The 50,496-nt window shown below is 34.7% G+C and overlaps 1 protein-coding gene and 1 long non-coding RNA gene across 3 annotated transcripts; one reads left to right on the forward strand and one right to left on the reverse strand.

Annotated features, from left to right (window-relative positions):
- Positions 1-15,127: 15,127 nt before the first annotated feature.
- On the reverse strand, positions 15,128-16,417 carry LOC114369798. Its single transcript, XR_003657719.1, has 2 exons — positions 15,887-16,417; positions 15,128-15,714 (listed from the first exon to the last, which is right to left on the reverse strand). It is a non-coding gene; the product is annotated as an uncharacterized LOC114369798 (long non-coding RNA).
- An 11,668-nt stretch (positions 16,418-28,085) lies between these two features.
- LOC114372013 (PHD finger protein ING1-like) lies at positions 28,086-42,053 on the forward strand. 2 transcript variants are annotated; one of them, XM_028329382.1, is made up of 7 exons: positions 28,086-28,225; positions 28,336-28,407; positions 37,415-37,602; positions 38,033-38,078; positions 38,238-38,343; positions 41,345-41,504; positions 41,599-42,053. In XM_028329382.1, exons 1-7 carry the CDS (start codon positions 28,198-28,200, stop codon positions 41,707-41,709), a joined length of 711 nt encoding a protein of 236 aa, XP_028185183.1. In that variant the 5' UTR covers positions 28,086-28,197; the 3' UTR covers positions 41,710-42,053. The 2 variants fall into 2 exon arrangements, with proteins under 2 accessions (XP_028185183.1, XP_028185181.1); XM_028329380.1 differs by having other exon boundaries at positions 28,088-28,225; positions 38,033-38,096.
- The last annotated feature ends 8,443 nt before the right edge of the window (positions 42,054-50,496 follow it).

Here is a 50,496-nt window from a genome sequence, read left to right on the forward strand (position 1 = left end):
TCAGCACCGATGTTAAAACAGACATCTTCTACATCGTTTACGAAGGAACGACCGACTTAGAATATGTAATTTCTACATCGGTGTTGACGTCAGCACCGATGTTAAAACAGACATATTCTACATCATTTATGAAGGAGCGACCGACTTAGAAGATGTAATTTCTACATCGGTGGTCTCGATAGCACCGATGTAAAAATGTAACCTTCAACAACAGTGGTGGGGTTAGGACTGATGTAGAAAAAGTTGTATTTCTACAACGGTGGATTGTGGACCAATGTCGAAACATAGCACTAACAACGACGTCATATTCTACATCGGTTGACCACCGATGTAGAATGTTGTTTTCGATCGATGTAAAAAGTGCGCTTTGTAGTAGTGTGTGGAAAGAGAGAAGCTGGCATTTGGGTGATTTAGTTATTGTTTACCTATTGATATTGTCATTTCCAATAACTCAATCATGCCAACTATTGTAGATGGGGTCTCCAATATTTGGGTTTGGAAGGAGTGCATATATGGGGAGTTTTCAATTAAGAGTGCTTATAGGTACTTAACTTCCTCGACCCAATCTTTGGAGGATGAGGTGGGTTGGACGTGGATTTAGAAGTTACACATTCCAACTAATGTGCTTTTTTTTTTCTTTAGCAACTCTATTGTGGTGTTGTGTTTGTTCGAAAGGTGATGTATGATAGAGGTATTCTAGAGGATCTAAGGTGCCCAAAGTGTGGTGAGGAGACTAAGGACATTCTTCATTGCATGTTCAGTTATAGTTTACTTTGAGAGTTTGAAGTAGTCTTAGCATATTTGTGGGGTAGAATGACATTGAAGAATCTCTACTTAAGTGGATTCATCATCACATTGTCATGGTCGGGGTGCTTATCCCCATTACGTGTTGGCTCATATAGGTCACAAGGAACAAAGTGGTTTTCAAGAAACTACAAAATCTTTGGCATTGTGTGGTTGGTCATGCCTTTTGGCCCAACCAATGCACCAAACACTTTCATGAGATTAATCAACCATGTTTTGAGACATTTCATTGGTAAATTTGTGGTTGTTTACTTTAATGATATCTTGATCTATAATTTGACATTTGATGACCACTTGGAACATATTAGAACAATAAAAAAAGAGCATTTTTGTGATGGCAAATATCCATCGGTAACACTAAAAATCCGTCACTAATTGGATGTTTCCGACAAATTTTCGAATGGTCGTCGGAAATATTAACCGACGGAATTTTGTTGTCCGTCGAAAATTTCCGATGCAATTTCCGTCGAAAAGCATCCATGGAAAATTTCCAATTTTCAAACTGACATATTCCGTCGGAAATTTCAAACTGATATATTGCGTCGGAAAATTCACAAGGATCCTTTCCGACTAAAATTCCGTTGAAAAATTCCCATGACTTACTACAGACGGATTTTTCGTCACAAATTTCCCAGGATCATTTCCCATGACATGTCTGTTGAAAATCTCCCTGAGTCATTTCCGACGGACATGGTGGTCGCAAATTTTTCATGGACCATTTCCGACGGATTTTTTTGTCGCAAATTTCCGTCGGAAAATGTTTTTTTTTTGTAAAATTTATTATTTGCAGTTTTTTATCATTAATAATTTAGACATTATTTCATGCAATTATATTATTTACCATGAATATTTGAATTAGGCATACTTATAAATTAGGAAATAGTGAACTTGATAAATCCAAAACATTGAGTAAAATAAGTCATTAAGTTAAATTAAAAATAAATGTAAGAAAAAAACACAATGCCAAGTGTCAACGTCGATTGTCAATAGTAATTTTGTCATGCTAAGCCAGTAGTCAAAATAGTCATCAGGAGAGTGTCTCTGTTGGTCATCTACCTGCTGATCATCTGTCTGTTGGTCATCTGCTTGGTCCTGGTGATGGTCCCGATGCTGTTGGTGAGGTCGTTGTTATTGATTAATAATGTTCCGCGCCTCTGGAGGTAGGAATTGAAGGACTACTGACTGAAAAACACGCATCTCCTCTTTTGATTAACGCAACTCCTCCCTCAGGCGGTTAATCTCTATAGCATCTTCAGCGCAACTGGAAGATCCTTGAGTATGCTGCATGAAGCTGCCACTTCCGCATTTGTAACTATGAGCAAGGTCTCCAATACCATAAAGGCGTCCCTTACGCTTTGGTCCTGCATCTGCAACCCAACACCGACTCCTAAGTCTTTGTTCTTCAGTAGGGTCTAAGGGAATGAGTTGGGATTCACCAACACTTGATGCAGCATCAGACCTAGCTTGAGATAGTCTAGCCTCAAATTCTTCCTATAATTCATAAACAATTATTATTCCAAAAATATAATAAAAATTTTAAAGAATAAAAAATATGTGCAAGATAATGCTCTCACATGTGTCCGTCTTGATCTATCATCGACAAATTGACCAGTATCCTTTCGTAAATGAGTTTATTGAAAGACCTCATCTACATATACATATCGACCAAGCTCCTCTGACTATTAATAAACATTTAAAAATAAACATTAAGTGGTAAATTAAACAAGTATAAACAACTATGTATTATAATTTTAGTGTACATACCAAGCGAATGGCATGATCGTGCAAGCTGATAGAACCAACTGTGTGCATACACCCACCCTTTTTTGGCCTGTGCACACTTAAAGTGATACTCAGGTGCATTCCAATGTGATAACATATCATTCCAAACACGATCTCCAATCCAATATGGCCTTTTATTTTCATTTCAGGCATCCCTAAATATCTCAGAAAGTCTGTGAGAAGCTTTCGAGTTAAAAGCTTTTTGTATTTCATTCTCTTCCTCGGGTCTCCAGACCAATTTTCTCTAAAGTATAACAAAGTAACGAAATTGTACACAATTAGAAAAATATGATCTTTACAATATTAGTTAAAATAAAAAAATAACATTAGCATCCATTTCAACCTTTGAACTAATTCATTAACAAAAGAATAATTTACCTTAAAACGCTGGAAAAAAAAGTTCTTGATGTTCTTTTGGAATTGCTCCCCATGTAGGCCAAGGCTAACCAAATTGTTGCCTAATGGACAAAGTGACAGCCTTTGCCGCAACCTTAGATGAATGAAACCTAAATATAAAAAATAATTAATGAAAACAGTAAAATTCATCTTATGTATCATATATAATGATAGTTATATAAATTTTGTAATACTTACGCTCCATTAATTAACGTAACCATAGGACGATTATTAAGAGGGGGGGTCTTCCATTGCCAAATTTACAGCATCTTCATCTATAGGCAAATTGCCCACAGGCGGAGATGGGGAAGGTGTGGATGTAGGTACTGGGGATAGTCCACGTGCATCAACGGAGGATAGAGATGATGTGGATGCAAGTACTGGAGATGGTTTAGGTGCATTAACATCAGATGAAGATGGCCTAGCTTCAGTTGGAGGTGGAGAAGGTTGCAACATTGGGAGGCCTAACTGGGATAGACACAGAAGACGAAGATGGGGTAAATGATGTTAGACTATCTTTAGGTGGTAATAGTCTAACCACGTATCATTTTTTCTTTGCAGTTGTCCCTTTCCCATTGGAGTCATGTGACGGGAGTCGAGGAGGGTCAACGTTGTTGGATCAAGTGGACTCAGAATAATTAAGAAGGGAGGGTTGAATTAGTTATTAACGAACCTTTACTAATTAAAAAATCTAACCTTCTTAATGTTACCAAAAGTAAAAGCAATAATTAAAGTGCACAGCGGAAAATAAAGAGTGTAGGGAAGAAGAAGACAAACACAAGAGTTTTATACTGGTTCGGCAATAACCCGTGCCTACATCCAGTCCCCAAGCGACCTGCGATCCTTGAGATTTCTTTTTAACCTTGTAAAAATCCTTTTACAAGCAAAGATCCACAAGGGATGTACCCTCCCTTGTTCTCTTTGAACAACCTAGTGGATGTACCCTCCACTAGAACTGATCCACAAGAGATGTACCCTCTCTTGTCCTCAGTCACAACAACCCAAGTAGATGTACCCTCTACTTGTACCATAAAGGATGTACCCTCCAATGTGTTAAGACAAAGTTCTTAGGCGGTTAGTCCTTCGAAACTTTGTGAAGGGGGAAACAAAAGAATTCTCAGGCGGTTAGTCCTTTGAACACTTTTGTATTAGGGAATAGGAAGAATCAAAAGAATTCTTAGACTGTGTCGTTTTGAATTCTTTGACAAGGGAGAAGGGAGACACAAAAGAATTCAGGCGGTTAGTCCTTCGTTCTTTTGGAAAAGGGAGAAGAGAGACACAAAAAGAATTCAGGCGATTAGTCCTTGGCGAATTCTTTTTGGCAAAGGGAGAAGGGAATGAAAAAGATGAATAGCACAAGTTTTGTTTTCAAGGTTTGGAAAACCAGAAAACTTAAGAAAACTTTTGCAAAGGAAGAAGAAGAAGAAATTCAAGAAGATGCTCAAAGAGATTCAAAGGTTGTAAAGGATTGTAATGATTGTTCTTGAATGAATTGAATATAAAATGCAAATCAAGGTCTTGCTTTTATAGACTCTTCATGTCTGGTCAAGAAAACCATTAGAAGAGTTATGACCTTTAGAAAAACTTGAAAACCGTTGGAAGAGTTACATCTTTTGACTTCTATTCAAAACTTATCACTGGTAATCGATTATCAAATCATTGTAATCGATTACACAAAGCATTTTTGTGAAAGGATGTGACTCTTCACAATTGAATTTGAATTTCAACGTTCAAACACACTTGTAATCGATTACCAATATATTGTAATCGATTACACCATTTTGAAATTGATTGAAACATTATAAATTCAGTTGAAAGCTTTTTGAAAATAAAACTTGTCACTGGTAATCGATTACAGTAAACTGGTAATCGATTACTAGAGAGTAAAAACTCTTTGGTAAAAGCTTTTGTGAAAACTTCATGTGCTACTCAATGTTTTGAAAAACTTTTTTGTACTTATCTTGATTGAGCCTTTTCTTGATTCTTGAATCTTGAGTCTTGAATCTTGATCTTGATTTTTCTTGATTCTTGAATTGTATTTGACTCAATCTTGAAATTATTCTCATGGGCTTTTTGTCATCGTCTTTGTTATCATCAAAACATCATCATGAATCAATCTTGATTCATCATCATGAAGCAATGAAGCTTGCTTCTACAAACGCCACCTGTTGTCATATCTATATATAGAAAATTAATATTATAACATAAATACTCTAATAAAATATTGGGATGGTTGAAAATTAGATAACTAACGAACTTCCATATGACAACAAAAATAAAATACACTAACAAAGTTTTGAAGTATTAGAAGAAAACAAACATGTCATTAATAACAAACATTATAACTGACTAACAAAGATCAACGTCTAATCCTCTTCAGAATTGTAAACCTCAAAGTCATCTTCTAATTCCCCTTCATTGTCTTGTTCAATATTGTTTGATTCTCCATTCAAATTAGCCGATTCTTCTTCATTTGTCAACAAATTAGCAGAGTTTACATCTTCATTGCAACCTTACCAAGTTGGTTTCTCACATTTGTAGGCTCATTTGTAACCTACGAATATAAAAAGTATGAACATGTATATTTTTTTACCAAAAACTAGCAAAATAAAATATACAATAACATACTTACTTTTTGCTGGAACCAAGTAGGAAAATCTGCATGTAGATTATGAGTAGAGGCATTTGACTGGGATTGCAAGAATGAACTGTCCAAATATAAAGTTGCATGAGTCAATTAGGGGGGATAATGCGAAGATAAAACCATAATTATTGAATCCCGAACAGCATACATTATGAAACATACTCGAGGTATGGTTTAACTTCAACACAATTAATCAACCATGAACATGGGCAGAGTCTTTCTCATCATCAGTTAACCAATGAATTAACTCTTTCCTAAAAGGATGACCTTGCTGGTCAAACACTGATAACATCGGTGGACGCCTTTCAGCTTCAATTACAATTTGATTCCTAACATTACGTGGTGACAACATAAAGTTATTGAAATAATGAGAACAAAAATAAGTCGTCTCACGATGTATGTAAGATGCGGAAATGGATCCTTCCACTCAGGCCTTATTTTTCACTGCTCGTTTAGAATCGCCCATGAATCTACAAATTTTCAAGAAAACCAAGTCATCGTCATGAGCATTAAAAAATGAATTTTAAACAAAATACAATTATCATTTTACTACCTTTCAAATGGATGCATCCATCTGTATTGGACTGGTCCACCAAGTCGAGCTTCATATGCCAAATGAATAGGCAAATGCTCCATTGAATCAAAAAATGCATGGGGAAATATTCTCTCCAACTTGCAAAAAATTAATGGAATATTTTGTTCCATTCTACTCAAGTCATCCTCCATCAAAGTTGTAGAACACAAGTCTTTAAAGAAATGACTTATTTCAATAAGTGGATTTAAGACATGTGGTGGCAATGAGCTAAAAGCAATAGGAAGTAAACACTCCATGAACACATGACAATCATGACTTTTCATCCCATGCATGGTTCCTTTATCAACATTGGCACATTTGACTATGTTAGAAGAATAACCATCTGACATTCGTAGTTCTTTTATCCATTGACAGACTAACTTTGTTTGGTCTACAGTTAGAGTATAATTTGCTTTTGGCTTTAATAACTTCCCGTTAGCCCCCAACTTCAACTCCAAGTCTTTATGCCTATAATAAATAGCTAAGTTCATCCTAACCTTGTCATTGTCTTTTGTCTTACCACTAACATTCATAACAGTGTTGAATATGTTGTCAAAGAAATTTTTCTCTATGTGCATAACATCAAGATTGTGTCACAACAAATTATATTTCCAATAAGGAAGATCCCAAAAGATACATTTTTTGTCCAATGGTGCCACTCCCCATATCCATGTATATGTGGTGGTGGCAGACCAGTTTTTGTGACCTTTGGCAAATCCCTAACCCTACGCCATACTTATGTAGGTGTCAACATACGCGGTGGCTCATCCCTTTTCTACTTCTCCTTTTTTGAAGGCATTTTTGTTCCTCCTAAATGCATGATCAGTAGGTAAGAACTTGCGATGACAGTTGTCGCAACCTACCCTTCGGCGAGAGGGCGACACGGGGCTCACGGGTGCGTCTTCCAAAGGAGGAAGGCGCGTGGAGTTGCCACCAACATTTATTCGAGGAAAACGTCAAAAAAACCGGAAAGGTGTGGTCTACGAACTTTAAGTGTGAAAGGTTCGGGAGTTGTTTTTACGCACGGGGAAGGCATTAGCACCCCACGCGTTCGTCACAAGGGACGACGGTCTTTAATCAAGTGTGCAAATATGACTTCAAAATGTTTTATTTTCCCTTTTTTATGTCTTTTTGTGTTTTTATGCTTTTTAAGTTTTTTGTATTTTTTATCTTTTTGTGGTTGACAAGGGTGTTTTCCTCGCTCCTACGTATCCTCAATTGCAATGAGGAAATCAGACCTACGTAGTTCTTTTTTAGAACTAAACGTTGGTTAAGTTGTTTTGATATTTTTTCGCAAGATCGATTTTAATTGAACAAAGGTCATTTAAGGTGTTGGACGATTAAACGATCTCTTGTTTTTGAAAGGAGAGAAACGTTAAGGCGTTGGACCATTAACGATCTCTTTGGTTTTTGAAAGGAGAGAAGTGTTAAGGCGTTAGACCATTAACGATCTCTTGGGGTGGTCGACAAAAGCGGGATTTTTGCTCCTACGTATCCTCAATTGTGATGAGAAAATCAAACCTACGTAGTTCTTGCAAAAGCGGTAAAGTTACATGTTGATTTTATGCTTTTGAGCGGTCCATGTTAACCGATAAAAGCAAAGAGGGTCGTTTAAGGCGTTGGACCTTAAAACGGTCTTTAGTGACTTTTGTGGACAAAGCTTGATTTGTGAGTTGATTTTAGCCTTAGTTTCACCCGTTATTAGTCAATTCATTCAAGGAAACTTCCAAAGAAAAACGTCCAATTGATTTTTTTGATTATTTTATTATTATTTTGCTTTTTTTTGTTTAACCGAGGTTACAGTGTGAACGATCGGTTAAATTTTGCTTTAACAGTGATTAAATGACATTACAACACAAATGATCGGTTGAAATTCATTTTATCATTTATTAGGCGAGATAACGGCTTAAATAAACGGTTAAAGCACGTTAAAAACGGAAGAAAAGAAAACTTAAAGTAAATGAAATTAAAGAGAAAGTACACAAAACAAGTAGGGACCACTAAGGGTGCATAGAATGAATTGAAAGATTCGATTTCAGGAACTTACCGGTTCAAGACTGAAGAACAAACGAAGAACGATGAAGAACGATGAAGAATTTTCACAGAATCGCTTACGGAAGCGTTACGGAAGCACTTTGACTCGATTTTTCTTCACGAAAACGTGTTTTTTGCCCAAAATAGCCGAAATGCATAGCTTAGGGGTCATGAATATTTTTGAAACAGCCCCCCTCCCCTATTTATAGGGAAAAGGAGAGGTGCTTGCCGCCCAGAGGCTTCTTGAGGAAGATTTCTAAGTGCACTCCAATTACTAAGTTCACCCCCTTTTCGTACTTTACGAAAATGTTATGGAAGCCTTATGGAAGTGTTTCGAATTTGATTTTCATCTTTTTTTTATCTTCCCTTTTACCAATGTTAAGTGAAATATGCTTACCCAAGGTTTTCGGAAATTTTACGGAAGCCACGAAAGTCCTGGAAACCATTTTTCAAAAACGTGGAGGAGTTTGCTGCTGAATTGCTTCCTCCTTCAGCAACCCAACTTCCAAAATGTTTTGGGAGGGCCTAGACTCGAATTTCTATTTACACCCCTATCTTGATAAGTTCACCCCCCATTTTTGTGTTGTTGGCCGTTTTCTTTCTGAAATCTCACGAAACTTTACGGATTCCACCGTGATGAGTGTTAAGCCTTCCGAAGTGATCAAAAATGGTCCTCGGATGAAATTAGAGTGTGACAATTTATTTACACACACCCCACTTTGCTAAATACACTCCCATTTTCGTGTTTTTGACCGGTTTTTTCTCAAAACATCTCGGAACTTTGCGGATTCCACAACGATGGGTGTTAAATATTTTAAGGTGGTCAAGCGAAAGTCACATGCCAACAAACAATGATCCCCGGACGAAATTAGGGTATGACAACAGTCAAACCAAGAAGTTTTCCCCCATTTGCCAATTGAAAGGCCTTTGTGTCCTCCATGCAATACGGACATGCTAATCTACCATGTGTCCCCCAACCAGACAACATCCCATAAGCAAGAAAATCATTAATAGTCCACATCAAAGCTGTCATCATCATGAAATTTTGCTTTCTTGAAACATCCCAAGTTATAACACCACTCCATGATTTTTTCAAGTCATCAATCAAAGGTTATAAATAAACATCAATACCAACCGTTGGATTAAATGGACCTGGTATGACACAAGTAAAAAACATATAAGTTTTAGTCATACACATTTCTGGAGGAAGATTGTATGGGGTAACAATGATTGGCCAACAAGAATAAGGTGAAGAGGATGCTTGAATATATGGGTTAAATCCATCTGTGCATAAACCGAGTTGCACATTTCGTGAATCAATAGCAAAATCTGCATGTACCCGGTCAAAGTGCTTCCACGCTTCACCATCAGATGGATGACGTAACATGCTTGAAGATCTTCTATTATCATAGTGCCATGACATTTGCCTAGCAATTTGTATTGATGCAAACAGTCTCTGCAACCTTGGTGTTATAGGCAAATAAAACATCGCTTTTATTGGAACTAGTTTTCTGTTGCTTGTTCCAATAGTCTTGGCATGATACTTGGGCTTGTTACAAAATTTGCATTTGGTTAATGCTACATCATTGTCATAATACAACATGCACCCATCCACACAACAGTCAATCCTCTTAGCCTCCAATCCCAACTTCGATATTAACCTCTTCGCATCATAAAAAGTTTTTGGTAAGCCATCTTTTATAGGTGTTGCATCCAAAAGCATTTTTGAAATAAATTCCAAGCATTGGTCAGGAACATTCCAATTGGACTTGCAAGCTAAAAGCCTCGCGAATATCAATAATTTTGAGTCTGTTGCCCCTTCGTACAATGATTCATTCGCCTCCACCAATAAATTGTAAAATCTTTGAGTATCTTCATTTGGAGGTTCTTCCATATTATTTGAGTTTGGAGCTTCAAATGTTTGAGGTTGTCTTAGAGCATCACACACCATGTCTTGCATTAACATAAATTGTTCATGTTGAGTCACATATTCTGCACTAGTAGAAGCATCCATGTAATTGTTGCCCTCATTTAAATCAACATGCGGCATGTCTTCACCATGATCAGTCCAAATCCAATAATTAGGCTTGAATCCATTTTTATAAAGGTGAACCTTCACAACCCTATCCTCCAAAATCCTAGTGCAACCGCATTTAACACAAGGACATCTTATCCCCCCATCATTTTCATAACAATCTTGCTGACTAACTTTTCTTACAAACTCTTCAACCCCTTTGACAAAAGACTCTTTCAACCCGCTTCTACCACTATAGCATCTATCGTACATCCAACGATGATTCCAAAGAATATTGTTCATATTCTACATATTTAATAAATAAAAAATAGGAACCTTGATGTTTAGTCATGCATACTCTTAGAGTGATCTCTATTATATCTTAGTAGCAAAAATTATGATCATACTTTAGGTGGGAATAAAATGACATACATATAAGTTTGAGTTTCTAAATGAACAAAGCATGGAATATAAATAACATAATCACAATCAGAAATGTACTTAACACATTCAGAATACAAAATTTCAAGCAATTAAAATAAAAAATCTCAACTAGCATACGTGTGAGTAATGAAGCGATCACCCAACACAATCTCAACTAACAAAAAATTGTATTAATAGTGCATAAAAGAAAACATGCGGCATGTTTTCACCCTGATCAGTCCAAAGGATACTAATTAAATTTTGTTATTATTTTGTTAGCAAAAGAAAACATGCTTTCTGTTTTGATTAGATAGAATATAGAAAGAAGTGGACACTAATTAAATTCCCTCAACCATACATATTCACATTAAAATCAACTCCCTTCTGAGGTGCTGTATACATTCTCACATTTATTAAAATAATACTTTTCAAATAAGGCATCATCATTTTAATTACTTTTGGCAAGAAAAGGTTGGAGATTCTGCTAGTTGGTTGCCATAAGTTGATTCCCACTCACCATCTCCTTATAAGTTATAGCCAATAAATTTGCACTTTTATTCTAATTAATAACTAGTTAGTGGTGGTTAATTAACATTAGAGGGATGGAAGGATACACTTCAATGATGATTTGCACTAATGAATAGTAGTTTTTAAGCATCCAAATACTTCAACTCTTGAGTTTTGATCTAGTTTCTAAATGTCCTAATGATTATATTATAATTTGTAACACTTAGCGGTACATACTTGTGGTCCGCGGTAAATAGAAGTACTGAAAAGTATTATTATGTTATTATTTTTCCAAGTACTATTATTTTGTTACTATATACTAATAACATAATAATAAAATAGTAGTTTTATGTTACTAAAATAGTAGTTTTTATTATTATGTTGTTATTTTTTAGAGTAAATTAATGACGGTAAGCGGTAAATAGAAGTTTATTTGAGTAACTCAGATCATCTACTTTAATTAATATAAAGGAGTACTAAAAAAAATTTGAGTTGAACTTGAATTTAACTTGTTAACATACTTTTTTAAAACATAATAAGAGTGTGCGTATATATGTGTAAAATTAGTAGTAGATCCACAACTAAAAGGAAATTAAGGAAAGATTAACTCAAGCATCCTATTTTTCTTATTTATTTAATTCAATTTGATAGTTTTGTAAAAATATATGATATCACTTCAATATTGATGGCTTGGACAACCACGTCTTCATATTTAACTGTAGAAGCAAACAAAGTTTTTTTTTTTTTTACTAAAATCTGATACTTCTAAAATTCAGGGTATCAAATGCAACTTTTGTTTTTGACGGGAATAAATTCAATTCTAGCTTGTAAATAAGTAAATTCTGGAGTATTTTTTAAGGATTTTCTATTATTATTATTTTAAGTTACCGATAATTCTATTAATTAATTAAAATATGGACTCTTTTTTTGTTTTGTCCTAGTATAAACATGGCTTTTCACAATTAGCCATAAATCTGAGAAACGCAATAATCATGTAAGACAAACAAGTGACAGAGAGTAAAATTATTTATAATAAGATAGTTAATTTAAGGACTTTTTTCAGTTAAATTATTAGTTAATTTAAGGACTTTTTTAGAATAAAATTATTAGTTAATTTAAAGACTTTTTTGTCCTGGTATAAGCATGGATTTTCTCAATTAGCCATAAATCTAATAAACACCATAATCATGAGATAAACAAGTGGCAGAGAGTAAAATTATTTGTAATAAGATAATTAATTTAAGGACTTTTTAATTAAATTATTAGTTAATTTAAGAACTTTTTTTTGTTTTGTCTTGGTATAAGCATGGCTTTTCTCAATTAGCCATAAATCTAAGAAGCACCATAATCATGTGAGACAAACAAGTGGCAAAGAGTAAAATTATTTATAATAAGATAATTAATTTAAGGACTTTTTTTAGTTAAATTATCAGTTAATTTAAGGATTTTTTTAGAGTAAAACTATTAGTTAATTTAAGGACTTTTTTTTGGTTTTGTCCTGGTATAAGCATGACTTTTCTCAATTAGCCATAAATCTGATCAGCATCATAATCATGTGAGACAAACAAGTGGCAGAGAGTAAAATTATTTGTAATAAGATAATTAATTTAAGGACTTTTTTTAGTTAAATTATTAGTTAATTTATGAACTTTTTTTAGAGTAAAATTATTAGTTAATTTAAAATATTTTTTTTTGTTTTGTCCTGGTATAAGCATGGCTTTTCTCAATTAGCCATAAATCTGAGAAGCACCATAATCATGTGAGACAAACAAGTGACAGTGAGTAAAAATATTTGTAATAAGATAGTTAATTTAAGGACTATTTTTAGTTAAATTATTAGTTAATTTTAGGACTTTTTTTAGAGTAAAATTATTAGTTAATTTAAGGAATTTTTTTTTTTGGTTTTGTCCCAGTATAAGTATGACTTTTCTTAATTAGCCATAAATCTGAGAAGCACCATAATCATGTGAGACAAACAAGTGACAGAAAATAAAATTAGTTGTAATAAGATAGTGAAACAGGACTTTTGGGGAAATTATGTGTTTGTGCATCTCCACTCTCCTCTTCTTTCTTCTAGTGTTGTTCACTTTGAGAAGGCATTGCTCCATAAATCAAATTAAGTTTAATCTATTAGAGACTGAAGAACAAAGCCAAGAGCCTAGATAACAAAGCCTTAACAATTAAATGCGTATATAACTGCTATATTATTTCAACTTATAGAGAATTTTGATGTTGAGTCTTGTTTTGTATGAAAACATGATTATTTTCGGCAGGTGGTTGAGGCAAGCACAAACGAATATAGAAAGAAAAAATCTTATTTCTGCAAGTAGCTGAAAACGACCAATAATCAGAGCTCATGACAGAAAAGCTCCAAACTTTTCTACCATTGTCGCTTTCAGTTTCAGTATTGGGAGACAGTTATATATGCATCAACAATTAATATAATGATCAGTTTATGCAGGCACTAAAAAAGATTGAATATAATTAAGAATCACTATATAAGCTTTGGTATAATAAGAATATTATATATACTGTTCTGGACTTCTTTGAGGATTTGGCTTCGTGTTATAAATTAAGTTAACATGCTAATTTAATAAGCGAAATTTAACAACCAGGCTTTAAAAGTTTATATCAAGAACCTCGATCTCATGCACATTCAATTATAGGTTTTTATTGGTGGGACTCAATCCTGCATAATTGGCTGGTGCCTACTAGGTATGGTTTGGAGTTTTGGGAGAACCAAACCAAAACCAAATCAAACCATTAGAACATCTTGGTTTTTAAAAACCAAACTGTATTTTTCTACAAAACCAGTTTGGTCTTTGAAGTTTACATGAAACAGTCTGAAACTAGTTTCCAAAACCCAGCTTGATTCCGAATCAATTTTATTGAACCATAAACCAATTTCTAAACCTCAAAACTGGTTTAGAAACTGGTTTTAAAACTAATTCAAGATTCAAACCATATTTTTGAACCCAAAATCAGTTTTTTATTTTCAAAACTATTTTTTTCTCCAAAACTGCTATTTTTCTCAGCACAATATTCTAGATTTATTCAACTATTAGCAACTAAGCCTACCACCAAACATCAAGCAATGAAAGAATCGCTACAACCTCAAATACTTTCTATTTCCGAAAAATTAAACAGAAGCATGCTTATAAATCTGGCACAGAATGCTTCCAAATATCAAATATAGCAGCCAAAACGTTTAAACAAGAACACAACCTCATCCAACAGAGAAATCTCTGAGAAAGAAGTACAATACAATATTCTAAGCAGATCAACAAGGAAAAGAAAGAGGAAAAATCAGAAGAATCGTCACAATGCTTCGGAGATCAATTCCACACATACAAACTAGATCACACTCTGATTTAATTCATTGGCTTAGCACACCAATTGATCTATAGTTTCGGTATTTTTATCGAACACTTAGCATCACACATCAGGAAAGAAAAGAACATACAATCCACAGAGTCAGCCCTACATTTATCTATGTTCATTGCTTAAAATTTTAAGCAAAAATTAGAAAATTTTGCAAGTGTGGAGCAATCATTGAAAAATCAACTCATCAAACATAATTAATTTATAATCTAATTATTAAAAGAAACTCGTAATATGTGACTTGTGACTCTGGACAAAGATACTACTACTGAATAAGTGAATAGCATCCTGTGCACAAACCCAAAAAACATCACAAAATCCATTTAAGTATAACCAATGCCCAAACAAAAAAGGCTCCAGCTTTCAAAACTTGCTAAGCTAGCACCAGCTTTTGGTCCCACCAGCCCAAGTTATTGCTCCTTCACGTGTCCAACCATAGTCACATACCCAAATCCCATCTTCCATTTCTCTCTTTTTCACACACACACACACACACATATATACCCCTCTTTTGAACACATTCCCTCACATCATCACAAGAAGCACAATTTCTCTTTCTCTCTTTTTTTGTGTCCAAAATGGCTCCTAGTTCTGCTCACAACAATGGGTTCTATGTGCTTATGCTAGTTGGGATACTGGTTAGCACTATGGTTGCATCTGTGCTTCTAGCTTCTACCAAGACTTTGATCTAACATGGGGTGGCGACCGTGCTAACATATTCAATGATGGCCAGCTTCTATCACTTTCCCTAGACAAAGTCTTTGGCTCTGACTTCAAATCAAAGAAAGAATACCTATTTGGGAGGATTGATATGCAGCTCAAGCTCATTGTCGGCAACTTTGCTGGCACAGTCACTGCTTACTACGTATGTTCATTAATATTTACAATAATTATATATGTTTGTACATTATTTTCATCACTACAATATATAATCTATGCTTCAAACAAATATTTCAAACAAAAAACTTAATACAGGTTTCTTAGCTACTTGTAGTATCAAAATTACAATTTCATCTAGATAAGTTCAAAACCAGAGATACAAAAGAAAGAGACCAAATTCATTTACCTCTTCAACTTTCAAATGATCGTTGTTGTGAGGGAATACAAAGGCAAAGGACAAAGAGAATGGGACCACGAACCCTAGGATGTGTTGTTCTGAAAACCCAAATTAGAAAAAAGAAAACAAAGATACACGAGTGAGCACAATCGAAAAAATAAGAAAATACATAGCACTACTTTAGCCATTGCAGAAGACATCAACATAGCAACAACAAGGGACCATATTTATGAGGCAAATAAAAGCCCCAATCAATTGAAGCATTCTTACATGTATTATTGGCAGGCGCGACAATCCCTTGTGAAGGGCGTAGAGACCCATAATCAATGATGTTGCAGCCCCAGTGAAGAAAGACGGCGGGGGTGACAATCCTTGTGTGGGTTCGCAGTGGCGGCGCAGCAATGTCGGTGACACGACGGGAGCGAGCGATGGTGCCATGGGAGGAAGAAATGATATAAGATTGAAAATTGAAAGAGAGGCAATTAGGGTTGGGGTCTTTATGTTTGGGAAAATTTTTAAATTCCGACAGATGCATATTCCATTGAAATAATCTGCTGGAAAGCTATCAAATTTTCGACAAACGAATCTCCTTGGGTAAGTTATACTTCCGACGAAATGAATTCCATGGAAAAAATTCTGTCCAAAATTCAAATATTTCCGACGGAATTAATTCGGTGGGAAAAATTCCGTGGGAAAAACGTTTTTTTGTAGTGGAAGTGTTTTGGAAATCCTTAGGAAAGAGAGTTTGTTTTCAAATAGGGATAAATGCACATTTTGCACTAACTAAGTAGTGTTCCTAGGATTTTTTTTGTGAGCTCTAAGGGTGTGTAACTTGATGAGGAAAAACTGAGAGCTATTAGAGATTGGCCCAAGAATGTGAATGAGGTGAGAAGTTTTCATGGGTTAGCTAGTTTCTACAAGTGTTTTGTGAAAGACTTTAGCACACTAGCTTCTACCTTAAATGAAATTGTTAAGAAAAATGTGGGGTTCAAGTGGGAGAGTACACAAGAGAAAGCCTTTAATGATCTGAAGGAAACATTGACCAATGCACATATTCTTGTTTTGCCTAATTTTGCCAAATCTTTTGAAATTGAATGTGATGCATCAAATGCAAGGATAGGTGGTGTGTTGTTACAGGAGGGAAATCCCATTGCTTATTTTAGTGAAAATTGAATAGTTGAAGGGTGTTCATTTGAATTATTCCACATATGATAAGGAATTATATGCACTTGTGAAAGGTTTGCACACTTGGCAACATTATCTCTTACCTAAGGAATTTGTGATACACAGTGATGACGAATCTCTTAAGCATTTAAAGGAACAAGGCAAACTCAACAAGTGGCATGCCAAAAAGGTGGAATTTTTAGAAACATTTTCATTTGTGATCAAGCATAAGCAAGGTAATGCCAATGTGGTAATCGATGCTCTTTCAAGGAGACACTACTGGAAAATATCTCTTCTACGACAGTTGTAATGTATATTTAAAGACGGTTCTCAATCGTCTTTGAAGTCAATGAAATTAAAAGTCAAAGACTTTCAACGACGGTTTCATAAAAAATCGTCTTCAAAAAAGATATCTTTCTAAGACGGTTGTTAGCTAAAAACCGTCTTAACTAAGACAGTTTTAGACGGTTTTTAGCTAACAACTGTCATAAAAATGTATTCTAAGACGATTATTCTTAGAATGTCTTTTTTAAAAAGAAAAAAAAAGTTAAAAATTTTGAGGATTCTAGGACGGTTTTCTCAAAAACCGTTTTAGAAGGATACCCTTCTAAGACAGTTTTTCTAAGAATCATCTTAGAATGTATTTTTTTTAAAAAAAAATTAAATAATTAAAATATTATCATTAAAAAATTGAACATCTTACACCACCATGGACCTGATTAGAAATAAATTACAAATTTCACTTATAGTGGTCCAAAGCACATGCAACATCTCCTAGCCCTAAGTAATCATAAAATAGTAGGTCGTGAAGCAATACACACTGCAACACATGTATATGAAAAGCACTTTCTATTAAGATCCTGTTTGAATAAACTTCTCTATATATACTTAAAATAAGGTAAATTGAACTAAACGTTTCATATAAGCTAAAATCAACTTATATACTTAACTTATTTATAAACATAGGCTAACAACAAAAAAGTGAAGATAATATATATATATATATATATATATATATATATATATATATATATATATATATAAATCAATGATTATAAAAGAAAAACAAGTTTGTCATGAAGTGATTGACTTGTTTTAGAGAAATAATCCCTTATTTTTGTTAGTTTCTTAAGAGAGCTTCGGAAAACAAGTACCTTTGGCAATATGTACCATCTCCTGCATTGGTCCACCATTGGACAAGATGTCCCACTCACTTTTCAGTCATTCATCACGCAAAAAGTCGAACAACCTTTGCCATGACACTGGCATCCAAACAGAAGTTGCAACATTGAACACAATCCTAAGAGGCTCACTAGGGTCATCCACATTTTTCCTTGTCATCACCAAGAGTCCCAATGTGAAGTTTATCCCACTTGCAAGCTAACAAAGCACAATCCCTGGAACAAAAGTTGCTAGTCATGTGTTGTGTCAATTTCAACATGTTTCTCCTGCCATGAATATATGAATATAAAATTGTTTATATTAGAGTGTATGACTTATTTTCTCATTTAAAAATGAGAAAAAAATGCTATACATTAAAAAAATTTATACCATTATCCAATTACAACATATTATTTAAGGTAAGTTTTATACCATTACCTAAAGGGCCAATGAAGCTGCAAAGTGCTAATTGATCAAGGCACTAGTCCTCACCTACCAACATGTCCAAACCCACAACCACTTCATAATATGTTGTGGACCCACTTTGTGTGGTGGAGATAATACAACCACCATGTCATCATCCCTACCTAACCTATATGAATATTAAAGGGCACGAATTAACACAACATCTGTCAGCATTATATTATAGAAGCAAATGACTGGATCCAGGTCATTATGGTCTCGTATGCAGTAAAAAAAATGCTAGATTTTATATAAAAAGAGATAAGAATAGAAGCATCAAGTGTATTATTTATACAACAAGGACGGAAAAATCCCAAATTTAAAATTTTCATGCACTTTTAAATTCTAAATTAAAAGATGCTAAACAAAAACGAAGTTTCAAACTATTGCTAAACTATACAAGCCTAGATTCACTATTCTCTAGGAGTAGCAATGGACAAATTAAATACAAACAGCAAGCGACCCTTTCTCTGAAGTTAGAAGATTATAATACAATTTAACTAAGCAAGCATCTCCTCAAATAAAAGATTGATTTCTCATGCAAAGTTCAACATTATTCTATTTATAGCAACAGTCAAAACAAAGTTAACTTAGAAGTCAAGTGCAACTTCTAGCAAAACTATAGTACTAGCTATAACAAAACACACCCCATTTCTAATCAAAATCAAGAAGATACCCTCAATTTAAAAAAAAAAGAAAAAAAAATATATGAAAACTACAAACAACAATAAACAGTGTCACACAAAGATTAATTAAAAAGAAAAGAAAGAAGTCTTAAAAAGAACTTAGATCAATACTTACCTTGGAGTAACCATTCGGCATATCCTGCACAATACAACCAAAAGGAAGCCTCCTACAACTCATGAATGGTTGTGCATTAGCAGCAGCGTGACGTATCTCAATGGAAACATCAACTCAGCCCATTTTTTTTTGGTCAGCAAATCAACGCAGCCCATACACCTTCTACATGCTGCTTACAGAACCTAATGAATCTTACTTGACGAACGGGGAGTACTAGCGAAAGCAATTGAACCTCAGCATGCATCTGAAATGTTGTATGCCTAAAAGACATCAACAAGCAAAATCCATTTCATAGGACAACTAACTGCTATAAGAATATTATCCAATGCATATATTTAACAGAACATGCATAAACATTAACATTTGATATAACATGAAATATGCCTAAAAATATCAAACAAGGGGCACTCATAATAAAATATCATTATAAATGTAATACATGGACAAAATGAATAGTATGAAGTATTTATTTTTACACAGAATGAATAATAGGTAGTTAGTAGTAAAAAGTTTTGAAAAATTAAATTAATGACAATGAAACATGAACAACATGTAATTAATTAATAATGAAAGTTAGTGGTGAGAGTATAAATAGTTGGAAATAGTTAGAAAATCATAAAATAAAACATTAAGAATAGGGAATGGCTAATGATAGTTAACAAAAAAAATAAATAGACAGTGATGGAAATGTAAATAATTTAGTCATGCAATAATAAATAGTACGAGAAAAATATAAATTATTAGTAATTGTCAATAGCATAAATATAAATAATTAGTATAGAGTATAAATAATTAATATAAGTTTATTGTAAAAATATAAAAACTAGCGACAAATATTAGAATTAATAGGAGAATGGTTAAAACAATAAGTCCAACATAATTTCATAATATTTTTCACACTACTACATTTTACCTTTTACCTATACTAGATTTGACATCATTCAAGATCAAGACTACCAATCCATACAAGATGGATCAAGTTTTACTTTTTCTTTACCACAATATTTAGTTTAATTGATGACAATAGCCAAGACATGTTGATTTTTTATTATTCATTGTTTTTTCTTTTCATAACTTTAATAGAGAGCTATAATCACGGACTGCAGAGCATGGATGGATTTTAGTGTATGAGCTAAATCCTGCCATTTTTTATCACATAATTCCACGTTATCATATGTCCACTCTTTCAATGTCATCTCCCCAATTATGACAAATCTCCTGTACATAACAAATCAATCAATCAATTTTCAATATTAACAAATTAGTTATTTTATAAATAAATCAATAATCTTCAATAATTAAAATTTAGCTTAATTCGACTTTTGATTCTCTATTTTCTCATTTCTTGAATTTGGTCTCTATGTTTTATTTCACGAATTTAATCATTCCATTGTTTTTCATTGTGTAATTTTGGTGCATTAGCTATCTTGACATTCAATATTTGGATTTGACTAACTAATTACTTTAAGTAAAAATGAGATTAAATAATTATGTCTACAAATATTTTATTCTTAACTTTAATGTTTTGTAAAAAAAGTAACTATGTGACATGCATATAGTAGTTGCTATAAGAATAATTAACTTTATCTTTGACAAGATCATGAGCACAAAATTTTTAGGGCTTGCATATATATATATATATATATATATATATATATATATATATATATATATATATATATATATATATATATATATATATATACACACACACACATTAACTTATGAACAAGCATCCAAGCAAAGATAAATAATGAACAAGCAAAAAAACTACAACGAGTCTAGAATGAAGTATCAAAGTACCTGAGAAGCAAAGTATCATTCATAAGCAAACAAAAAATTATGTTTAGTGAATAGAATGATCCAGGGAACCTATCATCTTTAACATATCCATGCACGTATGCATGTGAGAATGCATATGTTGAAAAGGAAGGTATCACATGGAAGAAAAAAAATGCTAGAAAATGGAAATTCAGTGATTCACTCAAACATTTCAAAGCAGATAACCATTCAAATTGAATAATTTACCAAACCCTTTTTTTTAACCTGCTTATCCATCAAACCAATATCATGAAATAGCAAAGTTGTTGATGTCCATCGCATCAAAGCAAATACCCTGCACATAGTAAGAGAATCAATGATCAAATTTCTTAGGTACTTAGGTACACAGAGGTTACTGCCATAAGTCTATAACTATTAATAAGCAGATCTTATAGTTAAAAATACTACTCAATAGTTAAATCTCATCTCATGATGCTATCCTTGAGAAATAAAATACTGGATTTGCAACAAGAACCATGCAGTAACCATATCCTTACAAAGAATAAGCAGAATATTGGTTATTCCTTTTTTTATTCCTTCAGGTGTGCCCTCATGCCCAAGAATACGAGTAGAAGCACTAACAAAATGTCTTGCATAATCATAGGTATGGAATATGATAGATTGGTTATTCCTTCAAGTGTGAGCTCTCCCAAAATGAAACATCTTTCAATTTTCATGCAAAACTGTGTTGCTGATATTCATATTTGGTTGTCTAATAACAAGTAACAACCTTGTTCAATGTTTTGATAACATGTCTAAAAAATCTATTTAATTGTTATATTACAACATAAAATTGAGAAAGAAAGGAGTTTTCATATATAAAAATATTAATTAAACAAAGAGTGTTGAAAACCTTAATCTCAAATCATATAACCTACAATATTTTAAAAAGGTGTTACAATAAAAAATTGACCATAAGAACGTACATTTACGGGAATTAGTTGCCTTTTTTCTGTGGAATTAGTGAACTTGCAAGACATATAAGTTATAACCATTGACTAACACACATATCTTTACTTTATATAAAGAAAAGACAAATAGAAAAAGTTAGCTTCTCATTTCAAGTCTTTTTGTTAGTCTTTTTCTAATATTTGTAATTTTAATTTGTAAGTAAATTGAAGATTTTTTATTTGCATTTTAACTCTTATTGCAAAATTACATTCAAAATTTTTAAAAGTAATTTTTTTCAAAGGTTTAATTTATTTTTCCATATTCCTTAAATATAATTTTATTTAAATATAAAAAAATGATTTCATTCCTTTGTAGGAATTACTCCAAGCAAATGATACAAGAGCATGACAAACCTTAGGGGACATCTAGTATGGAGATCCTTTGCTTGATTTAACATCATTAAATTTCGTTGCCTGAGAAGTAAAATACATAAAAAAAAAATATGAATTATAAGCAGCCAGCATTAGGATTGTGTATGACAATTTTCTGAAAAGATAAATTCAGTGCTATTAAAGGCTACCTTTGCCAACCCAAAACCTGCAAGCTTGACTTGCCCACTTACATCAACTCTCGTATATTAGCACACTTGATATCCCTTTAAAATTCAATAGTTCAATTGAAATAAAAGTTATACCGTGCAAAAATAAAAGTTACTATGTATGTATTTTCAAGACAAAAATCAATGAAGCTTGATCTTTCAAGTTACTACATAAGAAACAAAAATCAAACCTCATAAAAATGAGATAATAGTTGTACTATAGTAATATATTGAGTTTTCTTCCAAACATCATAACAAGTTGATAATTCACTCGTTTCCATTCATCTCTCTCAATAACAATAATATCCTCTACCTTGTTAGTGAGATGCTCAAAAAGACCTTGACTGACAAACCAGACATCAATAGTAGTATATCAATCCAAGTAATATTTGCCATTCACCATAGGGGAATCAACCAATTTTTCAGCCATTGAAACAAGTCACTCAAAAAACAGAACCAAAGTGCAACAGTAGGCTCTAACAGAGGATGTATAGCTTCCATAATGCCTAACAAGGATGTCTCCTGGAAATCGTTTGGTCAGTTTGCTCGTTTTAACACTCTTATTAACACTATTGTCATCAACAAACTACAACAAATTCAATCATTTTTTTTACAAAAAAAAAAAATAAACATCAATTAGTTAACATGTGCAGGCATAGAAACCAGCAAGAATGAAAATTAACTTACCTGTGCAGGCCACCATGAGCTACCGCAAAGCTTGACAAATATCACATCTCCCACACTAGCCATTGAATCATTTGCACCTCCTTCACTTATCTCACTTTTTTCGCTCATCCCACAAGCCATTATAGTTTGAATCTGGGCTAAGAAAACCCAAAGCTTCCAACCTGTGAGTTTCGCCGCTAAATAACACACTAAGCACACAAGAAAATAGAATCAATTGCCTGGACTAACACAAACAAACACGTCGTAGCATGAATCACACTAATCAAGTTGTCATGCCATTCTTCTTTACCCATAATTCAATTGTCATAAAGACCAGTATGGACTATTTCTATAAATCCAACTACTCTATATTTTTTTTACCGTTTCTCCCCCAAGCTAAATTGTTAGCACCTCTGCCTAATGTTTATAAGATTCTTTTTCCCTTGCACTTCCTTAAAGCTTTGCAAGGAAGAGCCTGACATGACCTTATGAATATTTTGCCATTGAATAACAAATTTGCTTTTCTATTACAGAATATATTGTTTCTCATAAAGAGTTGAACATCTGAAAGCATAACAAACTATTTTTCTATTCATTTTACATGAGATTGAAATAGAAGAGACCAAAAGGGGATCCTTTTGTCACAATAAATCCTAAAACCACACCAACCCACCCCTTGAACCAAAGCCTGAGGGCAAAATAACATAATAGTGTATCATTTCAAACGAGCCCATAGATGTTGTTGAACATTGACATATGCTATCAAAGTGATAAAGATGAACATAAACTGCTTGATAATAATATATAAACAAGAAATACAACACCAATTTTGTGAGACAACTTATTTGACAAACAAAAAGTATTAAGATTTGAAAGTTAAATTACATACCAAATGATGCTTGTGGATATATTTGGTTGTGCTTCCATTGTCATTTACCAAAAGAAGACCAAGTATCTAGAATTATAAGCAGCAAAAATATAAATATTCAACCATCAGAAGAATAATATCAGCTCAAGCTAATTATCATATGCAATATTTACATCATTTTCAATACTACTTTCACTGCAGACAAATGTACCACAGTTTACCTGCATAGCATGTTTGCAAAGTTGTATGTTGTGTAATGGAACAAGTCCTTCCTTATAACGAGAGAAAACAATCAAAGATCCCTTGGCAACCATTTGAAAAAGCAACTGAAGTGAATCATCATCTATTAAACTCTGTGCTGCTGATGAATGGCTCGCTAAAGCTTTCATGATATGCACAACACTTCCCTCCACCTGCGTAAGCAAAATAGTTTAAACTTTAAAATGCAAAAATTTATCTTAGATTATCCCAATTATTTACTCATTACCAAGTCATTTTTTATGGCTTATGCTCTATAGAAAGGGTTTTGACTAAGGAAATATAGAGCTTTTAAAAACAGCAATTAGAATTAAAGTCTACAATTAAATACTAATAAATTCAGTTTATCAAAAACCTGCCAACTAAGCTTTAGGTTGTCATAAACAGGGAGGGGGAACTCTCTAAAAACAAAATTGTTTGTCAAACATGTGTTAAAACATAAAAATAGATATTAAAGGCATGTATATCATGCAGAGAACAGAACCTCAAGCCGACGGTTTTGCCCAACTTCATCATAATCTTTTTGTAATACAATTTTATCTTCATAATCAGTAGTACTATTTGGCCTATTTATCTTCATAGAAACATTGATTTCCCAAGCAAGAACAAGATTCAGATTTTGATGCCAAATTAACGAATTGTTTATCATGTGTTTATAAATATGCAGGCTATATTATCCATTTTTCAAAATGTTAGTGCATCAACTGAGTCATGTAATTTTGAATCTATGGAGGAAAGGAATAAAAATAGAGAAGTAAAAACCCTAGAAAAGGGATAGAGGGAATACTTGTGAAGAGCGGGAGCCATCTTGTTGGTGAGAGTGCTGACGATGATCAGAATGACGAAGCGGTCAAGATCGTAGCGGGCGATGCCGATGTGCATCATTTCGACGGTGCAGGATGTGAGGCCGAAGGTCATGGGTCAGATGGAGCCACGACGAGCCTAGTTCATCAAATCATCAACCTTCAACATCATGAACTTTGCCGCCTTCGACACGTCGACAAGAGAGGAAGCACGAGGGAAAGGGAAATGTGAGAGGAGATAGTTGTGCAGAGAAAGTGAGAAAGCACGAGCGAAAAGGAAATGAAAATCTAAATGGGAAGGAACTTCAAATACGGTCATACGAACACCGTCCTTGAAAATTTTCAATTAATTACAAAAATACGACTGTGATTATAATAACAACAGTCTTCATTCCACCATCTTCAAATTAATGTTGTGGAAGATAACTTTTGTATTAGTGAGATACTCTTTACTTTCCATTCTTGAAACTAAAATGCTTGGGTTTGATCACAAAAAAGGGTTGTGTGCTTATGATGATGACTTCTCTAGGTTTTTTGAATTGTGTGAGAAAATTGCTCATAATGGATTCTTTAGGCATGGAGGTTTTCTATTTAAATATAACATGTTGTGTATGCATAAGAGTTATTTGCATGAGTCATTGATTAGAGAAGCTTGTGAGGGAGGATTAATAGGTCACTTTGGGGTTGACATGACTTTATGCATTTTTCATGAGCATTTCTTTTGGCAAAAAATGAAACATGATGTTAATAAATATTGTGCCAAATACATTATTTGTCATAAAGCTAAATTTAAGGTCTGAAAGCATAGATTTTATACCCCTTTGAGTATCCCCACTTCTCCTTGGTTTTCCAAGGTCCAAGAGAGGCAATGATTCTATTTTTGTTGTGGTTCTCAAAGATGGCTTACTTCATTCCTTGCCATAATGTAGATGATGCTTGTGTGGTAGAGGACTCGTTCGTTAGAGAGGATGTGTGCCTACATGGACTACCCAAAAATATTGTGTCAAATAAAGATTCTTAAGTTCCTAAGTCCTATTCGGAAGACTTTGTGGGGAAAGCTTGGCAAGGTTCTTTTCTTGACAATGTGTCACCCTCAAACCAATGGGCAAACTGAAGTGATAAATCAAACTCTTTCTCAAATCCTACGACACTTCATTAAAGGTAATTTGAAAGCTTTTGAAGATTGGCTGCCCCATGTGGAATTTGCATACAATAAGGTAACCAACTATACCATTCTTCTTTTGAAGTTGTTTATGGTTTTAACCCTTTGTCTCTTCTTGATTTGATTCCTTTGCCTAATATTGATTCTATGTTGAATAAAGATGGATTTTTCAAAGCTTCTTTTATTAGGAACTTGCATGAGCAAGTGAAGGCTCAAATTAGAAGGAAGATGGAACAATATGTTAAACAAGCCATCAAAGGGAGGAAGAAGATGGTGTTTAAGCCTAGTGATTGAGTGTTTGTGTGCACTCGAGGAAGAACAAGTTTCCTTCTTAAAGGAAATATAAACTTCAAGCTAGAGGAGATGACCCTTTTCAAGTTTTGGAGTGCATAAATGACAATGCATATAAAATTGATTTGCCTCTTGATTATGGTGTAAGTAAAACTTTCAATGTCATTTATTTATCTTTTTGTGATGTAGGTACAATTGATTCAAATCCAAGGATAGATTCTTTTCAAGAAGGAGGGAATGATGGAGGTCCACCAATGAAAGAGTTTGAAGTGAAAGGGCCTAAGCTTGAAGAGTAACTCAAGAGGAAGCTCAATACACATAGGGAATATAGAGTAGAGGGAAGGGATTTGAAGTGGCTAAATTTGAGCCAAATTTTAGAATAGGTTATTATGTGTAATTTTGCATTTGGGTCTTTGTAGACCGTATTACTTGACCTCTTTTTGTATGTTTGAGTCTTTCATGAGAGAGTTTTAGTAATTTTAGGCCATAGTATAAATAGTCTATCTTGAACTTTGAAAAGACTAAGTCTCATTTTATTGAAAGAATTATAAACTTGGTGTGTGAGAACCTCTCTTGGTTCTTGAGACTTGAGAGCACTTCTTTATTCAAGCGGCGAATCCTCCTTTCAACTCATCAATTCATCATGAATTGTAGCGTTATTCTTCATTTCTAGTCTTTTCATCTTTTTAAATTTTTATCTTTGCTTTCGATCCATTTCGGTTTTGAGATCTACATTTGGGGCTTTACATCAATTTTACTATGCCAAAAATGGATTCTCCAGCTGCACTAAAACTTCAAATTAGTTATGTCAACCTCAAAAATCTATTATGCTTTCACAAAAATCGATTTTCTAATTGTACTGTAACACCCAATTGATTTCTGGAATAAATATAAAACCAATTATTTTGAGGCAATAATTCATTTTAAAGATGCTTTGAAACTTATGTTACAACTTCACTCAATTTGATATTCATTTTGAAAAACAAAAATTGATTAGTTTGATTAAATATTTTTTTTTATGAAAAAAAAATAATTTTTGTCTTTTATAATTGATTTTCTTTGCTTATAAGGACTACTCACATAAAAACAAAATGATGTTTTTGTATCTTTATTTAATTTTCTCTTTCCTATTTTATCTATACCAAATAACTTTATAATATTAATTTTTAGACTCTATTTCTTATCAATTTTTCTTAAACTAAACAATATAACATATTACTTTATTTTTACTCTATTTTTTAATTATTTCTTATTTATTATTATGTACTCTATTTCTCTTTTCTAAATCAAATATGACTTAAGAGATAAAATGAGAATATAAAACAAGACTGATAGTTTATTTATTTATATTTTTTTGAGAGATAACGTAAAAGGCCACCTTGTTTATTTATTTAATAGTAATTGATAATAGATTTTATTTAAAATTTAATGTGTATATATTAAGAATGTAATAGAATCAAAATACGTTTAAATTATTTTAAAAGTCGTTAAAAAAATCAATTTTTTTTCTTATTCTTTTTGTGATTGATTGAAAATGAGAAATTGAGAATTGTTACAGAAACGATCGTGTGTTTTTCTCCATCTTAAACTGACTGAAATTGAGTTCTCCGGTCGAGCGTTCTTCCACAAACCCTAATGTCGTTTCTTGAAGAATTTCAAGCCAGTAATCTCTTCCCTTCTCTCTGTCTGCACAAATCTAGAATTTTTAGGGTTTCAATTACGTGTCTGTGCCTTTATTTTGGCATTAACAAACAACTTTGTGTTTTTCTGCAGATTTGGATTCACTGCCAGTTATTCTTCAGAAGAAGTATGCGTTGTTGCGTGACCTAGATAAGAGCTTACATGGTAATTGTAATTCTGTAATTTTATTTATTTTTTTATAGCTCCTTTTACGAATGAAACCATAATTATTTAAGACCCAATATCTTTTCTTGTTTTTTTCTTTTGGTTCTTTGATCATATATCATTGTTAGTGGGAGAAAAACTAATCAAATTTTAAAAATGCTATGTGGGTTTAATAAATTTCAGTGCCTCTGATTATCATTGGCTCTGTTGGTGAACTGAGTACAAGTTTCTCTTAGATTGTGTGTCTAATGTGATTAAGTGGTATGATAATGGTTGAACTTCCCATGGAATTGTAATGTCCATTATGCCTAGGTTATTTCTGCCATGGTTTCCAGGATTCAAAAACTTATTACTGATATCAATTTATCGCAGTCTATGTTGCAAAAGTAAGCAGGATGCTAGTTTGATATCAGTCATTTGATATAATATGTGAATGGTTGGCATACACAAACCAGAAACATAGTTATTGATCGCGGATAGGAGCACGTAACAGTTAGCCCTGAAAAAGCTATAGCAGGATTACCAATATTTTGATGAGTATATATACAAGCTGAATAGTTTATATTACACATAAATAATGCTCAAATTAAAAAAATACAAAAAATGAAAAGTACTTTTAAACTAATAATCAGAAGTTACATTTTCCAGCTAACTGCACAAGTCATTAAGAAAAAAATCAAGAAATTTAATAAGTGTAAGCCTCCTAGTGGATGATGCTACAACTATTTTTAGGGTGGCTAATGAAGTTAGCAAAATACAATCAGAACAGAACACAAACATAGGACAAAGGGGTGAGTGGTAGAACAGAAGGAGGACTTAGGATGAACACAAAAAAATAAAAATAAGAAGGGCGTGCAACAGAACAGGGGCAGAGAGAGGGCACAGACCTTTCTTAGGACTTATGTGAAAACTGAAGGAAGTAAAGGATGTGCAAACAATTGACAGTCTGAGTACATACAAAATAGAGAAGTGGGTATGCCAAGGCTTTGATGGAAATTGCTGGGATTGGCTGGAACAATGCCAACAAGCACTGGAGTCTTGGTAGTTTGTGTCAAAACCAGGGTTTTTAAATAGTGTGCTATAGCAGCGTAGTGATGCGGAGCTGCCCCTGCCTGCTACAGGGGCTGCCATTGTGTAGCAGTTTAGTGTAGTGACCATAGTGGTCATAGCAGTGCTATAGCAACACTGTGTTGATTCCAGAAAGGTCCATTGAACAAAGAAGTTAGGGCTTTTTTGGGGGATCTACTGCTGTAATAGTAGTGAAAATTTTAAAGAAGATGACTTTGAATTAGAAGATGACGATTCCTATTTAGGAAACTTGTATTTGACTTTTGTTGGTATTTACTTGTATGTTTTGTTTAAGATACCTATGACTTTCTATTGTTAATTATGAATGTTGATGGGTCTTAATGCACAAAAATAGTGATAAAATGGATATAACAGTGTAATATGAGTAATGAAACTGCAACGGTATTGCTGTGAGATCCACAATTACAGGAAGATAAGAGCAGAAAAAAAAAGAAAAATAACAAACTGGTAATAGCAACCGATCCCCAAGCACACAGTGCTCCCAAATCACCCAGAGGCGATCCCACCAAATCCTAACTGAATTCCTTCCTGATTATTCCCTTCCAGCAATAGCTATCTATAGCCACTCATGCGTTCACAGCCACGTCATCATCTTTCATTCCTTTTGTCCTTTTCCTAGTATAAACTCTCCACACCCTTGGCCTAGGCCCCACTTCACTAATCACATTTCTATCAAGTCCCACCTCCTTAGACAATGCCTTGTCCTTAAGGCAAAATTCTGGAAACTGGCAATGCAAGACTTCATTATCCTCCCATGTCACATCCTCTAAAGCTTTATTTTTCCATTGTATCAAGGTCTACTGAACCTCATTACCCCCCTGTATTATGACTCTTGAACCCAACACCTTGTCTGGGTACACATCAGTCTCCTCAGTCACTTCCAAATCTTTAGGTAACTCTCCCTGTACCTGATAGTTCCCAACAGCTCGCTTAAGTAATGACACATGAAAAACTGGATGAATTATAGATGCTGATGGAAGTTTCAACCTGTAAGCTACTTTGCCAATCTTATCCGCCACCTGGAAAGGTCCATAGAATCTTGCAGCGAGTTTCTGATGAATTCTTTTTACCACTGATTGTTGTCTATGGGTCTAAGTTTCAGAAAGACCCATTCTCCAACTTCAAAACACAAGTCCCTCCTCTTCTTGTTAGCATACCTTGTCATTTGTTCCTGAGCTTTGAGCAAGTGGAGTTTGAGTTGATTCAAAGCCTCATCTCTTTCACTCAACTACAATGCCTCAGCTGCCACCTTAGTCTCATTAGACAAAAATCTCAACAATGCAGGAGGTTGCCTCCCATATACCACCTCGAACGGAGTCTTCCCAATAGACACATGAAAGGTAGTGTTGTACCAAAACTCAGCCCAAGGGACCCACAATGACCAAGTCTTTGGATGATCAGAAGCAAAGCACCGTAGATAACTTTCCAGACACCTGTTAACCACCTCCGTTTGACCATCTGTTTCCGGATGATATGCTGAACTCATTTTCAGCTTAGTACCCTGTAACTTAAACAGCTCCATCCAGAAATGACTCACAAATAAAGGATCTCTATCACTGATTATAGAACTTGGAATTCCATGAAGTCTCACCACTTCTTTAACAAAGAGCTCAGCAATTGACTTAGCAGTATATGGATGTTTGAGTAAAACAAAATGACTATACTTAGATAGTCTATCCACAACCACTAACACCGCCGCATAACCCTTAGACTTAGGCAACCCAGTGATAAAGTCTAAGGACAAGTCCTCCCACACACCATTAGGAATAGGTAGAGGCTGTAACAAACCACCAGGAGTAGTAGCACTATATTTTTGTCTTTGACAAACATCACAAGATCTAACATAATCTCTTACACTCCTCTGCATCCCCACCCAATATAAGGAATCTGCCAGTCTTCGGTATGTTCTCAGAAAACCTGAGTGCCCTCCAGCAGGAGTACTATGAAATTCTTCCAATAGCCAAGGAATAGAGGGTGATTCGGGGGGAAATCACCATCCTGCCATGATAAAGTAAAACTCCATGTTTCTCTTGAAACCCAGGTCTAACATCATGAGACTCCTGCACTTCTTTCAGTAACTTTTGTATGTACGGGTCATTAGTTATTTCATCCAAAAGTTTCTGTCTATCAGCCCACAAGGGAAAAGAAATAATAGAATTCATTTTTACCTCACCATGACATCTGGACAGAGCATCAGCGGCTCTATTCTCTAAGCCAGGCTTGTACTTAACTTCAAATTGATAGCCTAGCAGTTTGGCCAACCAACACTGCTGATCTGGAGATGAAACTCTCTGTTGTAAAAAATGCTTCAAGCTTTTATGATCTGTGTGCACAATAAATTCTCTGCCCAATAAATAATGTCTCCAGTGCTGAATACAAAGCACAAGGGCCATCAATTCCTTCTCATAGACAGATTTTGCCAGATTCCCATCAGATAAAGCTTTACTGAAGAAAGCAATAGGTCGTCTCTGCTGCATTAGAACAGCACCTATACCTCTGCCAGCCGCATCACACTCAACTTCAAAAGGTAAATCAAAATTTGGAAGAATTAGCACAGGGGGGGAAGTCATGATCCCCTTCATCTCCTCAAAGGCCTTGACAGCTTCTATTCCCCAAGAAAAATTGTCTTTCTTAGTCAATTCGGTGAGAGGTTTTGCTATTTTACCATAATCCTGGATAAACTTTCTATAATACCCTGCGAGACTCAAAAAACCACGTACCCCCTTCACATTCTTTGGTGTGAGCCATGCAAGAATACACTTCACCTTTTCAGGGTCCACTGCCACACCTTCTCCAGAAATGATATGGCCAAGATAATCAATTTGAGCACAACCAAACCTACACTTTGCTTGATTTGCCACAAAACAATGCTCAACTAAAACAAACAAAACCATCCTCAAATGCATTTGGTGTTCCTCGATATCTCTACTGTAAATCAGAATATCATCAAAGAATACCAAGACAAACTTTCTCAAATAAGGCCGAAAAATGTCATTCATGGTGGCTTGGAAGGTAGCTGGGGCATTCATTAGTCCAAAAGACATTACTAAATATTCATAGTGGCCGTTATGTGTTCTAAACGCCGTTTTAGGGATGTCATCCTCATGCACTCTAATTTGATGATATCCAGATTTTAGAGAACATAGTAGCTCCATATAATCCATCTAACAACTCATCAACTATAGGGATTGGGTACTTATCTGGTATTGTAGCTTTATTTAAGGCCCTGTAGTCTACACACATTCTCCAGCTCTTGTCTTTCTTTTTGACTAATAACACAGGACTTGAAAATGAACTCATATTCGGCTGAATGACTCCAGCTTTCAAGAGTTCTGACACTTGCTTTTCAATTTCTTCTTTTTGGTGATGAGGGTACCTCTAGGGTCTAACATTAATGGCACCATGATCAGGATAAAGCTTAATCCAATGCACCTGACTCCTCTCAGGAGGTAGCTGAATGTTGTTTCCAAACACTTCCTGGAATTCTTCTAATATAGGTTTTAAGCCTTTGGGAACCACTAACTTGGTTGCTTCCATTGACTGTAGATGAACCCACCAGCAGCCCAGCTCAGTTCTGCTATGAGTATCCTCAAGATAGGAGTTCAAATAACATTGTCTGACCACCTTACTTCCTTGACCTTGCAATTTCACCAACTCATTTTCATAAGAAAATTGCATAGTCATGGCCTTCCAATCCATAATCACCTTCCCAAGAGTGCTTAACCAGGCAACTCCTAACACCATATCCATTCCCCCTAGCTCCAACACCAACCATAGTTGTCAATAGCGGCCGTAGCGGCCGCTATAGCGGCGGGGCGGAGCGGAGCGGCATCCATCCGCGACGGACACATGTGTAGCGGCGCGGTTTCAGGTAGCGGCTGGAGCGGCCGCTATCGCGGCGGGGCGGAGCGGTGCGGGTTGCAGAACAGTTTTTCGCGTCACTACTTCGAAGCACTGGTGGTTCTGAGTGGTTCGGTGGTTCTGTTCTGTGTTGCTTCTGCTTTGTTCTTCCTAGAGAGAGAGAGAGAGAGGGCTGTGTTGCGGCGTAGTTTTAATATACCATTTGGGGATTCAGCAGAGAGAGAGGGCTGTGTTGAGGGCTGTGCTGCGGCGCGGTTTTAATATACCATTTGGGATTCAACAAAAAAAAACTAGGGTTGGCTTTTGTAGAGGCAAACAATATTAATATATAATAATAATGTTAATAATTAAATAATATAGAAATAATATTAAATAAATATAATAATATCATAATTTTATAATATTAAAAACTTATATATATATATATATATATTTGTTTTAAAGTTTAAAATGTGTAGTTAAATTGTAGCCAAACAATATTAATATATAATAATGATGTTAATAATTAAATAATATAGAAATAATATTAAATAAATATAATAATATCATAATTTTATAATATTAAAAACTTATGTATATATATATATATTTATATTTTTGTTTTCAAACATATATATACACTATTAATTATTTATATATTTATATTTTTGTTTTAAAGTTTAACATATCTAGTTAAATGGTAGCCAAACAATATTAATATATAATAATAATGTTAATAATTAAATAATATAGAAATAATATTAAATAAATATAATAATATCATAATTTTATAATATTAAAAACTTATATATATATATATATATTTGTTTTCGAACATATATATATATATATTATTAATTATTTATATATTTATATTTTTGTTTTAAAGTTTAACATATCCAGTTAAATAAATGGTAGCCAAACAATATTAATATATAATAATAATGTTAATAATTAAATAATATAAAAATAATGTTGAATAAATATAATAATATTGTAATTTTATAATATTAAAAACATATATATATATATATATATTTTTTTTTTTTCGAACATATATATATATATATTATTAATTATTTATATATTTATATTTTTGTTTTAAAGTTTAACATATCTAGTTAAATAGTAGTCAAACAATATTAATATATAATAATAATGTTAATAATTAAATAATAATGTTTATAATATTAAAAACTTATATATATATATATATATATTATTAATTATTTAACATATATAAAAAAAACATTAGAATAGCGGTCATCCCGCTATCCGCTATCCCACTTTTAGAGTCGGCCGCTCCGCTCCGCTACGCCGGTATTGACAAATATAACACCAACGCATCCACAATCACTTCAATCCCCCCATCTTCATATTGACCCCTTTACACACTCCATTTGTTATCACCTTACGACCATCACCAAGCTTGATACTCTTAGCTGCTGTAGGTGTGATGACAAGACCCAAAGCAGTAGTCACTTTGGGAGAAATGAAATTGTGGCTCGCACCACTATCAATCAACACCAATAAATCCACATTCTGTATCGTCCCTTCAACCTTCATGGTGTGAGACTCGCCCATGCTTCCCAATACCCCCATCAGTTTACATTCCACCTCCACTTCTTCTTCACTTTCCACCGTCACATCCTCCATACTTACAATTTCCCCTTCCTCTGTCATGGTTTCACCTTCTCCTAGGATTAGAACCCTAAGAACTCGTTCTGCACATTTATGCAACGTAGGGTGGTATTTTCCCCCACATTTGAAACAAAGACCCTTCGCTCTCCTCTCTTCGAATTCATCATTGTGGATACTTCGTATCCCCTTCCACCTCTCCGTCATGCCGGAATGCGGACCCCCATCGTTTTTGCGAGCTGAGGAAACCAAAGACGAAGTTGAATTTGTGTTGGATCCACTCGGACCCGTTTTCTGACTCGGGTTTGACCCACCCAACTGAAACGAACGAGTTGCATCCCTGGGTTGAGACCCCCCTTTCCTCATTAATAACCCGGCCCAATCCTTCTGGCCCACATGCTTGTACCCCCCTTTTTTCACCTCACGACGCTCACCATCGTCATCTTCCTCCTTCAATTCCTCTTCAACATCTTTTGCAATTCTCATCATCTCCATCCTATTTCGAGGATTCAGAGTACGCACCCTCCTCCGAATTTGAGGTTTCAATCCACTCATAAAATATCCCAGGTATTGTTCTTCATGAAGCCTTCCAACTTGTGATGACAACAGCTCAAAAGCTTCGACGAATTCCTCCACACTTCCTTTCACCTTCTTCCCGGCGAGGCGAGATTCACTCTGTGCAGAGTCACCAGCAGAGGCTTCCTCCTTTTGAGTCTCCCTTCTCTTTCCGATCTGTTTGCTTAATTCTGCGAGAATCAAGCTTTGTTGCTGCACTTGGAGAGCGAGCTCTTGCAGCGTTGTTGACACATTCCCCATCTGTGTCTCCAAAGCGTCAACTCGGTCACCCATCTTAGGCTTCCTTGACATCTACAATCTTCTTCGTTGTGTGAGATTGATCCGGTAGGTCGGACCAATTGATGGGTCTTAATGCACAAAAATAGTGATAAAATGGATATAACAGTGTAATATGAGTAATGAAACTGCAACGGTATTGCTGTGAGATCCACAATTACAGGAAGATAAGAGCAGAAAAAAAAAGAAAAATAACAAACTGGTAATAGCAACCAATCCCCAAGCATGCAGTGCTCCCAAATCACCCAGAGGCGACCCCACCAAATCCTAACTGAATTCCTTCCTGATTATTCCCTTCCAGCAATAGCTATCTATAGCCACTCTCATGCGTTCACAGCCACGTCATCATCTTTCATTCCTTTTGTCTTTTTCCTAGTATAAACTCTCCACACCCTTGGCCTAGGCCCCACTTCACTAATCACATTTCTATCAAATGTCATTAATTTTGAGTAATTTTTATCATTATGTAAACTATATGAAAAATTTCAAAATAGCTCGCTTCTGCTTTCCCGCTGTAGCATTTTTGGTTCTGGCTTCTATGCGCCTCTAACATTTGAATCGTCAATCATTAAATCGTGAAATGCGAAGCTATTGTTGTCTTAAGAAAAAAGATGATATAGTGTTCAATACTTCAATGTAATGATTTTAAACTAGAAATAGATAGATCAACTTAACCATAAGCCAGTAAAACAAAATAATCAGTTGTGTATGAGTTTGTGATGCCTCTGTCTTTATAGAATGGAAATGAAGTAATGAAATAGCCAAATATAATGCATGTATTGAATGAGTGAGTGACATATAATGTAGTAGAGTAATCAAATAAGATAAGTTCAAAAGCGCTCCTTCTATTCCTTTTCATTTAACAATTTAAGCTTTATATATGACTTTTCAATTTCTTTTATGAGAATTCATGCAAAAAAAGTAAAAAAGAAAAATAACAAATCATTGAATCATGTAATTCTTATCGAGGATGAAATCTCACCGATTCATTCTTGTATTGTAAAATTTAAAGTCATGTGTTTCATCTTACGATACTAATTGATAGGTAGCCGAGTCATATCGAATCTTGAATTGTAAGATTCTAATAACTATGAATTTTGGTACATTATGATAAGCTCGTTATGGGTTCGAATCCGGAAACAGCCTCTTTGCATATGCAAGGGTAAGGCTGCGTACAACATCCCTCCCCCATACCTTCACATAGCGAAGAGCCTCTGGGCAATGGGGTACGAAGTTTTTTTTTTTTTTTTTTATGATAAGCTCGTTATCTGAATTTTGAAGACCTTATTTTTTGGTTAATTTCATTGATAATGTCCTATCAATGTTATTTTCATTTATATGGTATATGTTGCTTACAATTACCCTTAAATATGATTAGGTATTAGGTATTAGATATTAAATTCAAAGGACAGTGCTCTATTTTTCATTCTTGTGCTGTCATCAGTATCTGCGATGCCCATTCTTGTGTTGAAAAAGGAAAAAGAAAATAATATCAGTTGTGCATCTCTGTTTTCTACTGTATCATATCACATCTTGAATCTTGTCTGAGGGTTCCACTAAACAGAAGCATTGTGATGTGTGTAAACAGATATTCAAAGGCAAAATGAACAGCGTTGTGAACAAGAAATTGAAGATATTAGGCGAGGAGTTAGGTCTGGAAACATCACGCCTGATACTTCAGTAATTAGATTCTCTGATGAAGCGCTTGATGAGCAAAATCATAGTATCAGGGTTGCTGATGAAAAAGTAGCCTTGGCTGTCCAGGCATATGATTTGGTAGTCCACACTTATCTTGTTACATGCAGTTTTAAGATCTTAGTTAATGTTTGTCTTTGAATATATCTGCCTGGACTGTGATATTGTGGGTTTTTTTGGCAATACCCACTGTGTTATAGCTGGATCAAGGATCCAATTTCCACGACTCTGCTATCTGTATCTTTTTTCTTTCCAATTTTCTTTTTCTTTTTTTGTTTGTGTTGTCAGTGATTTTCTTTACACTCAGGTGTGTCAATGAAATAGTCGTCCAAACATGGTTCACGCATGATGTTAATGAATTACTTTCATTTTGTTCCACCTCATTTAGCTTAACAATGGGAAGCTTGCTAAACGAGTTATATATGGAAGTATTGTTGTTTAGGTATAGTTAATGCAAACTGGTTTCTTGCTTTGTTTTCAAGGATTAGTAATTAATATGATTTTTTTGCAGGTAGATACACACATACAACATCTTGATCAGTATCTGAAAAGGTTTGGTGAGGAGATTCGGCGTGGTACTGCCATTCCTACCATTTTTTGCAACTCGTAGTCTATAAATGTTGTTAATAGTCTTCTGATAAGGTTGAAATATATTGTATTTGACAACAAATTAATCCCATTGTATGAATGAAACCTAATTTTATGACTTATGACAGAAAGAGAAAATGCTGCAATAACTGGAGTGCCTGCTTCAGGTTCTGAGGGTAATACAAAATCTGGAAGGGGTAATGAAAGTGGTACTGGTAGAGGAGGGCGAAAAAAGTATGTAACTCTTCTAGAAATAATTCTGATTGATTTTCTTATAGCTTATAACTTGTGTGATGCTTATCCTTTATGCTTTTCAACTGTCACATACTTGCATTCCCTACATACGGATTCTAGGCTTCCTTTATGGTACTTTGTTATGTGTTGGACTCGAGAAATAAACACATTGAATTCTGAACTAAGATAGAAATAATTTGGTTTTAGGGCTAGACTTGAATATAGACAGTGTTTCATCCTAACAAGGAGTTTCCTCCTTCAAAACACTAGGAACAACAATCTGATACCTTAATTTCTTTTACAAGTCTTTGACTAAATATGCCACAAACTGTTGCATCATAACCTATAACTGCCTAATCCAAAATTAATATAAATTATCAAAGTAACTTCCTAATACAAATTATAACTGCCTAAATCAGATTTTGTCCTATCAATGCCCCTGGCACACCAACTGCCTTGTCCTCAAGGCTAGAATAAGGAAACTATCCCTTGCAGATCAGCATTTGAATTTTGAATTTGGTTTCATCTATTTCAACCCCTTTGAATTCTCCTTCTCCCCTATCATGTCTCCCCCCAAAATAAGCACTCTTAATTTCCTTTTAGGACACCTTTGAAGTAGCCCAAATGGTTGGTCAATGACCACTTCCCTCAATGCCCCTGGCACACAAACTGCCTTGTCCTCAAGGCTAGAATAAGGAAACTATCCCTTGCAAATCAGCATTTGAATTTTGAATTTGGTTTCATCTATTCAACCCCTTTGAATTCTCCTTCTCCCCTATCATGTCTCCCCCCAAAATAAGCACTCTTAATTTCCTTTTAGGACACCTTTGAAGTAGCCCAAATGGTTGGTCAATGACCACTTCCCTCCTTTAAACATACTCTTGATAAGGTAAAAGCCTACTGCCATGATTTCTATACAACATTTTTTGTGAATTATTAGCAACAGAGCTTGTACCTGTTCCCACTGGATTTCTCCCTACTTTCACACTTAGTGAAGAAATAGAATATTGTTGTTACTTGAATTCAATTAGTGATACCTAAAAACAATGAGCGTCAGATTAATTGTTGGAGTCAATATTACTTGGATTTCTCCCGACTTTCACACTTAGTGAAGAAATAGAATATTGTTGTTACTTGAATTCAGTTAGTGATACCTAAAAACTGTGAGCGGTAAGATTAATTGTTGGAGTCAAGAAATAAACACACTGAATTTTGAATAAAAATAGAAATAATTTGGTTTTCAGGTCAGGTTTGAGGACAGACACATGGTTTCCCCCTAATAAAGAGTTTCCAACTTCAAAACCCAAAGTCTTAATTCCCTTTACGTGTCTGTAACACTGACACAACTTATATATTAGCTATCACATCATAGCCTTCAATTTCCTAATACAAAATAAATAATATATAAATAACTGCCTAATGTTGTGTTTGGTTGAGAGGATGGAAATAGAAGAGAGATATTTAAATTAAGGCTAAATTGTGATTTTGGTCCCCTTAGTTTCTCAAATCCATGATTTTGGTCTCCCTAAATTTTAATTGTAACATTTGGTCCCCCTAGTCTTATAAATTGATGATTTTGGTCCTCCTGATAGATTATTAACAAATAATTATGATTAATTAAGTTATTAAGTTAATTATAAATTAATCAAAACAATTAATTATTAAAAAAATTGAATAAAAAATTATTAATCCTAATTTTTCACAACACTGTGCTCCTCCTCTTCCCTGCAAAAACCTCTTTTACCTCCACTGTTGCATGTGATTTCACCAGCAGTAACACCACAAGGGTTAGTCTTGTATTAAAAAATTTAATGATTAATAATTTTTATTTAATTTATAATTAATTTAATATCTCTAATAATCACAATTATTAGTTAATAATCTATCAGGAGGACCAAAATCACAAATTTATAAAACTAGGGATCAAATGTTACAATTAAAAATCATAGGGATCAAAATCATGGATTTGGAAAACTAGGGGATCAAAATTGCAATTCAGCCTTATTAAAGTAGAATGTAAGAGGTGTGAGACCCACACAATTTTTTCTCTATTTCTTTCCCCCTCCCCTCAACCAAACACGACATAAATGAGATTTTGGCCTATTAACTTCCTAGTACCAAATTATTGGAGTGTATAGACACTACAACAAAACCTTATCCCACTAGGTGAGATTAACTACATGGATTGCACGATGCCATTTGACTAAATAGACACTAGTTATCTGAAAATAAGGAAGTCAAGGTTAACATAACATTGATTGTAGAAATATTGATAGGTTCAGGGAAATTATTTCCCATTATCTTCAGATAGAGAATACATTTCAGTATCTCAGACCAGTGAATGAATAGACAGTTGTGAATTTTGCAGGAAGAAATGGATGTTATTCTTCTGCTATCCCATGTTTGCATACCCACTTTTTCTTCAATTAATACTTTTATGGTTACTGAGACCTACGTAATTTGACATTGACATAATCGCATGGTGCTTCGTTGTTTTGTATTTGTAGTTTGCTGTCTGGATACCTTACTGTCATCAGTCATCTCTATATGTGGTTAAACCTCAATTGGTCCTAATTCTTTTAAGTTTAGGAAAGTATGAAACCCTGCATCCTCAAGTACTACATATTCTGATACAAAACCCTAGAATTGGAAAAAAAATTTGGAAGCCAATTTTTGTTTTCAAAAGATATTTACCATAAAGAAAATTCCTTCTGATGAAATAAAATATCAGAATTTTATTTTATAATTCCTTATAACTACCTTCATAACAACAACACATTTCATTTTAGTCTAAAAACAATGTTATCCTTGAAACATTTATTATATAAGTTTATGAAGTGTGGAAGCAGTACTTATTTTATAATTTTAGCGCTCTCTTTTTTCTTCTGTTTTCCCATTATGGATGCATTTATGCTTCATATGCTAAAATATCAAACATTAGAAAGCAAGAGATGACAGAAAAGATTACAATCTGCATATTTTGAATTACCAACTACTCCAGAACACGCCAAACGACTGTCACACCCGCAGCAACAGAAGCACAAGCCACTGCAAACCCAACTGGCATGGATTTAGAGTTACCAGTTGATCCAAATGAACCCACATACTGCTTTTGTAATCAAGTTAGCTATGGAGCGATGGTTGCATGTGATAACCCCAATGTATGTGTGTTTGTTTATCTTTTTTTCCCCATATATTTTATATCCATTTTACCTACGTTCCTTACATATTTCCTTGATCTATTCAAAATGACAGTGTAAAATAGAGTGGTTTCATTTTGGTTGTGTTGGCCTGAAAGAACAACCAAAAGGAAAATGGTACTGTTCGAATTGTGCAGCAACCAAAAATCGGCGTAGAGGCAAATGAGGCTGGCAGAAGAATAAGAATAATGTTAAAAATGATTGAATGTGTATATAAATTTTAATATCTCTAGAAGGGAGTTATTTATATTGGGCCTAGAAGCTTTGCTTTCGTAGCTGTTATTAATCGGGAAATTATGAAAGTACAAATTTCCAATGACTTATAGTGGCTGTTTGTACATTCCGTTGGTTTTGTACACATTTGAAAGCTATGGTTCTTTTTTATTGTAGATCTGGGTTGAAAAGGCCCGGAATTATTGTGTGTATGTGACTATGTGTGTACCATACAATGAAGTTTCTGCACAAATTATAGTTAGCAGTTGAGTTATGACATTTGTCGATGTAACTAAATACTTTTAATTGTTTTTGTAGTATTTAGTATATTCCATGTGTGCGGAAGAATAATGTGTAAAAAGAAGTTTGCCCATTTGAGAAAACGGCTAAACGGCTGTTAGGGAGTTGTTACGTGCACCCAGCATTATTGTTGGGGCACCCAGCAAACAGTGAAGTGGCGAAATTGCCCTTCAGTAAATCTAATTCCGGAAGAAGCTTTTTTCGGAAACTTTTCGGAAGATCCTTTTTCGGAAACTTTTCGGAAGAACCTTCCGGAAGACGAATTTCTGATTTCCGGAAGTTTTCAAAAACTCCTTCCGGAAGGACCTCATCCAGAATGTTTCCGGAAGAAGCTTCTTCCGGAAGATGTTCTTTTACTTCTGGAAGAAGGTTCTTTTGGAAGTTATTTTTTTTAAAAAAAATGTTTTATTTTGTAATAATTTATTTTTAATGAATAAACTAAATTATAAAATAATTAATATTATTATACATAAATAATTAAATAATTAGTGAATGTAATTATGATTAATATTTATAATTTATTTTTTATGCGCATGTAAAATATTAATTTGTGTGACAATTTAGTATAATTTAAACCATAAAAATTAATTAATTCGTAAATTTTATTAAAAATATAAATTTTTTATTATGATAACATTTACAAAAGTTAATATATAATAAAAAAATGATTATTATTTTATAACAAAGTGAAGAAAAAAGAATTTTCATTTTATAATAATAAGTAAAAATAAAATAATATTTAATGCATATGTAATGACGATTTTGTCCTTGTGTAATTTTCTTTAAATTAACGCGTTCACGCTTTCATTTTCACGCTTCTTTTTACTGCGCTTTCTTTCTTTCATTTTGGTTGGTTGCTTTCGGTGGTGGTCCCTTTTGCGCTTTCAATTGGTGGTCCCGTGAAGTATTTGAAGATTTGGTGGTCCCGTGTTCCATATTTGAAGTTTTGTTAGTGGTTGTTCTTCCTATTTCGTCCGAGGTATGCATTTATGAGTATTTTATCTTTTTCGGCTAGCTAGTTTTTAGAGAAGAAAAACAGTAAAAATTATATCCGGAAGAAATTTTAGGCACAGCAGGAGGAAGGTCCGGAATGAGAATGTGAGTAACTTCCGGAAGACCTTCTTCCGGAATGTTAAATTATTAGCAAATTTTTTTATTTCTATTTTATAATTTATATATATATATATATATATATATATATATATATGTTGTGGATTATTGGTTTAATTAGATATAATGGTATAATATTAAATAATTTAGGTAACTTAATTGTATAATGGTAGAAAAATATTTTATTAGTTGTTTATTATAGTGATAAGTTTAGTTTAAGTAAATAATGTAGTTATAAATTTAGAATACATTTGTATTAGTTGTTAGTATGTTTGTTAGTTAATAAGTAGTCAATTTATGGATGTGGTTATATGATAATTTGAATATAGTTGTGTATGATGTATATGTGCTGTTAATATGTTTGTTATTTAAGGTGTAGTAAATTTTTGGATGCGGTTATATGATAATTTGAATGTACTTGTGTATGATGCATATGTCTTTAAGATGAACGAAGATCAATGGAGGTATGACTTTGCGATGTCACAAGAAGTTCATATGGATTATGATTATGATAATCAAGAAGAATGTGGGGTGAATGAACCACATGTGGATTGTTCAAATGCTTTTAATACGTCTCAGGTAATCATAGATAATTTGAGTCATTTGGTTGAATTGATGTTTGTATGAAAATTAATATGTTAGGGTTGCGTTGTAGGTATTCGCTACTCGAGATGATGTTTTGCAATGGGCTCGAACAGTTGCCTATGAAAATGGATTTGTTGCAGTGATTATGAGGTCTGACACAGAGACCGGTAGCAGAGGAAGAAGTTCATTTGTCTTAATTGGGTGTGAAAGGAGTGGTACGTACAAGTGTAGAAATAAAGAATTCGTTAGAAAAGACACCGGGAGTAGGAAATGTTGTTATCCCTTCAGGCTTCGTGGGAAACCAGTGCATGGAGGGGAAGGTTGGATGGTGAAGTTGATCTGTGGGATTCACAATCATGAATTGGCGAAGTCCTTAGTTGGACATCCATACGCCGGACGATTGACTAAGGAAGAAAAGAAAATTATTGCTGATATGACAAAGTCGATGGTGAAACCGAAAAACATCTTGCTAACGTTGAAGGAACACAATGCCGACAGTTGCACCACGATAAAGCAAATTTACAATGCAAGAAGTGCATATCGTTCTTCAATAAGAGGAGCTGATACCGAAATGTAGCATCTGATGAAGCTTCTCGAACGTGATCAATACATTCATTGGCATAGATTGAAGGATGAAGTTGTGGTGCATGATCTGTTTTGGTGTCACCCAGATGCAATAAAGTTATGCAATGCATGTCATCTGGTGTTTTTTATAGACAGTACCTACAAAACAAACAGGTACAGACTCCCACTACATGACTTTGTTGGAGTGACACCAACGGCGATGACATTCTCTGCTGAATTTGCATATCTGGAGGCTGAGCGTGTTAATAATATTGTATAGGCTTTGGAACGATTTCGAGGTCTATTTTTAAGAAACGATCGCCTCCCTCTTGTTATTGTCACTGACAGAGACCTAGCACTGATGAATGCAGTGAAAACTGTGTTTCCCGAGTCTACTAATTTGTTGTGCAGGTTTCATATTGATAAGAATGTGAAGGCGAAGTACAAATCTTTAATCGGGGAAAAAAATGCGTGGGACTATGTAATGGATAATTGAGGTACTTTGGTTGATTGTCCGTCCGAACACGAGTTCCATGAGTCACATCAGAAGTTTCAAGTTGCTTGTTCGCCTTGGCCGATGTTCATTGACTATGTTAACGACACATGGATTATCCCCCACAAGGAAAAATTTATTACAGCATGGACGAATAAGGTCATGCACCTAGGCAACACAACAACAAACAGGTATTAAGAACTGATTTTATTTGTTAGTAAGGATAAGTATTAAATGGTATTTAATTGTTGTATATTTTCATGTTTGTTGTGTATTTTAAATGTAGGGTTGAATCAGCTCATTGGGCTCTCAAAAGAGTACTACAAAATAGCGTTGGATACCTATGTAGTGTTTGGGATGCCATGAACAACATGATCACGTTGCAACACGTCGAAATTAAAGCATCCTTTGAAACCAGTACGCATGTGGTTGGCCATGTATATAAAAAAACCTTATACAAGAGGCTTCTTGGGATGGTTTCAAGGGATGCTTTAAATCAGATTGCTTCTGAGGTTGACCGTCTACGTTATCTCGGCAACAATCTCTCTTCTTGTGGTTGTGTGATGAGAAGCACGCACGGTCTTCCTTGTGCATGTGAGCTTTCTAGGTATATTGCCGGCAAACTCCCATTGGAGTCAGTCCATCTTTTCTGGAGGAGACTTTGCTTTTCAGACCAAGGGTTATGTGAGACTGAAGTCACCATCAAGGAAGAGATAGAGATCATATCTAAAAGGTTTGATGAACTTGATGTGGCTGGCAAAGTAACTCTGAAGAGTAAACTTCAAGAAATTGCATACCCTGATCATAACTCTATGTGCCCTCCTTCGTCAAAGGTCAACACTAAAGGTGCACCGAAGAAACCGATGAAAAGAAGTCAAAGATCCACAAAGCGTGATCCGTCTTACTGGGAGTATGTTGATGATTTTCATTCTGTTCAAAGCAGCAACTCTCCAGTAAAACGAAGTGCATCATGTTCTCAACCGCCTCAGCCAACAAGGATCATCCCGATGTTGGATCAATTTGCGTCATTCTTTCAAGGTTTCATTCGTGACGTTGTGGATGTGAAAGCGGATTGTAACTGTGGATATCGATCGATTGCCGCTTTATTAGGTATGGGGGAAGATTCGTGGCCGTTAGTGCGTAATGAATTGATTAAAGAACTTGGCAGGTGGTCGCATGAGTACATGAACCTCTTCGGTGGCACAAAGATTTGAACAATTAAAGTTGTCCCTACTTGTTGATGGCTTTTCAAAGGTATGTTTTTAGGTTAATATTTTTTAATAACAATGTTTAAATTACTTACATGTGTATGTTTGGTTCATTCAGGTTAGTGTGGACAAGTGGATGGATATAACGGACATGGGATATGTGATTGCTTCACTGTATAACGTAATCCTTGTATTGTTGTCCCGACAACAAAGCATGACATTTTTCCCTCTTAGAAGTCAACCACCACGTGATTCTTCTGGCCACTGCATCATATGTGTCGGTCACGTGTTTGGAAATCATTTTGTTCAGGTACATTGAATATAGTTAGTATAACAATTATGCAATGACTTCGCTGGTTCGTTTGGCACGGTCAACGCATGATATAATGTTTGTTCATGTACAACAGGTTTATTTGAAAGACCATTGTCCCTTGCCGCCTCCAGCGCTGTTGTGGTCAAGCAATTGTTATTCTCAGGCAAAGCAATGGACAATTCCATATATTAGTAGAATGCAGCAATACACAAGCTTGATGTCATTCAAAACACACTATGTAGACCTAAATGAAGACTAAACATGCATTGTTTATGTAATTGTATTCATTATGCGATATAATTTGTTGTAACCCGTTACTAAACAATTAATATTATCAAGTACTCGTTTGGTTAAGCAAGGAAATTGTTGGTCCCACAAAAATCATTTACGTGTGCAGCATACATCATTGTCATAATCGACAACACATAATGACATGCATGCGTATTACAGTTTCAGCGCGACAACACATTGGTTGACTTCAGTACACATTCTTAAACTAGCAGTCGCTCGACAACACATTGGCTGACTTGACTACACATTTACGCGTGTCTATTTTTTTGTAAACAAAGTTAAACAATGGCTCGGTCACAACCATCTATATATATGGCAGACTAGGCTACTAAATCACACATTATCTTGCTTTCAAATAGTCTCCCAACTGATACACAAACTATGGCATTTTTAGGAGAAACTAGCAGTCAGATGATTGTCAACTCAAGGTTGGCTTTCATTTATCCAAATGGATCGATTATTCACAATGATACTGGGGTTTACTTCCAAACTTCAACTCCGGTGCCCATTCGAGTACCAAATAGGTGTGATTTTGCAAGCCTAAAAACCAGAATACACAATACCCTTCAGCTATCCGACAAACAATTTTTGGATGAAATTCATTATCGGAAGCCATTCACCGATACAGGTAACCAAATTCGCTTTGAGTGTATGAAATTGATAAATGATGACGATGTCAACACAATGTTGATGTCTAATGATCAATTTTCTTGTGTTGGTCCGATTGAGTTATTATGCACCGTTGGAAGAATACCAGATGGAATAATAAACTTACTTGAACGCACTATGCCTCGTACTCATGACGCGATCCTGTATTACAACGGGAAATGGAACATGCCACCGCAGAACAAATTTGTTGGATGCGCGTTCACAGGAAAAAATCCTAAGAAATTTCAAATTCCTTCAACATGTACCATCGATGAACTGAAGAATTTAATCAAGCAAGTTGCACCTAAAGGGATTCCCCCTCTTGGAATTCACGAATCACAAACGGTAAGACGATTGTTTTTCCGCCAACCAGCTCGGTTTGAGTATTCAGATATGGTTATAAAATATGAAATAAATGAGCTGATCACCAACGAATAACTGCTGAAGGTGTTAGTACAATCTAACTACTGGAAAAAATATGGACCAATAGAAATTTTAGCTGTCTTTACTTAATATGTTGTGAAAATCGAAGACGAGGTCACTGGGTAGTCGCTACACAACTAAATGTGATGTTTAATTTTTTGTTTTTTCGTTGATGTAACCTTTATCTGTTTATGGCGTGTTTAATTCCCATAATAAAGTTGAATGTGTTGTTTCAGTGGTCCAAAAAATTAATTGTTAAAAGGGTCGATTTCGTATTTTTTTGGATTTTCAGGCTTTGTTTTGACTTGTTAGTTGACGGAACCGAGGAACGGGACTATTTTTTTTGGGTTCTTTGACGTCCAAACATGAGAAATGGCCGCCCTCCATTGTCTCAGGGCACTGGCACACCCACGCAAAAAAAATCCCAAACATGGGTACTTGAACATGGAAAAAGGGTCGATTTCCTATTTTTTTTCGATTTTCAGGCTTTGTTTTGACTTGTTAGTTGATGGAACCGGGGAACGGGACTATTTTTTTGGGTTCTTTGACGTCCAAACATGAGAAATGGCCGCCCTCCATTGTCTCAGGGCACTGGCACACCCACGCAAAAAAATGCCAAACATGGGTACTTGAACATGGAAAAAGGGTCAATTTCCTATTTTTTTGGATTTTCAGGCTTTGTTTTGACTTGTTAGTTGACGGAACCGGGGAACGGGACTATTTTTTTTGGGTTCTTTGATGTCCAAACATGAGAAATGACCGCCCTCCATTATCTCAGGGCACTAGCACACCCACGCAAAAAAAATCCCATACATGGGTACTTAAACATGGAAAAAGGGTCGATTTCGTATTTTTTTGGATTTTCAGGCTTTGTTTTGACTTGTTAGTTGACGGAACCGGGGAACGGGACTATTTTGTTTGGGTTCTTTGACGTCCATACATGAGAAATGGCCACCCTCCATTGTCTCAGGGCACTGGCACACCCACGCAAAAAAATCTCAAACATGGGTACTTGAACATGGAAAAAGGGTCGATTGCATATTTTTTTGGATTTTCAGGCTTTGTTTTGACTTGTTAGTTGACGGAACCGGGGAACAGGACTATTTGTTTTGGGTTCTTTGATGTCCAAACATGAGAAATGGCCACCCTCCATTGTCTCACGCCAGTGGCACACCCACGCAAAAAAATCTCAAACATGGGTACTTGAACATGGAAAAAGGATCGATTTCCTATTTTTTTGGATTTTCAGGCTTTGTTTTGACTTGTTAGTTGACGGAACCGGGGAACAGGACTATTTTTTTTGGGTTCTTTGACGTCCAAATATGAGAAATGACCGCCCTCCATTGTCTCACTCCAGTGGCACACCCACGCAAAAAAATCCCGAACATGGGTACTTGAACATGGAAAAAGGGTCGATTTCCTATTTTTTTGGATTTTCAGGCTTTGTTTTGACTTGTTAGTTGACGGAACCGGGGAACAGGACTATTTTTTTTGGGTTCTTTGACGTCCAAATATGAGAAATGGCCGCCCTCCATTGTCTCACGCCACTGGCACACCCACGCAAAAAAATCCCAAACATGGGTACTTGAACACGGAAAAAGGGTCGATTTCCTATTTTTTTGGATTTTCAGGCTTTGTTTTGACTTGTTAGTTGACGGAACCGGGGAACAGGACTATTTTTTTGGGTTCTTTGACGTCCAAACATGAGAAATGGCCGCCCTCCATTGTCTCAGGTCACTGACACACCCACGCAAAAAAATCTCAAACATGGGTACTTGAACATGGAATTTTTTTTTAAAGTCATCATTGTAGTATCTTATATGGCGATTTCATTGTCATGTAAATTTTTTTTTATGATCGAATCATAATTTATTATATATGATAATTACTTTAAAAATCTTACTAACACATATTTATGAATTATGAATTATGAATGATTTTAAAAACATTTATTTTTTATGTAATTCTTACAAACAAAACTCATGATTCTAGGTTTACTTTTTTAAAAAATTAATTTAAAACACTCTTAAACTTCGCTTAACGACCACAAACAATCGAAATAATAAACTATATTATAAAATAATAAACTGTGCAAAACACGTCAACTATTAAACAAAAAACTGTTATAATTACAAATATTCATGTCAACTACAACACAAAAAATAAATACAATGATCAATGGTCTGTGCGGCGTCTCTGACGAGCCCTGACAGTCCCATCAGCACTGGGTCCTCCTCTCGCGATCGTCAGGCAGTCCTGCATAATTTCATATAACTCTGTGCCTGCAGTGACTATCCTAAGGTTGAGCACACGCTCCAACCTCTGGGCAATCGCCTCATATCCCTCATAATCATCCTGTCAAAGTCATTAAAAACATTTATTATGAAATTTAAAATAAATAACAACTCATAAAACATTAAACGCACAAATAATCTTACCACATGTGGAGGGAGGTCAAATGCTACTGAAACCTGGGGGCTGGGCGGCTGTATGTAGTCCTCAGGGTCTGCGGCTGGTGCATCCCTCTGTTGGTCACCTGCCTGGGTCGGTATCATGAATGGGTGAGATATGCGGAAAAACCACTCCATGTAATCCGCATATACCTACCCAGGCACTAGACAAACCTGACCCGCAGGTAGTAAGTGATCCGCAAACTGCATCCACCTGTCATCTATCTAATCGTGTGACAATCGTGCACTAACAGGCGGCGGAGGGATGCTCTGGATGTAACCGAACTGGCGTACCACCCTCTCCAGTCGAACTGTGACGATCATAGGACCCCATCTCAGCTGACTCTGGAAAGAT

The sequence above is a fragment of the Glycine soja genome, chromosome 10, assembly GCF_004193775.1.
Source record: "Glycine soja cultivar W05 chromosome 10, ASM419377v2, whole genome shotgun sequence".
NCBI classification, from domain to species: domain Eukaryota; kingdom Viridiplantae; phylum Streptophyta; class Magnoliopsida; order Fabales; family Fabaceae; genus Glycine; species Glycine soja.

Coding starts and splice junctions, on each gene's coding strand:
- LOC114372013 (XM_028329380.1), top strand. CDS start 28,198: ATGTCGTTTCTTGAAGAATTTCAAGCCA. Junction 28,226..28,335: donor TCTTGAAGAATTTCAAGCCA/GTAATCTCTTCC, acceptor GTTTTTCTGCAG/ATTTGGATTCACTGCCAGTT. Junction 38,344..41,344: donor GGTAGAGGAGGGCGAAAAAA/GTATGTAACTCT, acceptor CAACTACTCCAG/AACACGCCAAACGACTGTCA.